This window comes from Symsagittifera roscoffensis, chromosome 2, assembly GCF_963678635.1.
Source record: "Symsagittifera roscoffensis chromosome 2, txSymRosc1.1, whole genome shotgun sequence".
Taxonomy (NCBI): domain Eukaryota; kingdom Metazoa; phylum Xenacoelomorpha; order Acoela; family Convolutidae; genus Symsagittifera; species Symsagittifera roscoffensis.
Window position 1 is genome coordinate 24,443,612 of NC_087063.1, and position 72,089 is coordinate 24,515,700.

Below are 72,089 nucleotides of genomic sequence, written 5' to 3' on the forward strand. Positions count from 1 at the left end.
AATTTCAGCACTTACAAATAAGTGGGTTGTTAGTTAGATGGATCATGATTGGTTAATATTAAATACTTTACAGTGGTAAAATATCTAATTTATCCAATCATAAAAAGTAGTTTGGATCAGGTTCCACCCATCCAGGTTTTACAGAGTTTTTTAGAATTATCTTTCTGCAATTCAAAGGATGGATGATGAACGTTGGTATTGGGCGAACATCGTATTCTTGTCCGGTTCCTCTTGTTAGAGAAGTTCCAGGACGCTGGAGTTTGGGGCATTAATCGTTGTTTCTTCTTGTGACAACGACTGTGTTTCCCAACGAAATCAATCTGATTTCAAAATGGTTTGCTATGACGGGTTTTTCTGTATTATGTAGAGAACTTGTTTTGTGTTCAACCTCGTCTGGGAATGGCGTGGAGATTGTGCGTGGAGGGGATGCCTTGTAACTCGGATCTGTACGTATACCTTAACATCGAGGTTTTCATTGGTCTAGTTCAATGAAGTCCTTTTCTGCGAAGTCAAGTCGTACTCTAAATCCTTTGAAATGTGATTGTGGACGGCATATCGGTTGTGGTTAGCCATTCTTGTTCGAGTGTAATGGGGTCATTTTGTCTTTGGATGTTCGTCTTTGTTGTTTTGTGTTGATCTATATACTGCAAGGTATGATTTACATTTTATAAAATTTTTATTAGTTCGGTTTTTTAATTATGAATTTAGTTAGTTGTTTTCACAAAAGCATTTTGTTTTAGTTCGGTTATTTTGAAGAGTTACTCACCCTTGAGTACCTCTTATTAAAAATAGAAGTGTGGTCACAAAGCGTGGATGTAGCACGGTGGGTTAGGCCGGCTATAGAGCATGCTCAGGACGTCCTCTCTGGTGGGTTAGGCCAGGAGTGGGAGTATGATTTCGTGCGGTTTCTTTGAGAGGTCCTGTTATGTGATAACGTTTTATGTTGGGTTTATGTTGGTCTTTCTTATGTTCCTTTGGTTGTGTCCTTTTTTCAAAAATCAAATTGTTTTTGTTATGGGTTTGTCTTTCGACTTTTTTGTGTTTTATTATTTCTTGCTTAGACTTTATAATAGTCTTCAAAAGAATAAATTATCCAGTTTTAAACTGGTTTAATCCGGTTTGGGTACCGTTGGTTTTCTTTTCTTAGTCATGCTGTTATTTTATGGTTTGTGGTGTTTAGTAAGCTGCGTTGGTTAGTTTGTTTTAGTATATAATTCCTTTCCAACCGGGTTAAAGGAAAGTTTGAAACTTGTTATCGTGTGTTAGAGTTGTTGAGTGTGAAAACTTGAAACTGAAATTCATTATTTGAACAATTCTTCGTGGGCGAGCTGTGCGAGTTTGGATAGAATTCTTGTGCGAGTGAATGAAAATATCAAAAGGTTAGTACTGCATTTTTATTTTATTAATTTTTTACATAGAGTTTCAATTTTACTGCTAGTTTTGGGGGAAATTTAAAGTTATAAACTTTCATTATATTTAGATTTACTGCTGTATGGGGGAATTATTTATAAATTAATTTACTACATTTTGTATAGATTTTATCAGATTATTTTGTGAAAATATTAATGAAGTTTAGAATAAATTTAACAAGTTTTTATTTTTTATTTTTCTTTTCTATTTTTTGCAGATGATCGTGGTATGAAGACTAAAGATCTAAAAGAAACGTGGGTAAAGAATGGTTAGTATTAATTTAATTTTATTAGAAAAGAATATTTGAAATTATACTTACCTGTTAATCGTCTGGGAAAGAACCGTGGGGAAGATGTCGTGTATCATGTCGGAATTTGTTAGTAACTTTGCTAGTATGCGAATGATGTTTTTAGTTTGAAGCAGAGGCCAAAGCAATTGAAGTGCTTTAATAGTTTTTAGTTCTTCGGTGCCAACTGCAAACTCATAAGGTGTGTTTTGAATGAGATTATATATTTTGTGATTGTATTTAGTATTATGAATAAATTCTAATATAGGGATTTCTATAGGTTGGATAAATTCATGTGGGATAAGGAAGGGTCTGGATTCTTCAGCATTAAAGGTCTTCGTGATAGGACAAAATATATACATCTGTGTTATTGGGTCATAATTGCGGAGGATGCCGTGGAGGTTAGTATCTTTGATGCAATAGGTGAAATTTAGAAAAAATGGTGAGGTGTACTTCGAGTTAAGAAACTGAAAACGATGGTGTGGTGGTCTTGATGGAGTATGTAGATCAAAATGATTTTGTATGAAGCGATAGTATGTATATGTGTGAGTTTGTTTAGTGCATAACATGATGTCATGTGAACAGTGCAAATCGCGTTCATGTGGTGCAAGGAAGTGAAAGGTTAGTGAAAATAATTGAAATTTTTCTTTAAAACTTTCGTGAGCTTGCATATCAGTTAGTGCTTCAGAAATGATGTCATCATATTTTCTATCAAAAATATTGAGTGTGAATACATATGATGTTTTGATGAAGAATTTTTCTGTTAGTTGTGGGTTAGCGAAGCGGTCGTCATCTAAAAATTGGTCTTGATTAGTTCGGATGATATTATGGTCGTAATATTCTAGTGTAAATTCGTTAGCTCGGGGTGCACTGAATGTTTTTAGTGATTTTTTATATCCTATATAAGTAAATTGTCTAGGTGTTAGTGTTGCGGTGAGTCTATATAGCATATCTTTATGTTTTTCTATATCGCTATGAGTATTAGATAGTGGGAGGCAAAGGGGATAAGTAAAATGATAATATGTTGTCCAATGAAGTGTAGGCATTAAAACATGTTCATCTACAAAACTACGTGTGTCGTTAGTGTCATAAGGTGTGTTTAAAGTGGAAATGAAGGTAAGGTGATTGCTAGAAAATTTTTCGTGTTGGTGTGGTGTGGATGATTAATATATTCACGGGCTGTTCCTGGTTTGGTCTGGAATGGATGGTTTGGGAATTTTCTTTTAAAAGTGCGATAAGCTCGGTTAGTGCTATTTGATGATTCGGTGGATGTTGATGATTGTGCTAATGATGCAGTATAGGCTGAGGAGGGTGTAGGGGTAGGTGGGTTTGAGGATTCTATTGTGGATGAAATTTGATTGATTGTGAGGGTGTTAGGGTGTATTAGCTGTTGTTGTAGGGTGATAAAATTATCAAGTTCTTGGGAAATTTGGGGAGTATCGGGAGAATTAGATGATCGGTCGGAATGAAATGGAGAATAGGTTGGGGTTACTTGTGAAGCATAAGAGGGAGTACAAATGGGCGGGAGTGGAATATTTGGTAGAATTGGTTGAAAAGGGGGCTTTGAAAAAACTAAGGAGTTGGTTTGAAAATTATTGGATGGAGATGGTTCGGAGTCTGCAAATTCGTCATGGGTTTCTATATTAGGGTTATTGAGTTGTGAAATGGAGTATAAAACTGAAATATCTGAATTAGTATCCGAATTCATACTTGATGTTATATTACTAGTTGGAAAATCGGGTGGCGGGAAAGCAAAAAGTGGGATTATTGTGATTGGAGTGTTGAGGTTTGTTGGATGGGAATTTGAGCGGTGTAGGGATCCAAGTTGTCGGCTCATCGTGGGCTAAAAAATTATTATTTTGAGACTGAAAAGCGGTGGTATGGGGTTGTTCTATAATTTGTTCATATGTATTTTCATCTTGTGAATGATGTGTCATTATGTGTTGTATGGGACTTTGCGATATGTTTGGTCTAAAATTTGGGTTATGTGTTATTGCTAGGTTTCGGAAATTTCGTGGGACTAAGGATAATGGATGGTTATGTGGTAGGGGTGGCAGCTGTGGTGCTGTAGGCGTTACTTTTATGTTATTATGTTCTTCGCTGTACGTGTTCTGTGTTATTGCTATTTTTGTATTATATTCTTTGATTTGTGCGTCTAGAAAAACTTTGTTAATTGATGATGAAAAAATTCCAAAAAATCCTGGAAATAGTATGCGTGCTACACTTGCTTGTCTATTTACTTGTGTGTGTATATCACATGTGTTGTAGATTCCTTTTAAAAGTGAAAAAAGAAATCCTATAAAGTTAAACATTGCGTATAGGATAGTTAATTTTTCTAAGATGTAATAGGGCCATCCTAGAAAATCGAGAATTTCAATTTTTAGTGTAACAAAGCTAAAAGTATTTATGGGTGAAATATCTTGTGGTCTGTATTTTTCACCGTTTAGATATATATAGTCTTTAATGTCTTTAAAATATCCGCTATAATCTTGTGTATAGATATCTGCAAATCCTGCTGTTTCGGCAAGTTTGCGTAAGTTTTGGTCAATTGATTGTCTTTGTATAGTGTCCATTTGTGATAATAATTCCTAGAAATGTTTTGTTCTAATGTGATGTTGGATATCAGATTTTGCATATATTCCAATTGATTGTAAATCAATATTTGGGTTACGAGCAATAGCTCTGATGCTTTCGGGTGAAAATTTTTTGAGTGATTGCTTTAATGTGGGGTATGGGGTAAGAAGATAATATTTATCTTCATCAGGGTTCAATTGTACTACATTGTGGCTATTCTCTGATCCACATGGGACTGCGGTATCCCAAAAATATGTTCGTCTTGAAAGTGTGTCAACAAAATTTACTTTATTTTTATAAAAGATAGGAATTCTTTTATAGCATCTTTTATCTTCAAAAACATATAGTGGAGATACTTTTTTGGTACAAGTATAAAACCATAAGATGTTTCCTTTGTAGTCTAGAAAATTTGATCTATTTCCTGATAGTAAATATCCTGCGTAGGGTATTTTTAATTACTGGTATATATGATGTTCCTTCGTGTAGAGGATGACTTGTGGCATAGGGGTCAACTTTTATTTTTCCTGTGGTCATGTCGAAACCTTTTTCGTATTCAACTAATATTTCAGAATATTGTGTTTTGTGAAGTGGGTTTCTGTATTTGCATGCGAGTTCTGTTTCCTGATATATTTGAAAACGTGTTAATTTATTTTCTATTTTATGGATATTTCGAAAATCAGTACTTTGTTTTCGTGATGGATTGACTTGTTCATATGGAATTGATTGTATGAAATATTTTTCGTGAAATTTTATCATTCGAGCGTGTATTTTTGCTACTTGAAATGTTGTACATGTATCTTCGGGAAACCAAACAAGTGTTGCTTGTGTCCGTGTTGTAGGATCACAATAACCTTGATAGTTTTTACAAGGTAGTCTAATTCCTTGATAGATCATTGTGTTGTCAGATAAATCTCGTGTGAGTTGTATTTTTTCGAGTTGTATTTTCCAATCGAAAAACATTATTTCTTGATATCCTTTATTTTTTGTGTCTGCTTTGCAGTTTGATGGATTATTTATACCAATGTGTGGTATCCAGTGCTTATCGTGTATGTCATAAGTTAATCTTCCATGTGCGCCGTTGTATGGGTATTTTTCATCTAGTTTTATATGTCCCTGATATCGTTCAAGTTCTGCTTGATGTACAGAATCGGCGAAGAAATGAAAATTTACTTGTTTTTCTGTCGGTGTTTTTATTTCTTGTGATGTTTAGTCTGGGTAGCTCGTTTTTACAATCATCAGGATTTAGATGTAGAAGTCGTTCTCTATTACTTTGGTAGAATGATTCATGGTCAAGTCGGTTTTTATTTCCGTTTGAAACTTGTGAACAATGTACTTTCTTTTCGGAGAATGTTGCTGTAAATTTATATCCTATGACTGTTGTTGCTCGGGCTTTTGAATATAGTGTCGCTATTACATTTGTAGTTTCTATAGCTTTTGGTTCCGTTTCGCATTGTGATACTTGATTTATTGCATATTTGTGTAGTGTTTTTTGTTCATTTTCTTCACAATCGTAATGTGTTACTAATAAGTCTTGGGGTCCTGTGCGGGAAGAAGGATTTATGTTCTGATCGGAGATGATTAGAAAAAAGAGTTGGAGGAATATCAATATTTTTAAAATATACATGTATATGATAATCCTGAGTACGGGTTATAAAATGTTATGTAACCAATTGTCTTTTTGGTATATCTGTCGTATTTATATATTACTTCAGTTGTTATGAATGGTGGTGGTAGTGATTGAGCTGTTATATTTGTTGGGTTTAATGGGTAAGGATGCTGAGCAATGTTGTTTAGTTTAACCGTGATTTCAAATTTTAATTGTAGACTATTTTGTTGGAGTATTTGGATGTTATGGTCACGAATGTCTTCGTGGATGTCTTGTCTATACTGTAATCTATGAAGTGCCCAGTTGTGGAGTCGGTTACTTTCTGGGTGCTGTCCAAATAATGGTGGGGGTGCTGTGAATGTGATCCAGTCTAATCTTAAAGGGATATTTTTTGATGATTGTTCTCGATATCTAGCGTCGAGATTATTTGGGAAATTTAAAGGGAAAGGCGTCGGTGAAATCTGGCTTATTGATGGTGTTGATGGTAGTGATAATGTTTCTGGTAGTGATGATGACGTTGTTGTATCCATAGAAATATCTATTGGATCATTTATTAAATTTGGTTCACCTTGTGTGAATGATTGTGTTGTCCAATATGGTAGTCGTGATGTTTGGTTTTGGGGGTTGAATGGATTTTCACGTATTTGTTCAGATGTTGGTGTTGAACCTAAGTAATCTGAGGGTAGACTTGAGGTGCTACGTTGTGAAAAAAGCGTAATGGTTTCTGGTAATATGCTAATTGGGTTTTCCGGAGTAGTTCGTGATGGGGATTGGGGTATATCAAAATGAACTCGAGGGGTTTGAAAATTCCTATTTCGTCGTGGATGTATAATTTGTCTAATTATTTCAACTGTATTTTGGTTTTGACTAATATTTCTTATTTTACCTAATTCTTGTGGTAGTGTTGGGTACAAGTTATATGTTGGTTCACTTAGAGGTGCCTGTCGCTGAACTGGTTCTAATGGTTCAGATAGGCGAGCGTGTCGTTCTTCAAAAGTGTATGGGTTATCTTGGAAAGAAATTCGTGTAGGTGTTTGGGGGTTTTGGGTAGTTGTAGGTATTGTCGGGTTTTCTTGGGATGATGTCGGTGAAGACTGACTGTGTGATTGTTGGTTAGCAACTTTTGAGGGTTTTTTGATTTATTTTTTTTAGTGAAAAAATTTATGTTTATTGTAGTATTCTTCAAGAAAAAGAATTAAAAGGATTGTTACTAAGGCGAATGTTATAATTGCCTTTTTTATGCATTTGCATTTTGTTAATATTAGGGATGATAAAAATGTTATAAAAATTACAAGTAGTAAAAAGATATCTGTTCTACTGAAAATGGTTCGAATCATTTAAATAAATTTTGGGTTTTCGTACCTGTGAATATGATCAATGACTTGGAAAAGTTGGAGATATATTTCAAATAGGGTGTAGAAAATTTAAAAAATATTGCAAAAAATGATTAAAATTATTATGAAAGCTTCAAAAGTATCAAAGGGAAATATGAATAAAAGTTTAAATATTGTTAAAAAGTTTATGAAAATGTTGAAAATTATGTTGACTGATTGAGAGAAGAGCATTTAAAAAATAGCTTCTTGGTCGAATATTTTTTGTTATTTGGGGCGATTTTCAAGTGTGGTCGAATTATTTATTGATTTTTTGACAAGTGGGTTGAGTTTTGTGAAAAATTGTTGGGGACGAATTTTATGTTGTTCGGGTGATCTGGGGTATTTTTGAGAATTTTGTACTTTAGGCTAAATTATTGTGGTCGTACTTTTACTTTAGGCTAATTTAACGTTTTTGTTTGGGGGGTTTTTGAGGTCTGAATTGGGAAAATATTGTTGATCTTTGCGTTATCAGATAAGGGAGGGTTATGATATTATGGTGGTATTTATTTTAGTTGTCAAGTTTTAGCAGGTTGCTTATTTTTGACCTGGAGGTTGTAAAGTTATAGTTATAGATATGCCTGGAGTTTAATATCTTTCGTCTAATTGGTTTGTGTTAGAGTTATTGAAGGTGACGGATTGAATGAATCCTATTGGCTAATTTTGAACTAGAATCGCTGTGTGTTTTCAGCATGTTATTTTGAAAAATGAAAATTCAAAATGTTTCGGAGGTGCAAATAGTATTTATTTTAAAATTAAAGCTGTTTTTGAAATTCAACTTTCTTTAATATTTTAGATTGTGGGATGAATGTTTTGTAGTTTTTACGTGGTTGATTTCTAAGTCGTGATGACTTTCTATATTCTGATTTTTCGACTTGTTCTTGGGGTATAATTTTTTCGATCATTTTCCTATTTTTCCTTTCTTTTTGAGGTGCTTTTTGATCGAGCTTTTTTGAATTGTTTTTGGTTGTAGTTGGTTTTTTATTTTGTTTTTCAAGGTGAATGTCGTTTTGTTCATTTATTTCATTTTTTAAATGTGGGTGATTTTGAATAACTTTTAAACCTGTGAAAGAATATAATTGAGTTAGTTCGCGTAGTGCGTATTCTTTTGGGTATTAAGGCAATAGATTGTTTCTATGTTGAACAACTTCTTTTTGGTCTGAATCGGTGATTTTATATGTTACGTCGGTGGGTTTGGCGATTATTTGGTATGGTCCTTTACGAAGGGGTTGTAATTTTTTAGAAATTCCTTTTTGGGTATTAAAGTTTGGTATTAAAACAAATGTTCCAATTTTTAAATCTGAGGCTGGTGTAAAGCGTGAATTTATTTGTTCATTAATGTTCTGCCTTTGTAACAATTTTTTTGTTACTTTTTGATAAATTTCATTGTGTTTTTTTATCTCTATTTAAAATCTTGTATCATTTCCATTTATGATACATCTAAGATATTCTTGTAGTGAACGGTTCATACCTTCGACTAAACCGTTTGTCCAAGGAACATGAGATGTACGCGGTTTGTGCTTAATGTTGTATAAATGACATAATGTGATGATTTCATTATTTATGAATTCTGTACCGTTGTCTGTGACTAAAATTTCGGGTAATCCGAATTTGGCTATCCAGTGTTCGTAAAGTGTTGTATAAGCATAGTAAGCATTACAATGTGGTACTGGGTTGAGTGCTACATAGTGTGTAAATGCGTCAAAAATTACCATAATGTAGGAGTTTCCTTCAGAGGATGGTGAAATTGGTCCTTTTGTATCAAATGATATACGGTGGTTAAAATATAAACTTTGTCCTTTAAAATCTTGTTTTTGTGCTATTTGTTTTTGATTTGGATAAGGTTTATTTAGCTGACATACTATACAATCATTGCAGAGAAATTTTATCCAAATTGGTGCATTTGAGAAGTAAAAATTTTGTGTAAAATTTGAATATGTTTTCTCTGATCCAGAGTGTCCTTTAATGTTTTGTGTATGTGAAATGTTAAAAGCTATTAGAATCATACTTAAAGGGAGACAGGCAACTGTAGAATCGTTTAAATGGTATTCTAGAAGGTCTGTGTTTTCGTTAATTGTTGTATTATTAAAATTTCGAAAATATCGGAGGAGTGTTTTATTTCCTTAAATTGTGGTATCTGCCTTTACGGGCTTAGTTTTGTATTTGTGCCATGATTTTAGTTGTCTAATTACTGGGTCAAGATTTTGATATTGTTTCAAGCTGTTAATTGTGATTTTATCTGTTGGAGGGAGAAAAATGTTTTCAATTTCTAATTTAGATAAGTGAATTGTGTCAAGTGGGTCATGGAGGTCAAAAACTTCATTTATTGTGTTTTTTGAATCATTTGTTTGTGGTCCTGATAAATTTATTTTATCAGTTAAGTTTTCTTTTTCAATTAACGGAAAAAGGTCCTTTTTATGCGAGTGGTGTTTTATTCGTTTTTGTTGAGTGTTATTTTGTATCCATTGTGAGTATGGAATTGGTTTGAAAGTTGATGTTCCAAGTAGATCAACTTCGTAGTGGTTATTTTGGCAATCTAAGTAAAGTGGGAAGTGTTGGAGATTATTTATTTGTGATTGTTCAATGTCAGTTTTTACTGCATATTTGCATTCTAGTTGGGGTGATGTTTTCTTTTTTTGCAAGGTAAAATTTTATATTTTTAGTTATTTTAACTGTAGTTTTTCGTGTAAGTAATTCAGGTGGTGTATTTCGACTTGATGTATCTGGTAATGCAAGATTCTTTCCTGCTGTCCAAACTACTGTAAGTTTGGAAATTTCATTAGTATTAATTGAAACCTATAAACTCGATGATTTGGATTTGACTTTTGTGTAAAGAGAAAAACGATTGGTTTATGATCTGTGAATAGAACTGTTGGATGTTTTGATCCAAGTATTAGAAATTCATATTCTGTAAGTGTATAAATTATAGCTGTACGTTCTCTCATTAGAGTTGAGAGTCGTAGCTCTGCTTGAGTGAATAATCGGGAATTTGCTGATATAAGGTTCGTTTTATTTGTACCACTGTGTGATTGTAGAAATGCTGCGCCGATGCCAAAATTTGAAGCATCGCACCTTGCGTAGAATGGTTGATTTGGATCTGGGATTGTGTTTGAAATTTGTTCAGTTAAAAGTTTTTTGATTTCTTCAAATCGTGTTTGATGTTCAGTGGTTCATTCAAAATTATTTTGCTGTCTGAGGATATTGTAGAATGGTCTTAAATATAATTGCATTTTGTAAACGTACTTGCTTAAGAAATTTAACATTCCAAGGAATTCTTGGATTTTCTTTTTGTTTGTTGGTGGTTGAAGTTTTTGAATATCATCAATGCGTGATTTTAATGGAGTGACTGTGTTTCTTTCTAAGTTATGTCCTAAAAATTTAACTCGTGTTAAAAAGAAGTGTGATTTATCGGGGGCGGCCTTCAGATTTTCGTTCTGAAGAATTTTATGATAAGGTTCTAAAACTGTAAACATTTCTTCTTTTGTCGGTGATTGCATAAAAACATCGTCTAAATAGGTGATTGCTTTTTTTTTTAAGTATTAGTGGTCTAAAAACTTTGCTCATAAAAGCTGAAAATGCTGCTGGTCCTATGGATTTTCCATAGAAGAGGCGATTGAATTCATATTGTTGATTTCCAATACCAAATTGTGTTAAACGTCGTGATTGTTCATCTAGTGGCATTTGATTGTATGCACTATTCATGTATGCGGTTGTAAAGTATTTTCCGTTTATTTTTGTTAAAATAACTTGTATTGGTTCAATAGGCCAATTGCATTTTGATTCGTCTATTAATGAATTGAGATATCTAGCGTCTAAAACTATTTTTAATGATTCTCCTTTGGCAAGGATGATAACAGGGTTAATAAATGTGCTACCTTTTGGTTGTTATTCTTTGTTTACTGGTGAGATAATTTTGTATTGTTCGAAAATATCCAGTAATATCTTTACCTTATCGTGTAAATGAATTGGTACTTTACTTGCTCTTTGTTTTTTGAAAACTGCGTCAGGTTTTAACGGGAGATGGAGTGATGAACTGATTTTCCCAACATCAAATTTTGATGTTGCATAGACTGTTGAATATTTTAACAGTTGTTTTGCTAGTTCGTCAAATTCGATTTGTGTAATTTGCGAGTGTTCAAAGTTAAACATCGTCAAAATTTGTTCTGCTTCTTTCGTGTAGTTTGTTATATTGAATGTTGGTTTAAAATATGGTGTTTTTGTGAAATAATCTGTGTTCCTCTTTTCATTGCTTATTATACTATTTATGGATAGTTTTTCGTTAAGAATTGTGGATTGACAAATATCTAATAATTGGAGTATATTATTTACGCGGTATGCTTTTTCATATACGGGTGATATTGTAGCGTTTGTTTTGCAATATCCTAAAAGTCCTAAGGGTAATGTTACTTGGTACGGTGTGTTGTTATACACATGTAACAAAATGATGTCTGAATTCGTATTTTTCAAATATTTTATAGATGAAATCGTGATTTTGAAAAACTTATGAATAGGTTTAAACTCAAAGTCTGACATAAAGAGTTGTTGTTTATTTTGACTTTTGTCATATTGGTGAACTTGTTTTATTGAAAAGTTATATATGTTTCCTGATAGTGGTTTCAGGTGTTTCCGTTGTTGGTTATAAGTTGGATAAAATTTTGAAAAGAATGGTGGTTGTTTATTTAATCTTTGAAAAAGTCTTAGAGCTGTATTTTTTGTTTTTGTGTACTTATCTTTGATTAGTAGTTTACTATTCAAGATGTTGATTGTTAGTATATTTTTAAATATAATTGGTATACCACTGATATTGTGTTTAATATCAGTGATATGAAATATTTGTTTAAATGGTTTATTTAGAATTTTATTTTGCTCCATTGTTCTTGTGGGGAGGAGGAATAATTGAACTTTTCCATAATTTTTTAATGTTGATCCTTGTGCTGTTGCTAGCTTACTAGAGGTTGCAAGAGGCGTTAATTTTGGGTGTAATGTTTTGATTTCAATCCATGTGGGAATGTTAATTATGTTTGATTCTGCTCCTGAATCAATTAAAAATCAATTTCAAGATCTGGTGGTTGAAATTCTTTGTTCTTGGACTTTCTAAGAGAAATGGTATTGTCCAAATTTTTTCTCTGGGTTTTTCTTTTTGTATATTTGATAGATATGATTTGTGTTTAAACATTTTGTTTTGTCATTTTCGTTGGGTTTACTTGCCGTGTTAATTTCGTTTATTTCTCGTGCAGTTTGTGTAGTATTGATGGGTTCAATGTAATAATTGTGAAGTAGTTCCCATTGATTTTCTTATATATGTGATGTAAAAGGTTGTTCATATATAATAGGTTCGTTTTCGTTTTCGACTTCTATCATATTTATGGAGATGGTATTTTCTGTATCACTTTCTGTGTCTGATGATTCACAGTTTATTTGATTTAGTTGTATTTCATTATTTCCTGTGTCATCAATACCTGGGGGGTCTGATGCTGTTTCTTCATTTGACTGTACTTGATTAATATGGTTTTGATATTTTGGTGTACTACTTCTGTATCGATGTTTAGAACTATTATAATGGTTATTATTCCTATGTGGTGATTGGGAATAATTTCTATATTGATTATTATAACTTGAATTTCGATTTTGTGAATTATTTCGTGATCTGTTTTGATAATTATTGTTTGATCTGTGATAGTTTGATCTGTTATATGAATTATTTCTTGACCGATTGTTCGGGTAATTCTGATTTCGATTGTTTGAATAACTTCTATTTCGATTATGAGAATAGTTTCTATTTCTGTTATATGATGAATTTCGTGATTGATTATTCGAATAATTTTTATTTCCTGGGTTTGATTGTGAATTGGATCAAGAAACAAATTTTGTTGCATTTGGATTTGATCTCGAATAGTTATTTTGACTATTTGATCGATTATAATGATTTTGTGAAGAATTCTGTGTATTTCTTCGTTCTGGGGATCTTCCTCTATAACTTGAGTTATATGGTGATTGAATTCTCGTGTAACTGGTGTTGTTCGGAAGTGGTTTTCCTGAACTGTTGTTACTGTATACATTTTTGTTTGGTAGATTTTGATCTTTCTTCATGTATTGATAGAATGATTTATTTGGTTCTTTATATTTTTGAGGTTTGTTTTGGTTATCCTGTTGCTTTTGTCTGCATTCGGATATACTATGTCCGTATCGTCGGCAATAATTACACCATTTTTTGAAAGATGGTTTGCCTTTAAAATCTGGGTGTTTTTCGTAAATATTTAGTATTTCAGTGATTTTTTCAACTAAGTCTGTATCTGATTCCTGTAGGTTATTGATATTTGTAGTGTTTGTTTCAATTCGATTAACATATTGTAGTTTTAGACTTTCTGTTTCTTCAAGTTTCATTGTGATTTCCGCTTGCTCTAGTTCGTCTACTAGTTTTCGAAAATCTAAATCTGGCTCTCGAATTGAAGAAGGATGAGATGCTCTCTTTTTTATTGCTATTTTTCTTAATTGAGGTGTTAAGGTCATCATTAAAATTTCTGTCATTTTTGTGTTTTTATAGTCATGTGCATTTAGTGAATATGCTTTTCGAACTAGTGTTTCGATACGTACTGCTAATTGTTTGATGGTTTCATTTGGTAATCTGCGAATTTCATTACATAAAACTCTTTGGTGTTGTTTATTTCTTTCGGAGTCAAACATTTTTGAAAATTCTTGTGTAAATCTTTTCCAGTCTGATTTTATTTCTATAGGTAATACTGAAAAATGTTTTTGAGCTGCGCCATCTAAGGTTGTTTGCATCAACGCTGTGCGTCGATGTATCCAATTTTGATGTAGCGGCGTATTAATTGGTTCAGGTCCTATATATAAAATTAAATTTGCTGTTACTGCATTTAAATAATCTTCTACAGTATATTCAGGGTCTGTTCCTGTGAATACCATTAGTGGTTTATTTGATGTTATTGATAATCCACCCATAAGGTATGGATTCATTGTCATCTGTAGTGACTCTGCGGCATTTGGCATTTGCGAAAAATTTGAAAGTTGATTTTTTGTTATTTCGTGTTGTTGAAGGTAATATGGGAGTGGTATTTCATTTTGCATTTGAGTTGGTTGATACGAGTGCATAGTCATTGGGTTTTGTGGTTGAATCGGTTGAAAAGATTGTGTATTTATTGGATTTGACATATGGATTGGTTGTTGATTTCGTGTATCTGTTGGATTTGGAGAAAAAATTCTATTATGTGTATGAGGTCGTCGCGATCCTTGTTTGCGATATTCTTGGGTATATGGTGCAAAAATGTCTGTTTGTAAATAATCATCGTCAGATGATAAGTAATCCGTTTGATGAGGTGCTTGCTTTTTATTTTTATTTTGTTGAAAGAATGGATAATTTTCACTATGGTCCTGTGGAGGATGTGAATTAGTCCGAAAATTTACTGAGTTGGTTGTTGTCATTGGGTTATCCCAATAGTGAGAACATACATGGTTATTATTAGTTTTTCGTGGGGGGTAGTTTGTTTTTGATGAATGTGCATAATTATAGTTGTGTTCTGCAAAAGTGTTTCTTGTGAACGTTCTTCGTGGTTTTGATGGTACTGTCATAGGTCTATATGTTTGATAATCCATTTGTGAATATTTTGGAGCAACCTAAGGTTTAACGGTTGACTGTAAGGTTACTTGTGCCAGTGAAGTGTTTGTATTTTTTGGTGTTGTTAAATTTGGATGTATTGGTGAAGTACTTTGTTGTGTAGTTGTTGTTGTTTGGACAATTTCTTCATTTATGAAGTGTGATGGTGTTTGGATATCTTGTTGTGTAAGATTTCTAGTTCCATTAAGGTTTTCATTATGTATGACGGTCGAATTTAAACTGTTATTTCGTGTATCGGGTAAAAATGTGTTGTAGTTTAATGGTGTTGCATCAATGGTTAGTGGTACTACTTTTACGTAATCTCTTTGGTAAGATATTGTACTTATTGCTTGACTTGAGATTGATTGTGGAATGTTTATAAATGCATGATGAGACCATTCAGGGTCCCAAACGTAGTCTGACTGTTCTGTAATGGCAGTATCATCATTTGGATTTTGAGGTCTGAAATTTTTTCTTGCTTGTGAAATTAAGTCTATATTGTGTGTGAAATAATCTATTATAAACCATGCCAAAATTTTTTGTAAGTCATGTTTTGTGTGTTGTGAAACATCGTTTTTAGTGAAATTTTTTTTGATTATATGTAGGAAGGTTGAAAATAATGTGATTTCCTGTCGTACTTTTGTATGTTTGGATGTTTCAGTTGGTGAGATACTTTGAAATTCTGTTTTTTCTAATATAGAAGTATAAGTATATATTATTGCAAAAACTTCGTTAGTGAATATGGAGTTTGCTCTTTGTGAATTATGATATTGTATGCTTTTAATATATTCTAAGAATACTTTTGAAAATTCTAATTCAAGATCGTCTGTTTGAATTACATATTTTTGATGATTCGGATTTGGTGTGCTGAATTCTATGGTGTAGATTCCGTATTGTTGTGTTAAATTACATATGTCTTTCAGATAATGTTCAATAATTTGTCTTTTGATTTTCACATTTGGGAATTCTGCTTTACATGGGCTGATTCCGGATTCAAACAAATTTAAGAGGAAATTCTTGCAAAAGTCATGTTGCCCTCTATTATCGGGTGCATCTATGAGGAAGGGATAAACCTCTTCGTCATCTGGACTATCGTCACTTTGAGTGTGGCTGTGGCTCATTTTTTCGTTTAATGACTGTTAACATATAACTATCGATGTGTCTAATTGGTTGATTCCAATTATACAAGTCTACTGGTTTGTGTTTATATTGCTTTTTTATTCTTCTTTTTCCTCTTTTTGATGAATTTGAAGTTGTTTCTGAATCGGAAAAATATAATTGATCGTGGATGGGACAATTTTTATCAATTGATTCCTTTAATTTGTAGAGTTCATCTAAATTGCTGGCTTCTGATTCTGAAAATGCGTTTCTGTTTTTTGAAAATCTTTTTCGTGTGATTTGTCTTTGTTTGTTTATTATTTTTCTTTTTATTGTTAGTCGTTTTGTTCTAATGTATCCAACTGTTTGCGTATGAGGTGTGATTACAAGGTCGTATTTTTAGTTATCTATCTCGCAGTTGTGTAAAACGATTGTTTGTTAATTTCCTAGATTTTTGAATGAGATAAGGTTTAGGATGAGGGATGCAAAAAGTTGTTAGGTGATTTCTATTTTCTTAGACTGTTAGTCCTTACGATTTTTTGGTTAGCTTAACCTGGGTCTTTTTGTTCGGGGTTGGAGAGAAAAGTATATCGATTCCGAAGAATGATTTTTTACTTTCTCGTGGCTAGTCTAAGCTAAGGTGTTAACTTACTTAATCTTACTTAGGGGTAGTGATTGTGTTCAAGGGTTGGAGAATAGTAAATCGATCCACAAGGTTCAGGTATAATTAGAACGCAAGTAGTTCGTTAGATACTGTTTTAAAAAAAATGGATGTTAGAACCTTTGAAAATGATCATTTTAGCTGTAATTTGAACAAATAAGTTGAATCGAATCGACAAATTTAAGAGCAGCGATATGAACCATCGATTATTTTAAGTTTAATCTCTTTGTGACATTATTATTGCTTAGTTACTTTGTTGGTCTTATTGTTCCGACTTTCGATACGAAAGTAACGGAATATTTTTGCTTGGGGTGGTTTTTTTTTCTTCAGACACATTTCGACTTGTTAACTAGCCATTTTTGACGGAATTTTTTAATATCATTCAAAAGATATTGTTGTCATGAGCTCAAACTTGAAAAGATGTTTCACTTGTGATCATTTTTTGTAAAGTTATGGGGGTTTAAACATTGGCATTTTGGCCATTTTGGGACAATTAATGCGCGATACAATTCGCGCTTTTAACTCGTACCTGAGAGTTAATCCGTCTTAGAAATTGTTCCAAATTGGTTGAAAGAAGCTTAATTGCCATAATTGATTTGTTACAAGGAGCGAAATTTATATTTTTGTACTTTACAATGCGTGTGGGTGGATGATTTTCATAAAAATTTCAAATTTAAGAAAAAAAAATTTAATTTTGTTTTATTACATTTAATTTTTTTATGTTATTACTGCTCCATAAACCTTAAAAGGCAGTCGGAACATTCAGGGCTTCGCTCTGATATGAGCAGTCTTGTTTGAATTTGCTAAGTGCCCTGCTCACATAAAGTAAGGGTGGGTTTTGAAAACATGTTTAAAATTGTTCTTTTGTGCACACTGACATTGGCACGTTCCATTATATCGGGGGGCTCATTTTCACACCCCCATCCCACATTTTAAATGTAGTAATGCAGTACAATTTTTTTTCAGCAAAATTCAATTTAAAAGCTCTTTTCCAGTTTCTCACCACAGCCTAGAACAAATAAATTGAATCGAATCGACAATTTTCAGAGCAAGGATATGAACCATTTTGCATTTATTTAAGTTTTATTTCTTAGTGACGTTAATATTGCTTATTAACTTTGTTCGTCTTATTTGACTTTGCTAAGTGTCCGAGCCTAGACCCAGTTTTACTCGATCCAAGATCGGTGTTGCCTCACATCAGTGTACACACCCCAATCAGTGCACAGATCGTCCGGGTAGTATTCAATGACACTCAGGATTCCAATGAGGCATTGTGGGTTGCCTCTTTTGTCCAGGATGTAGGCGGGTGCTCCTTCGTCTCCGAAGCAGAGACCACCCGTGTATGTAGACGCCAGACAGATTTGGTCGCGAGCGGTAGTTAGTCGCGCTGGACACTTTTTGGTGTTCGATTCCATTCTAAAAAGAATCGATGTTTTCGGCTCCTTCACATTATATCGCCTCAGCAAGTTATAGCCCCCCTTCCCCCAAGTAATAAAATTAACGGGTAGTAGAAGCTATATTTTATACAAGGATAAGGGACTATAACGGGAGGAGCATTTTCTCTCCCGGATCTTTTTTTTTCTGATTTTTGCCCCTCGCAAACTTAGATGGTCTAAAAACTGCTCACATAACGTAAAGGTGGGTTTTAGAAACATGTTTAAAATTGTTCTCTTGTGCACACTGACATTGACATGTTCCATTATAGCGGGCGGCTCTTTTTCACACCCCCACCCCACATTTTAAATTTTCAATGTAGTAATGTAGAATTTTTTCAGCCGAACTCAATTTAAAGGCTATTTTCAAAAAAAATTGTTCAAAAATTGTTAACACGGCATTTTGCATGTAAGAAATGTTGTGAAAATTTGTTCACCTGTTCACGCTGACACGTTTTAATGCAGTTTATAACTTGTAAAAACATTTTAAATAAGTTTTGGCTCTTTTCCAGTCCCCGCCTTTCAAATCAATTTTTAAAATTATATTTAACCTTGTCATCATGCAATAAAATTTGACGTGGTGAACAAATCGACATTTTTGAAAAGATTTGTTCTTCATACGTTACAGCGTAACATCACACATTTAGCCGTAATAACACGTAAAACAAACATAAAACTCGGTATTTTGAAAGGGGGGAAACTGGAAAAGAGCCCACGTTTTTATCTATTAATCTTCCGAAAAAATTAAAAGGGGGAAGTGGAAAAGAGCCAATTTAAAATAGCATTTGAGAACTCGTATCAACTGGCAGAGAGGAAAAAGAGCCAAGGTGATTGGGTGAGGTTGTAAGCTATGATCATCTCAAGATCCTTAGGACTGCATGACTTATTTCGGCTCTTTTCCATATCCCCCCTGTGATATCGCCTAGGACTGCTTAAACGAAGTGAAGACAAAATTGTACAATTCAGAATTTTAATTAATATGAAATCTGTTTCTCTTTTCTTTTGATATACTGATATACTGAGTCCGACTGAGTTAAGTAACTGCGTACCGAAGAACTGAATTCAGTCATGAGACCTTTACGGTCAGAATGAAGTGGCCTTAAACAATACTAACAATAGATATATAGATAAGCATATGCACTTCTCAAAGTTACTGTAGCATGACTGCAGCTGTAGCTACTGTACCACATTCCCCCGAGGACAAATAAATTTTATACTATCACAATAAAATTTTAATTAATACTATAGGATTTTAGAAGCTCAGTTTACTGTTTTACGCACAAATTGAGTCCTTTGGCCTTCTTTTTCCGTTTTTTGTTCTCTACTGCGTCTCAATTTGCCTCCCTTTCTTCCTCCGTCAACTCGAACCGCAATGGAACTCGCCACTACGCAATCCATGATCGCGTCTTATCCAACGAAGCATATCCGAATTTTATTCTGAACAGATGTCTTTCGAGAAGACCCAGCTTTGATTCTGTGGGTTTGCTCGTGTCAGTTTTAAACATCGCCATTTTGAGTCGGCACGCCTCCAAAGCTGCTTTATTTAAGTCAGTTATATCGTCCTCGGAACAGATTAGGCGTACAGAATAATTAATTGGATCACCGAACCTCTTGGGTCCCTGGTTCATCGTGTGTCGGTCAATTGGTTCATGTTCGTGTTTGTTTGACTCATCTCAGAATCCTGGTGGCGTATCTATCAGGCTTTCTGACGTTGCCTGATCATTATCCCGAGTTGTTAGAATATCTGCACGCCGCGTGTGAGTACCTGGTCTGCCATCTTCTCCCACTCGTCTTTTGTCATATCTTGATTCTGGAATGCCTCTAGTATTGTGTCTCAATCGCTCTGGCGTCTGATTGCTTTCATTTTTGTCTGCTGTTTGATCGGAGTGGACAATTTTGAAATTCCCGGTTGTGATGAACCTGGGCTCAAGGTTTGATTTTGTGACTTGTCTGTGCTGTGGGCTACTGCTGAAGCAGCTTTCCCCCGACGAGCTTCCTGCACTGTAGGCTTTTTGTCGTCTTTCATGGGGCTATATCGTTCTGACTTCTCGGTACGCTCAAAAAGGGTCCAACATTAATTGGCTTCGCCCTTTTCACTGCTAGATTTAGTCTTCTCCCCTGTCTCTGCGTCTCTTGAGGTGACTCTTGATGGGCTCTCTTGAAAGCATTAGTGTGCATTAGTCTCTCCGATTTCGTCTGCTGCGATTGCTCGTACTCTGAATCTGTACTCCCCCATTGTGATTTATTGTTTTTCTTTTGTTGTTTGTGCTTAGGTTCATCACTCTTCGTATTCTATGCGTTTCTCGGGTTCATTTGTTGTTCCGGTGGAATTAATTTTACTTTAGATTGGGCAATATCATTTTTAAGATAAATTGCCCCCGCTGCTGTTTTGACAGTAAATTGCGTTTCGAGCATCACTTTCCCCGTTAGTAGATTTGTTAGAGGCTTTCCATTTTCCGGTTTTTATATTCCCGGCGCAAAACCGGTAATACAATTCTGTGTTGCTCCTCTGGTTTATCTTCTATGAAAACCCTCTCCCACGAATAAAAGAGTTTTTTCAACGCCGTTGCACGATCTCTGGCTTTCACTGACTCAATCTGCTGTCCAAACCGTGGGCTGACATCTCGGCTGTTTGTTTCTTTAGGCATGATTTTCACGTTTTCTCGTGATTGGTCGATTCGCTTCTTCAACTCAGACGCCGTGAGTGCCAATCTCTCCAAGTGTTTTTATCTAAGCGGTCAGAGTTAAACAAAAATTTATCCGTTTGTAATTTAAATTCCGTTTTTTGAAGGCGTCCAAAATGCGTTTCGAACAAAGAACGTTGTATAGTTTTTTGTTTAGTCCATCTAAGGTCCCGTTTTATTGTGCTAAGAGAAAGCTTAATTGATACGGAGTTTTCATCCAGAAGCATTGTTCCCAATCTTCTCTTGATGGTTTGAATAGTTCGTTCGCCCAGCCCACGTCCTCGGTGATCTCCCAGCGGACAAAATTTTTGTTCATTGTTGTTTTCTCTACAGAATTTTTTCGTTGCTTTCCCCTTGAACCCGGAAAAAGGTCAGTTCTTATAGATTATGGTATTCCGTGCGTATCAATGTAAGTACGAAGAAACCTAATTGAAGATTTTCCCCAAGTTGATCTAGTAATTTGCACCGATGAAAATTTTGAATAGCGGTCTATCTCTATAAGCAAATAAATTTTCTTATCGAGGTCAGCCCGGGAAGCTCACACTTTTCTTATATATAGGCAGTCATTTTTTTACACGTCGTATAAAGGTGTTATCTAAAAATGCCAAACGCGTACTCAAGGATTTTAAACTTGTTAGAAATTGGATATATATCTTCATATCATTGTAGATATAACTCAATTTTAGGTGTTCTCTCCCATGTACAGAAAATACTAGTTTCCTATGTATCATCATAAATGAACAAATTCTGGATGGATTGAAAAAATTTGCAATTGCCTGATTTTGGAAGCTAACAAATTTAATTTGCATGACATTGCTTCCACTTCTGTGAATGGCCAATTGGTGTAGCTAATCGGTTAATGCGATGATCTACTGAGCATGATATTGGTGGTTATTATCACTGCAGGATATTGTTCTTGGCTACAAAGAGCGTAGTTTCAAAAAAGTTCTAAAAATTTTCTCTCACTACCTTTGACTTTGCTCACCTAAGTCTAACAGCTCTAAGATTTCACAGTATAAGCCAAAAAAAATGAAAGACTCTTTTTCGGCTGTTTTTCCTTGGTCAACTAAGAAATATAGCCTTTTGAGTTTGATGATTTTGGTTCGAATTGCTGGACATCAGTTAAGCGCCGGCTGGAAAAGGGCCTTTTTACGTTTGATGGACAAATTTGAAAAGAGCTCACCTGGAAACAGGTTCAGTTAGGTACAAAAGGGCGATGTCGTCGATCTTGCTTCGTTTTCTGTATTTCGGGTGAATCTTGACTGTAGCTTTCATCGTCTTCACTGTTCGTGCATGCCGGGGCTGTGAAAAATCCCCGACTTCAACACTGAGTTCGCTGATGTTCTCTGTGAAATAAAAACATTCGCCGATTTCGGTTATGACTATAAATAACCCTAGAGAAAAAAAGTGGGATTGCAAATTATTTTCATATGTGGGCAGGCTTCCATTTTTTTCTACCAGAAGCTATTACACTAATTTTTCAGTATATAATTTAATTTTTATTTTCTTATTAAGGAATTGAGGGCTAGTTTTATGAAAATACACATATGGCCTCAAAATCAGAAAAACATGGCCTTTTAGTCATAGAAGCAAGGGCGATGTGAACAAATGTGGGAAATCTTCTTTATTTTGCCCTCCTGTTCCAGCCTTTTTGTTAAGAAAAAGTACCAAAAGTATGAACATTGTACTCAGATGTACTGAGGGGTTTTAAGTTTTTCAAAGGAATCAACAATAAAAAATGAACAAGTTGGGCTGGCCCACCTCCCTCTCAGTCAAGAAAACGAAAAGCATCCAGCTTAAAACACAGATGTTTGATGCATATAGATGTTTGATGTTATATAAGAGTACTCACTACGTCTTTAGTCTTAACAAGTGAGACCGGCTCTATCAAAAACCGGCAACCAGTCCGAAGACCAAGCAGTTAAATGGAAAAATTATAATTCGGGAGAGAAACAGAAAGATTTCTCAACTAGAGTCCGCAATAAAAGATTCAAGGAAAGCAATACCCAGAAATCTTTTTAAAAGACTTGTAAGCTCTATGCCTGGCCTTATTCGAGCAGCGATTATGACCTGAGGTGGCCATACTGCTATAAGTTTGTCAACTTTTTCTTGCGTCTGGTATATTTTCGTCACGAAAGTTTAGACATGCCAAAAAATTGTCGCGAATGTCTGTACATGTCCAAAGTTTGTCGCGAAAGTTTGGACATAAGTAGCATGCCTCAACCCGGGTACACTTGCACAACGCGTGATCAAACGCTATGCTTGTGAAAAAATTAAGAAGGCAGATTATAACTCTGACTACATTACTTTTGGCGAAGCAGTGTGCTGCACTGAGAACGTGAGTGTTGCCGATGATGCTGCCCCCGCAGACGAATAGTCCTCGTGGATTGACTCGAATCAGAATCTGAACGTAGAAGCGCCTCGGAGGGGAGTTGTATCCATTCACTATCGATGACCTCTCATTCTCATTTACATGTTGCCCATTAAGCAATTGAAAAATAAGCAAAACGCAAAATGATGCCGCTGGTGAGAAAATCATGGATTTTGTGTTCTTTTTCCAAAATCCTGTTAACTTTTCCGACTTTTGTTTCTTATTGTCTTAGCAATATTCGTTTTATTAACTTTATCGCATTTTTGACGATTCGCAAGCAAAATCGTTTATTAGCGGACAGTGACTTTTGAGAAAGAAGAAATAAAAGTCAGAAGTTTCTGATTGCATTTTATCACTTGTGAGTTATGACCGATGTGGTTTACTCATAGAGTAATTTCGGATAGGGTACACAGTCTGCTCGTCACGCTATCTTATTTTCGGCCGGATAGATTCGTGCAACTTCTTATTCTAATACCGATCCTAATCTTACTCTTATACTTTCTAGTCTCAGGGTGTTTAACTAGTCTCTGCTAGGCTCAATAGATCTAGGGTATACTGGTTTGTTGCGGCGGCTGAAGTTCTCTTGGAGAGACAACTAATTTCTAAGTTAAGTTCAAATCTCTCTGGTGCTGAAATTACAAGTAATTTCAGCACTTACAAATAAGTGGGTTGTTAGTTAGATGGATCATGATTGGTTAATATTAAATACTTTACAGTGGTAAAATATCTAATTTATCCAATCATAAAATGTAGTTTGGATCAGGTTCCACCCATCCAGGTTTTACAGAGTTTTTTAGAATTATCTTTCTGCAATTCAAAGGATGGATGATGAACGTTGGTATTGGGCGAACATCGTATTTTTGTCCGGTTCCTCTTGTTAGAGAAGTTCCAGGACGCTGGAGTTTGGGGCATTAATCGTTGTGTCTTCTTGTGACAACGACTGTGTTTCCCAACGAAATCAATCTGATTTCAAAATGGTTTGCTATGACGGGTTTTTTTGTATTATGTAGAGAACTTGTTTTGTGTTCAACCTCGTCTGGGAATGGCGTGGAGATTGTGCGTGGAGGGGATGCCTTGTAACTCGGATCTGTACGTATACCTTAACATCGAGGTTTTCATTGGTCTAGTTCAATGAAGTCCTTTTCTGCGAAGTCAAGTCGTACTCTAAATCCTTTGAAATGTGATTGTGGACGGCATATCGGTTGTGGTTAGCCATTCTTGTTCGAGTGTAATGGGGTCATTTTGTCTTTGGATGTTCGTCTTTGTTGTTGTGTGTTGATCTATATACTGCAAGGTATGATTTACATTTTATAAAATTTTTATTAGTTCGGTTTTTTAATTATGAATTTAGTTAGTTGTTTTCACAAAAGCATTTTGTTTTAGTTCGGTTATTTTGAAGAGTTACTCACCCTTGAGTACCTCTTATTAAAAATAGAAGTGTGGTCACAAAGCGTGGATGTAGCACGGTGGGCTAGGCCGGCTATAGAGCATGCTCAGGACGTCCTCTCTGGTGGGTTAGGCCAGGAGTGGGAGTATGATTTCGTGCGGTTTCTTTGAGAGGTCCTGTTATGTGATAACGTTTTATGTTGGGTTTATGTTGGTCTTTCTTATGTTCCTTTGGTTGTGTCCTTTTTTCAAAAACCAAATTGTTTTTGTTATGGGTTTGTCTTTCGACTTTTTTGTGTTTTATTATTTCTTGCTTAGACTTTATAATAGTCTTCAAAAGAATAAATTATCCAGTTTTAAACTGGTTTAATCCGGTTTGGGTACCGTTGGTTTTCTTTTCTTAGTCATGCTGTTATTTTATGGTTTGTGGTGTTTAGTAAGCTGCGTTGGTTAGTTTGTTTTAGTATATAATTCCTTTCCAACCGGGTTAAAGGAAAGTTTGAAACTTGTTATCGTGTGTTAGAGTTGTTGAGTGTGAAAACTTGAAACTGAAATTCATTATTTGAACAATTCTTCGTGGGCGAGCTGTGCGAGTTTGGATAGAATTCTTGTGCGAGTGAATGAAAATATCAAAAGGTTAGTACTGCATTTTTATTTTATTAATTTTTTACATAGAGTTTCAATTTTACTGCTAGTTTTGGGGGAAATTTAAAGTTATAAACTTTCATTATATTTAGATTTACTGCTGTATGGGGGAATTATTTATAAATTAATTTACTACATTTTGTATAGATTTTATCAGATTATTTTGTGAAAATATTAATGAAGTTTAGAATAAATTTAACAAGTTTTTATTTTTTATTTTTCTTTTCTATTTTTTGCAGATGATCGTGGTATGAAGACTAAAGATCTAAAAGAAACGTGGGTAAAGAATGGTTAGTATTAATTTAATTTTATTAGAAAAGAATATTTGAAATTATACTTACCTGTTAATCGTCTGGGAAAGAACCGTGGGGAAGATGTCGTGTATCATGTCGGAATTTGTTAGTAACTTTGCTAGTATGCGAATGATGTTTTTAGTTTGAAGCAGTGGCCAAAGCAATTGAAGTGCTTTAATAGTTTTTAGTTCTTCGGTGCCAACTGCAAACTCATAAGGTGTGTTTTGAATGAGATTATATATTTTGTGATTGTATTTAGTATTATGAATAAATTCTAATATAGGGATTTCTACAGGTTGGATAAATTCATGTGGGATAAGGAAGGGTCTGGATTCTTCAGCATTAAAGGTCTTCGTGATAGGACAAAATATATACATCTGTGTTATTGGGTCATAATTGCGGAGGATGCCGTGGAGGTTAGTATCTTTGATGCAATAGGTGAAATTTAGAAAAAATGGTGAGGTGTACTTCGAGTTAAGAAACTGAAAACGATGGTGTGGTGGTCTTGATGGAGTATGTAGATCAAAATGATTTTGTATGAAGCGATAGTATGTATATGTGTGAGTTTGTTTAGTGCATAACATGATGTCATGTGAACAGTGCAAATCGCGTTCATGTGGTGCAAGGAAGTGAAAGGTTAGTGAAAATAATTGAAATTTTTCTTTAAAACTTTCGTGAGCTTGCATATCAGTTAGTGCTTCAGAAATGATGTCATCATATTTTCTATCAAAAATATTGATGAAGAATTTTTCTCCCTTACACATAAATCCCTTACACATAAATCCCTTACAAGTCTATCAAAAATATTGATGAAGAATTTTTCTGTTAGTTGTGGGTTAGCGAAGCGGTCGTCATCTAAAAATTGGTCTTGATTAGTTCGGATGATATTATGGTCGTAATATTCTAGTGTAAATTCGTTAGCTCGGGGTGCACTGAATGTTTTTAGTGATTTTTTATATCCTATATAAGTAAATTGTCTAGGTGTTAGTGTTGCGGTGAGTCTATATAGCATATCTTTATGTTTTTCTATATCGCTATGAGTATTAAATAGTGGGAGGCAAAGGGGATAAGTAAAATGATAATATGTTGTCCAATGAAGTGTAGGCATTAAAACATGTTCATCTACAAAACTACGTGTGTCGTTAGTGTCATAAGGTGTGTTTAAAGTATATTGTGGAAATGAAGGTAAGGTGATTGCTAGAAAATTTTTCGTGTTGGTGTGGTGTGGATGATTAATATATTCACGGGCTGTTCCTGGTTTGGTCGGGAATGGATGGTTTGGGAATTTACTTTTAAAAGTGCGATAAGCTCGGTTAGTGCTATTTGATGATTCGGTGGATGTTGATGATTGTGCTAATGATGCAGTATAGGCTGAGGAGGGTGTAGGGGTAGGTGGGTTTGAGGATTCTATTGTGGATGAAATTTGATTGATTGTGAGGGTGTTAGGGTGTATTAGCTGTTGTTGTAGGGAGATAAAATTATCAAGTTCTTGGGAAATTTGGGGAGTATCGGGAGAATTAGATGATCGGTCGGAATGAAATGGAGAATAGGTTGGGGTTACTTGTGAAGCATAAGAGGGAGTACAAATGGGCGGGAGTGGAATATTTGGTACTGCTAGTGCAAGTGTAAATATCCTGCGTAGGGTATTTCTAATACTGCTAGTGCAAGTGATTGTAGGATTTGTGTTCTTTCTAATTCGCATAGTTGGTGAAGTGTTTCTAATTCGGAGACTGACATCTCTTAAAAAATTCGACTAATCGTGTAGTCTAATTTCATATCTAAGTGGATATCACAGTGGATATTACCAAAATAAGAATTATTCATTAGTGATAGTTCTTGTAAACGTGTGCTTCTAGTGTCATGTGGCTTTAGATGTCCACCAGGTTGACCATTACTTTTTTGAAAGTTAACTGGTATATATGATGTTCCTTCGTGTAGAGGATGACTTGTGGCATAGGGGTCAACTTTTATTTTTCCTGTGGTCATGTCGAAACCTTTTTCGTATTCAACTAATATTTCAGAATATTGTGTTTTGTGAAGTGGGTTTCTGTATTTGCATGCGAGTTCTGTTTCTTGATATATTTGAAAACGTGTTAATTTATTTTCCATTTTATGGATATTTCGAAAATCAGTACTTTGTTTTCGTGATGGATTGACTTGTTCATATGGAATTGATTGTATAAAAGATTTTTCGTGAAATTTTATCATTCGAGCGTGTATTTTTGCTACTTGAAATGTTGTACATGTATCTTCGGGAAACCAAACAATTGTTGCTTGTGTCCGTGTTGTAGGATCACAATAACCTTGATCGTTTTTACAAGGTAGTCTAATTCCTTGATAGATCATTGTGTTGTCAGATAAATCTCGTGTGAGTTGTATTTTTTCGAGTTGTATTTTCCAATCGAAAAACATTATTTCTTGATATCCTTTATTTTTTGTGTCTGCTTTGCAGTTTGATGGATTATTTATACCAATGTGTGGTATCCAGTGCTTATCGTGTATGTCATAAGTTAATCTTCCATGTGCGTCGTTGTATGGGTATTTTTCATCTAGTTTTATATGTCCCTGATATCGTTCAAGTTCTGCTTGATGTACAGAATCGGCGAAGAAATGAAAATTTACTTGTTTTTCTGTCGGTGTTTTTATTCCCTGTGATGTTTAGTCTGGGTAGCTCGTTTTTACAATCATCAGGATTTAGATGTAGAAGTCGTTCTCTATTACTTTGGTAGAATGATTCATGGTCAAGTCGGTTTTTATTTCCGTTTGAAACTTGTGAACAATGTACTTTCTTTTCGGAGAATGTTGCTGTAAATTTATATCCTATGACTGTTGTTGCTCGGGCTTTTGAATATAGTGTCGCTATTACATTTGTAGTTTCTATAGCTTTTGGTTCCGTTTCGCATTGTGATACTTGATTTATTGCATATTTGTGTAGTGTTTTTTGTTCATTTTCTTCACAATCGTAATGTGTTATTTTCTATTTTATGGATATTTCGAAAATCAGTACTTTAATTTCGTGATAGATTGACTTGTTCATATGGAATTGATTGTATAAAATATTTTTCGTGAAATTTTATCATTCGAGCGTGTATTTTTGCTACTTGAAATGTTGTACATGTATCTTCGGGAAACCAAACAATTGTTGCTTGTGTCCGTGTTGTAGGATCACAATAACCTTGATCGTTTTTACAAGGTAGTCTAATTCCTTGATAGATCATTGTGTTGTCAGATAAATCTCGTGTGAGTTGTATTTTTTCGAGTTGTATTTTCCAATCGAAAAACATTATTTCTTGATATCCCTTATTTTTTGTGTCTGCTTTGTAGTTTGATGGATTATTTATACCAATGTGTGGTATCCAGTGCTTATCGTGTATGTCATAAGTTAATCTTCCATGTGCGCCGTTGTATGGGTATTTTTCATCTAGTTTTATATGTCCCTGATATCGTTCAAGTTCTGCTTGATGTACAGAATCGGCGAAGAAATGAAAATTTACTTGTTTTTCTGTCGGTGTTTTTATTTCTTGTGATGTTTAGTCTGGGTAGCTCGTTTTTACAATCATCAGGATTTAGATGTAGAAGTCGTTCTCTATTACTTTGGTAGAATGATTCATGGTCAAGTCGGTTTTTATTTCCGTTTGAAACTTGTGAACAATGTACTTTCTTTTCGGAGAATGTTGCTGTAAATTTATATCCTATGACTGTTGTTGCTCGGGCTTTTGAATATAGTGTCGCTATTACATTTGTAGTTTCTATAGCTTTTGGTTCCGTTTCGCATTGTGATACTTGATTTATTGCATATTTGTGTAGTGTTTTTTGTTCATTTTCTTCACAATCGTAATATGTTACTAATAAGTCTTGGGGTCCTGTGCGGGGAGAAGGATTTATGTTCTGATCGGAGATGATTAGAAAAAAAAGTTGGAGGAATATCAATATTTTTAAAATATACATGTATATGATAATCCTGAGTACGGGTTATAAAATGTTATGTAACCAATTGTCTTTTTGGTATATCTGTCGTATTTATATATTACTTCAGTTGTTATGAATGGTGGTGGTAGTGATTGAGCTGTTATATTTGGTGGGTTTAATAGGTAAGGATGCTGAGCAACGTTGTTTAGTTTAACCGTGATTTCAAATTTTAATTGTAGACTATTTTGTTGGAGTATTTGGATGTTATGGTCACGAATGTCTTCGTGGATGTCTTGTCTATACTGTAATCTATGAAGTGCCCAGTTGTGGAGTCGGTTACTTTCTGGGTGCTGTCCAAATAATGGTGGGGGTGCTGTGAATGTGATCCAGTCTAATCTTAAAGGGATATTTGTTGATGATTGTTCTCGATATCTAGCGTCGAGGTTATTTGGGATATTTAAAGGGAAAGGCGTCGGTGAAATCTGGCTTATTGATGGTGTTGATGGTAGTGATAATGTTTCTGGTAGTGATGATGACGTTGTTGTATCCATAGAAATATCTATTGGATCATTTATTAAATTTGGTTCACCTTGTGTGAATGATTGTGTTGTCCAATATGGTAGTCGTGATGTTTGGTTTTGGGGGTTGAATGGATTTTCACGTATTTGTTCAGATGTTGGTGTTGAACCTAAGTAATCTGAGGGTAGACTTGAGGTGCTACGTTGTAAAAAAAGTGTAATGGTTTCTGGTAATATGCTAATTGGGTTTTCCGGAGTAGTTGGTGATGGGGATTGGGGTATATCAAAATGAACTCGAGGGGTTTGAAAATTCCTATTTCGTCGTGGATGTATAATTTGTCTATTTATTTCAACTGTAATTTGGTTTTGACTAATATTTCTTATTTTACTTAATTCTTGTGGTAGTAATGGGTACAAGTTATATGTTGGTTCACTTAGAGCTGCCTGTCGCTGAACTGGTTCTAATGGTTCAGATAGGCGAGCGTGTCGTTCTTCAAAAGTGTATGGATTATCTTGGAAAGAAATTCGTGTAGGTGTTTGGGGGTTTTGGGTAGTTGTAGGTATTTTCGGGTTTTCTTGGGATGATGTCGGTGAAGACTGACTGTGTGATTGTTGGTTAGCAACTTTTGAGGGTTTTTTGATTTATTTTTTTTAGTGAAAAAATTTATGTTTATTGTAGTATTCTTCAAGAAAAAGAATTAAAAGGATTGTTACTAAGGCGAATGTTATAATTGCCTTCTTTATGCATTTGCATTTTGTTAATATTAGGGATGATAAAAATGTTATAAAAATTACAAATAGTAAAAAGATATCTGTTCTACTGAAAATGGTTCGAATCATTTAAATAAATTTTGGGTTTTCGTACCTGTGAATATGATCAATGACTTGGAAAAGTTGGAGATATATTTCAAATAGGGTGTAGAAAATTTAAAAAATATTGCAAAAATTGATTAAAATTAATATGAAAGCTTCAAAAGTATCAAAGAGAAATATGAATAAAAGTTTAAATATTGTTAAAAAGTTTATGAAAATGTTGAAAATTATGTTGACTGATTGAGAGAAGAGCATTTAAAAAATAGCTTCTTGGTCGAATATTTTTTGTTATTTGGGGCGATTTTCAAGTGTGGTCGAATTATTTATTGACTTTTTGACAAGTGGGTTGAGTTTTGTGAAAAATTGTTGGGGGCGAATTTTATGTTGTTCGGGTGATCTGGGGTATTTTTGAGAATTTTGTACTTTAGGCTAAATTAATATGGTCGTACTTTTACTTTAGGCTAATTTAACATTTTTGTTTGGGGGGTTTTTGAGGTCTGAATTGGGAAAATATTGTTGATCTTTGCGTTATCAGATAAGGGAGGGTTATGATATTATGGTGGTATTTATTTTAGTTGTCAAGTTTTAGCAGGTTGCTTATTTTTGACCTGGAGGTTGTAAAGTTATAGTTATAGATATGCCTGGAGTTTAATATCTTTCGTCTAATTGGTTTGTGTTAGAGTTATTGAAGGTGACGGATTGAATGAATCCTATTGGCTAATTTTGAACTAGAATCGCTGTGTGTTTTCAGCATGTTATTTTGAAAAATGAAAATTCAAAATGTTTCGGAGGTGCAAATAGTATTTATTTTAAAATTAAAGCTGTTTTTGAAATTCAACTTTCTTTAATATTTTAGATTGTGGGATGAATGTTTTGTAGTTTTTACGTGGTTGATTTCTAAGTCGTGATGACTTTCTATATTCTGATTTTTTGACTTGTTCTTGGGGTATAATTTTTTCGATCATTTTCCTATTTTTCCTTTCTTTTTGAGGTGTTTTTTGATCGAGCTTTTTTGAATTGTTTTTGGTTGTAGTTGGTTTTTTATTTTGTTTTTCAAGGTGAATGTCGTTTTGTTCATTTATTTCATTTTTTAAATGTGGGTGATTTTGAATAACTTTTAAACCTGTGAAAGAATATAATTGAGTTAGTTCGCGTAGTGCGTATTCTTTTGGGTATTAAGGCAATAGATTGTTTCTATGTTGAACAATTTCTTTTTGGTCTGAATCGGTGATTTTATATGTTACGTCGGTGGGTTTGGCGATTATTTGGTATGGTCCTTTACGAAGGGGTTGTAATTTTTTAGAAATTCCTTTTTGGGTATTAAAGTTTGGTATTAAAACAAATGTTCCAATTTTTAAATCTGAGGCTGGTGTAAAGCGTGAATTTATTTGTTCATTAATGTTCTGCCTTTGTAACAATTTTTTTGTTACTTTTTGATAAATTTCATTGTGTTTTTTTATCTCTATTTAAAATCTTGTATCATTTCCATTTATGATACATCTAAGATATTCTTGTAGTGAACGGTTCATACCTTCGACTAAACCGTTTGTCCAAGGTGCATGAGATGTACGCGGTTTGTGCTTAATGTTGTATAAATGACATAATGTGATGATTTCATTATTTTTGAATTCTGTACCGTTGTCTGTGACTAAAATTTCGGGTAATCCGAATTTGGCTATCCAGTGTTCGTAAAGTGTTGTATAAGCATAGTAAGCATTACAATGTGGTACTGGGTTGAGTGCTACATGGTGTGTAAATGCGTCAAAAATTACCATAATGTAGGAGTTTCCTTCAGAGGATGGTGAAATTGGTCCTTTTGTATCAAATGATATACGGTGGTTAAAATATAAACTTTGTCCTTTAAAATCTTGTTTTTGTGCTATTTGTTTTTGATTTGGATAAGGTTTATTTAGCTGACATACTATACAATCACTGCAGAGTACTTTTATCCAAATTGGTGCATTTGAGAAGTAAAAATTTTGTGTAAAATTTGAATATGTTTTCTCTGATCCAGAGTGTCCTTTAATGTTTTGTGTATGTGAAATGTTAAAAGCTATTAGAATCATACTTAAAGGGAGACAGGGAACTGTAGAATCGTTTAAATGGTATTCTAGAAGGTCTGTGTTTTCGTTAATTGTTGTATTATTAAAATTTCGAAAATATCGGAGGAGTGTTTTATTTCCTAAAATTGTGGTATCTGCCTTTACGGGCTTAGTTTTGTATTTGTGCCATGATTTTAGTTGTCTAATTACTGGGTCAAGACTTTGATATTGTTTCAAGCTGTTAATTGTAATTTTATCTGTTGGAGGGAGAAAAATGTTTTCAATTTCTAATTTAGATAAGTGAATTGTGTCAAGTGGGTCATGGAGGTCAAAAACTTCATTTATTGTGTTTTTTGAATCATTTGTTTGTGGTCCTGATAAATTTATTTTATCAGTTAAGTTTTCTTTTTCAATTAACGGAAAAAGGTCCTTTTTATGCGACTGGTGTTTTATTCGTTTTTGTTGAGTGTTATTTTGTATCCATTGTGAGTATGGAATTGGTTTGAAAGTTGATGTTCCAAGTAGATCAACTAAAGTTTGGTATTAAAACAAATGTTCCAATTTTTAAATCTGAGGCTGGTGTAAAGCGTGAATTTATTTGTTCATTAATGTTCTGCCTTTGTAACAATTTTTTTGTTACTTTTTGATAAATTTCATTGTGTTTTTTTATCTCTATTTAAAATCTTGTATCATTTCCATTTATGATACATCTAAGATATTCTTGTAGTGAACGGTTCATACCTTCGACTAAACCGTTTGTCCAAGGTGCATGAGATGTACGCGGTTTGTGCTTAATGTTGTATAAATGACATAATGTGATGATTTCATTATTTTTGAATTCTGTACCGTTGTCTGTGACTAAAATTTCGGGTAATCCGAATTTGGCTATCCAGTGTTCGTAAAGTGTTGTATAAGCATAGTAAGCATTACAATGTGGTACTGGGTTGAGTGCTACATAGTGTGTAAATGCGTCAAAAATTACCATAATGTAGGAGTTTCCTTCAGAGGATGGTGAAATTGGTCCTTTTGTATCAAATGATATACGGTGGTTAAAATATAAACTTTGTCCTTTAAAATCTTGTTTTTGTGCTATTTTTTTTTGATTTGGATAAGGTTTATTTAGCTGACATACTATACAATCACTGCAGAGTACTTTTATCCAAATTGGTGCATTTGAGAAGTAAAAATTTTGTGTAAAATTTGAATATGTTTTCTCTGATCCAGAGTGTCCTTTAATGTTTTGTGTATGTGAAATGTTAAAAGCTATTAGAATCATACTTAAAGGGAGACAGGGAACTGTAGAATCGTTTAAATGGTATTCTAGAAGGTCTGTGTTTTCGTTAATTGTTGTATTATTAAAATTTCGAAAATATCGGAGGAGTGTTTTATTTCCTAAAATTGTGGTATCTGCCTTTACGGGCTTAGTTTTGTATTTGTGCCATGATTTTAGTTGTCTAATTACTGGGTCAAGATTTTGATATTGTTTCAAGATGTTAATTGTAATTTTATCTGTTGGAGGGAGAAAAATGTTTTCAATTTCTAATTTAGATAAGTGAATTGTGTCAAGTGGGTCATGGAGGTCAAAAACTTCATTTATTGTGTTTTTTGAATCATTTGTTTGTGGTCCTGATAAATTTATTTTATCAGTTAAGTTTTCTTTTTCAATTAACGGAAAAAGGTCCTTTTTATGCGAGTGGTGTTTTATTCGTTTTTGTTGAGTGTTATTTTGTATCCATTGTGAGTATGGAATTGGTTTGAAAGTTGATGTTCCAAGTAGATCAACTTCGTAGTGGTTATTTTGGCAATCTAAGTAAAGTGGGAAGTGTTGGAGATTATTTATTTGTGATTGTTCAATGTCAGTTTTTACTGCATATTTGCATTCTAGTTGGGGTGATGTTTTCTTTTTTTGCAAGGTAAAATTTTATATTTTTATTTATTTTAACTGTAGTTTTTCGTGTAAGTAATTCAGGTGGTGTATTTCGACTTGATGTATCTGGTAATGCAAGATTCTTTCCTGCTGCCCAAACTACTGTAAGTTTGGAAATTTCATTAGTATTAATTGAAACCTATAAACTCGATGATTTGGATTTGACTTTTGTGTAAAGAGAAAAACGATTGGTTTATGATCTGTGAATAGAACTGTTGGATGTTTTGATCCAAGTATTAGAAATTCATATTCTGTAAGTGTATAAATTATAGCTGTACGTTCTCTCATTAGAGTTGAGAGTCGTAGCTCTGCTTGAGTGAATAATCGGGAATTTGCTGATATAAGGTTCATTTTATTTGTACCACTGTGTGATTGTAGAAATGCTGCGCCGATGCCAAAATTTGAAGCATCGCACCTTGCGTAGAATGGTTGATTTGGATCTGGGATTGTGTTTGAAATTTGTTCAGTTAAAAGTTTTTTGACTTCTTCAAATCGTGTTTGATGTTCAGTGGTTCATTCAAAATTATTTTGTTGTCTGAGGATATTGTAGAATGGTCTTAAATATAATTGCATTTTGTAAACGTACTTGCTTAAGAAATTTAACATTCCAAGGAATTCTTGGATTTTCTTTTTGTTTGTTGGTGGTTGAAGTTTTTGAATATCATCAATGCGTGATTTTAATGGAGTGATTGTGTTTCTTTCTAAGTTATGTCCTAAAAATTTAACTCGTGTTAAAAAGAAGTGTGATTTATTGGGGGCGGCCTTCAGATTTTCGTTCTGAAGAATTTTATGATAGTGTTCTAAAACTGTAAACATTTCTTCTTTTGTCGGTGATTGCATAAAAACATCGTCTAAATAGGTGATTGCTTTTTTTTTAAGTATTAGTGGTCTAAAAACTTTGCTCATAAAAGCTGAAAATGCTGCTGGTCCTATGGATATTCCATAGAAGAGGCGATTGAATTCATATTGTTGATTTCCAATACCAAATTGTGTTAAACGTCGTGAATGTTCATCTAGTGGCATTTGATTGTATGCACTATTCATGTATGCGGTTGTAAAGTATTTTCCGTTTATTTTTGTTAAAATAACTTGTATTGGTTCAATAGGCCAATTGCATTTTGATTCGTCTATCAATGAATTGAGATATCTAGCGTCTAAAACTATTTTTAATGATTCTCCTTTGGCAAGGATGATAACAGGGTTAATAAATGTGCTACCTTTTGGTTGTTATTCTTTGTTTACTGGTGAGATAATTTTGTATTGTTCGAAAATATCCAGTAATCTCTTTACCTTATCGTGTAAATGAATTGGTACTTTACTTGCTCTTTGTTTTTTGAAAACTGCGTCAGGTTTTAACGGGAGATGGAGTGATGAACTGATTTTCCCATCATCAAATTTTGATGTTGCATAGACTGTTGAATATTTTAACAGTTGTTTTGCTAGTTCGTCAAATTCGATTTGTGTAATTTGCGAGTGTTCAAAGTTAAACATCGTCAAAATTTGTTGTTGTTCTTTTGTGTAGTTTGTTATATTGAATGTTGGTTTAAAATATGGTGTTTTTGTGAAATAATCTGTGTTCCTCTTTTCATTGCTTATTATACTATTTATGGATAGTTCTTCGTTAAGAATTGTGGATTGACAAATATCTAATAATTGGAGTATGTTATTTACGCGGTATGCTTTTTCATATACGGGTGATATTGTAGCGTTTGTTTCGCAATATCCTAAAAGTCCTAAGGGTAATGTTACTTGGTACGGTGTGTTGTTATACACATGTAACAAAATGATGTCTGAATTCGTATTTTTCAAATATTTTATAGATGAAATCGTGATTTTGAAAAACTTATGAATAGGTTTAAACTCAAAGTCTGACATAAAGAGTTGTTGTTTATTTTGACTTTTGTCATATTGGTGAACTTGTTTTATTGAAAAGTTATATATGTTTCCTGATAGTGTTTTCAGGTGTTTCCGTTGTTGGTTATAAGTTGGATAAAATTTTGAAAAGAATGGTGGTTGTTTATTTAATCTTTGAAAAAGTCTTAGAGCTGTATTTTTTGTTTTTGTGTACTTATCTTTGATTAGTAGTTTACTATTCAAGATGTTGATTGTTAGTATATTTTTAAAGAAAATTGGTATACCAATGATATTGTGTTTAATATCAGTGATATGAAATATTTGTTTAAATGGTTTATTTAGAATTTTATTTTGCTCCATTGTTCTTGTGGGGAGGAGGAATAATTGAACTTTTCCATAATTTTTTAATGTTGATCCTTGTGCTGTTGCTAGTTTACTAGAGGTTGCAAGAGGCGTTAATTTTGGGTGTAATGTTTTGATTTCATTCCATGTGGGAATGTTAATTATGTTTGATTCTGCTCCTGAATCAATTAAAAATCAATTTCAAGATCTGGTGGTTGAAATTCTTTGTTCTTGGACTTTCTAAGAGAAATGGTATTGTCCAAATTTTTTCTCTGGGTTTTTCTTTTTGTATATTTTGATAGATATAATTTGTGTTTAAACATTTTGTTTTGTCATTTTCGTTGGGTTTACTTGCCGTGTTAATTTCGTTTATTTCTCGTGCAGTTTGTGTAGTATTGATGGGTTCAATGTAATAATTGTGAAGTAGTTCCAATTGATTTTCATATATATGTGATGTAAAAGGTTGTTCATATATAATAGGTTCGTAGTCGTTTTCGACTTCTATCATATTTATCGATATGGTATTTTCTGTATCACTTTCTGTGTCTGATGATTCACAGTTTATTTGATTTAGTTGTATTTCATTATTTCCTGTGTCATCAATACCTGGGGGGTCTGATGATGTTTCTTCATTTGACTGTACTTGATTAATATGGTTTTGATATTTTGGTGTACTACTTCTGTATCGATGTTTAGAACTATTATAATGGTTATTATTCCTATGTGGTGATTGGGAATAATTTCTATATTGATTATTATAACTTGAATTTCGATTTTGTGAATTATTTCGTGATCTGTTTTGATAATTATTGTTTGATCTGTGATAGTTTGATCTGTTATATGAATTATTTCTTGATCGATTGTTCGGGTAATTCTGATTTCGATTGTTTGAATAACTTCTATTTCGATTATGAGAATAGTTTCTATTTCTGTTATATGATGAATTTCGTGATTGATTATTCGAATAATTTTTATTTCCTGGGTTTGATTGTGAATTGGATCAAGAAACAAATTTTGTTGCATTTGAATTTGATCTCGAATAGTTATTTTGACTATTTGATCGATTATAATGATTTTGTGAAGAATTCTGTGTATTTCTTCGTTCTGGTGATCTTCCTCTATAACTTGAGTTATATGGTGATTGAATTCTCGTGTAACTGGTGTTGTTCGGAAGTGGTTTTCCTGAACTGTTGTTACTGAATACATTTTTGTTTGGTAGATTTTGATCTTTCTTCATGTATTGATAGAATGATTTATTTGGTTCTTTATATTTTTGAGGTTTGTTTTGGTTATCCTGTTGCTTTTGTCTGCATTCGGATATACTATGTCCGTATCGTCGGCAATAATTACACCATTTTTTGAAAGATGGTTTGCCTTTAAAATCTGGGTGTTTTTCGTAAATATTTAGTATTTCAGTGATTTTTTCAACTAAGTCTGTATCTGATTCCTGTAGGTTATTGATATTTGTAGTGTTTGTTTCAATTCGATTAACATATTGTAGTTTTAGACTTTCTGTTTCTTCAAGTTTCATTGTGATTTCCGCTTGCTCTAGTTTGTCTACTAGTTTTTGAAAATCTAAATCTGGCTCTCGAATTGAAGAAGGATGAGATGCTCTCTTTTTTATTGCTATTTTTCTTAATTGAGGTGTTAAGGTCATCATTAAAATTTTTGTCATTTTTGTGTTTTTATAGTCATGTGCATTTAGTGAATATGCTTTTCGAACTAGTGTTTCGATACGTACTGCTAATTGTTTGATGGTTTCATTTGGTAATCTGCGAATTTCATTACATAAAACTCTTTGGTGTTGTTTATTTCTTTCGGAGTCAAACATTTTTGAAAATTCTTGTGTAAATCTTTTCCAGTCTGATTTTATTTCTATAGGTAATACTGAAAAATGTTTTTGAGCTGCGCCATCTAAGGTTGTTTGCATCAACGCTGTGCGTCGATGTATCCAATTTTGATGTAGCGGCGTATTAATTGGTTCAGGTCCTATATTTAAAATTAAATTTGCTGTTACTGCATTTAAATAATCTTCTACAGTATATTCAGGGTCTGTTCCTGTGAATACCATTAGTGGTTTATTTGATGTTATTGATAATCCACCCATAAGGTATGGATTCATTGTCATCTGTAGTGACTCTGCGGCATTTGGCATTTGCGAAAAATTTGAAAGTTGATTTTTTGTTATTTCGTGTTGTTGAAGGTAATATGGGAGTGGTATTTCATTTTGCAATTGAGTTGGTTGATACGAGTGCATATTCATTGGGTTTTGTGGTTGAATCGGTTGAAAAGATTGTGTATTTATTGGATTTGACATATGGATTGGTTGTTGATTTCGTGTATCTGTTGGATTTGGAGAAAAAATTCTATTATGTGTATGAGGTCGTCGCGATCCTTGTTTGCGATATTCTTGGGTATATGGTGCAAAAATGTCTGGTTGTAAATAATCATCGTCAGATAATAAGTAATCCGTTTGATGAGGTGCTTGCTTTTTATTTTTATTTTGTTGAAAGAATGGATAACTTTCACTATGGTCCTGTGGAGGATGTGAATTAGTCCGAAAATTTACTGAGTTGGTTGTTGTCATTGGGTTATCCCAATAGTGAGAACATACATGGTTATTATTAGTTTTTCGTGGGGGTAGTTTGTTTTTGATGAATGTGCATAATTATAGTTGTGTTCTGCAAAAGTGTTTCTTGTGAACGTTCTTCGTGGTTTTGATGGTACTGTCATAGGTCTATATGTTTGATAATCCATTTGTGAATATTTTGAAGCAACCTAAGGTTTAACGGTTGACTGTAAGGTTACTTGTGCCAGTGAAGTGTTTGTATTTTTTGGTGTTGTTAAATTTGGATGTATTGGTGAAGTACTTTGTTGTGTAGTTGTTGTTGTTTGGACAATTTCTTCATTTATGAAGTGTGATGGTGTTTGGATATCTTGTTGTGTAAGATTTCTAGTTCCATTAAGGTTTTCATTATGTATGACGGTCGAATTTAAACTGTTATTTCGTGTATCGGGTAAAAATGTGTTGTAGTTTAATGGTGTTGCATCAATGGTTAGTGGTACTACTTTTACGTAATCTCTTTGGTAAGATATTGTACTTATTGCTTGACTTGAGATTGATTGTGGAATGTTTATAAATGCATGATGAGACCATTCAGGGTCCCAAACGTAGTCTGACTGTTCTGTAATGGCAGTATCATCATTTGGATTTTGAGGTCTGAAATTTTTTCTTGCTTGTGAAATTAAGTCTATATTGTGTGTGAAATAATCTATTATAAACCATGCCAAAATTTTTTGTAAGTCATGTTTTGTGTGTTGTGAAACATCGTTTTTAGTGAAATTTTTTTTGATTATATGTAGGAAGGTTGAAAATAATGTGATTTCCTGTCGTACTTTTGTATGTTTGGATGTTTCAGTTGGTGAGATACTTTGAAATTCTGTTTTTTCTAATATAGAAGTATAAGTATATATTATTGCAAAAACTTCGTTAGTGAATATGGAGTTTGCTCTTTGTGAATTATGATATTGTATGCTTTTAATATATTCTAAGAATACTTTTGAAAATTCTAATTCAAGATCGTCTGTTTGAATTACATATTTTTGATGATTCGGATTTGGTGTGCTGAATTCTATGGTGTAGATTCCGTATTGTTGTGTTAAATTACATATGTCTTTCAGATAATGTTCAATAATTTGTCTTTTGATTTTCACATCTGGGAATTCTGCTTTACATGGGCTGATTCCGGATTCAAACAAATTTAAGAGGAAATTCAAAACAAATTTAAGAGCTCGGGTGCATCTATGAGGAAGGGATAAACCTCTTCGTCATCTGGACTATCGTCACTTTGAGTGTGGCTGTGGCTCATTTTTTCGTTTAATGACTGTTAACATATAACTATCGATGTGTCTAATTGGTTGATTCCAATTATACAAGTCTACTGGTTTGTGTTTATATTGCTTTTTTATTCTTCTTTTTCCTCTTTTTGATGAATTTGAAGTTGTTTCTGAATCGGAAAAATATAATTGATCGTGAATGGGACAATTTTTATCAATTGATTCCTTTAATTTGTAGAGTTCATCTAAATTGCTGGCTTCTGATTCTGAAAATGCGTTTCTGTTTTTTGAAAATCTTTTTCGTGTGATTTGTCTTTGTTTGTTTATTATTTTTATTTTTATTGTTAGTCGTTTTGTTCTAATGTATCCAACTGTTTGCGTATGAGGTGTGATTACAAGGTCGTATTTTTAGTTATCTATCTCGCAGTTGTGTAAAACGATTGTTTGTTTATTTCCTAGATTTTTGAATGAGATAAGGTTTAGGATGAGGGATGCAAAAAGTTGTTAGGTGATTTCTATTTTCTTAGACTGTTAGTCCTTACGATTTTTTGGTTAGCTTAACCTGGGTCTTTTTGTTCGGGTTGGAGAGAAAAGTATATCGATTCCGAAGAATGATTTTTTACTTTCTCGTGGCTAGTCTAAGCTAAGGTGTTAACTTACTTAATCTTACTTAGGGGTAGTGATTGTGTTCAAGGGTTGGAGAATAGTAAATCGATCCACAAGGTTCAGGTATAATTAGAACGCAAGTAGTTCGTTAGATACTGTTTTAAACTTACTAAGTCTAAGATTTATCCTGGGTCTGGTAAGAGGAGGGTTCAAGTGAAGGATGAATAACCGAAGTTCTTCACTGTTTATCCTAACTTGAATGGTTAGTTTTATTTAAAAACTTCTATTAATCTTGGGTCGGTTGGAAGGGTTGGATAGTGAATCGACGTTTGAGGTCGTTAGACACTTGCTAAGTGGGTGGGGAGAACAAAATTGTTCTTTTTGATCCAAGGATAGGCCTTGATGATCAGGTTTTAAATTTAGTGAAATAGAAAATTAATTTAGATCCAAGGATAAGCCTTGATATTTAAGTGCATTTAAGTTTAAAATTGTTTAAGTTTATCTAAGAAAAAGATTTAGTTTTTTAATGATAATAGTGAACTTATGATTGCTGTTATGTTTAGGTGATAAAGCTGGGACAACAGAGGATTTTATGATTACTAACAATTTATTGTCATGCTACTAATTTTTATTTTCATTTTCAATAAATATTTTTCAAATATGTTTTATATAAGACTGCAGAAATTAAGAAAACGATCTGAGATCTTTTTATCAATCGTTATTGCATTTTAATAATTTTGTTTAGCGCCTGAAATGATCATGAAGATTTACTTCAAAACTTTATGTTTGCAAATGAAAATCTAAATTCATTGCTAATAAGATTCTAAATATAAAAGTTTGTGTTGGCTTTTGCCGTACGATCATAAAACTACTTGGTAAGTTTCTACTTTGAGGTATGTCGTCTCTTGTTCGAGGTCTTCTTCCAATTCCGGGTAGTTCTGTTATCGTTCGGAATATCGGCTCTGATCTATTGAGTCGTAGACACATTTCGATTAAATTATTGTCGTATAACATTTTTAAAATGTTTTGTCTAAATTCTAATCTATTTTTTGGTTAATTCTAACCTATTAAGGTCTTATTCGAGACTTATGGTCGCACCAGATGAGTTATGACCGATGTGGTTAACTCATAGAGTAATTTCGGATAGGGTACACAGTCTGCTCGTCACGCTATCTTATTTTCGGCCGGATAGTTTCGTGCAACTTCTTAGTCTAATACCGATCCTAATCTTACTCTTATACTTTCTAGTCTCAGGGTGTTTAACTAGTCTCTGCTAGGCTCAATAGATCTAGGGTATACTGGTTTGTTGCGGCGGCTGAAGTTCTCTTGGGGAGACAACTAATTTCTAAGTTAAATTCAAATCTCTCTGGTGCTGAAATTACAAGTAATTTCAGCACTTACAAATAAATGGGTTGTTAGTTAGATGGATCATGATTGGTTAATATTAAATACTTTACAGTGGTAAAATATCTATTTTATCGAATCATAAAATGTAGTTTGGATCAGGTTCCACTTGAGATGCACTTGCAAATTTCTCGCAGTAATTCATGATTTAAAAAAAACTATTTTCAAAATCGTTGGGTATGTTTTTGCGCAAATTCCGATTTTGCCTGGAGCACCATTTTCTGAGACATTATGAGATTGCTGGACGTCACATTTGAAAAACCTGCAAACCTCTTTTTGCTTTGAAAAATATTGCGAACTCTTTCCAACAAAAGCGCAGACTATAGATAAAAAGCAAAAAAAATTGAATTATTCATAATTTTAGCCAACCAATGTTAACCAGGTCACCTATACTTTGAATCTAGTTGTCTCCGAACGTATGCCAAAACAAACGTGATGTGTTATTCGACTATTGAAATCGTTTGCTGAATGAAAAAAATTATTAGATTTTTGAAGAAAAAAAAACTTCTTAAATAAAAGGCCCTTCTGTAAATTCAAATGGCCTGATTTTTTATAGACCTAAATATGTGAAATCAGTTTGGTTCTTTTTCCTCCCCCCCCCCCCCCCCCCACCTGCAAAATTTTACTAGTGAAGTTTTGTTCACTTTATCCGAATGTTACAAAAATTGGCATGCGAACTAATTAGGCTATGACAAACATTTTTGGTCTTCATAAATAACCTTGTAAAACCCCTCGTTACACCATAAAATTGACGCTTATGTGAGGTGGGGGGAAAAGGAAAAAGAGCCATCAGTTTTTGTTCTTTTCAGGAGATAAGGTTCTCAAAGCCCATGTATCAAGCCTCTCAGTCCGTTTTACTTGCTTTATGTGAAACAATTTGGGAATTGAGACATGCAGTAGCAGAAACATGTAGTATGGGGTCTTTGAAGTTCTTTGATTTCTCAGATAACTCATTTTTTGCACCTACTGGGCTTTCAACCATATATGCTTGCAAAAGTCGTTGTTTTCAGCTAGAAAGTTTTCTGTTTCATGGCTGGGAGGAGAATAGGCGAGCCAAACTTGTTCATTTCTCATTGTAAAGAACCTCTATAAAATCTGTGTGAAATATCTTTCAGATCTGTATATAATTTGTATTGCTTTTTTCAGTTTGTACTATCTTTTCAAATTTTTTAGTTTTCGAAACTTTTTCCCTCTGTCAAACTCATAAAAGTATGAGAAAATTTTACCAAATTGCACTAATTTTTTTAAATTCATTAGAATTTTTTTAAAAAATACAAGACTGCTCGTATCAGGGCGAAGCTCTGAAAGTTCCGACTGCCTTTTAACTTTTATGGAGCAGTAATAACATAAACGACATAAGAAAATTAAATGAAATAAAATAAAATGAAAAAAAAATTTTTCTAAAATTTGAAAATTTTTCTATAAAAAATAATCCCCCCACACGCCATATAAAGTACAAAACAATAGATTTCGCTCCTTTTAACAAATCAATTATGGCAAATAAGATTCTTACAGCCAATTTGGAACGATTTCTAAGACGGATTAAATCTCCGCTTACGCGTTAATAGCGCGAATTATATCGCGCGTTTATTGTCCCAAATTGGTCAAAATGGCAATCTTTAAACCCTCATAACTTTACGAAAAAAGATCACAGGTGAAATATCTTTTCAAATTTAAGCTCAGGAACAGGAAGAAAAAAAAACCCACCCCGAGCTCAAATATTCCGTTACTTTCGTATCGAAAGTCGGAACAATAACCAATTAAGCAGATTTGTCACCAATACGGCACTGCTCTATTGGAATAATTAAATCCCTTTATTTCAAACTGTAAGTTTAAAAAAAATCCGATTAAGTAGGAGTAATTTTTTTTTGATAAAAGTTTGCTTTAATAAACTGGAATATACAGGCTACTGCATGAATGCAATTTAATTTGGCTCTTCCAACCCCCCCCCCCCCCCCCCACCATTAAACTTCAATTTTGGAAAATCGCTCTAAATTTTTCGGACTTCAAAACTTGGCATAGTGAACAAACTAACAATTGCAAACAGTTTTTTTCTTCCTACTTTACATCCTAAAGTCACGCATCTAGGTAAAAAAACACGTATAACTATAAAACTAGATAATTGAAAAGTGGGGAGATAGTAAGAAAAAAGTGTATCAATTTTTTCGGCGAGATGAGAAGAAATTTTTTCATGGTTATGTTTTTTCAACCAGAGAAATTGCGCAGAGCGAGGGCCTCAATTACAGTACCATCGAGCAACTGCCTTGTAAGGTAGGAGTGAGAGATTTTTTCAAAAAAAGTTCATAAAACCTGCATTTATAAGCTGATTGTTCTCAAATGTGTCCCTGCCACGTAAAATTTCACGAAAAGGTATTTTATATCGCTTGGGCACAGCTCATATGTGGCGGAAGAAATCAAAAACTTGTCATGTTTCGGAAAGTGAGAAAACGTTTTTTTATAAATTTTGTTTTTTAAGGAAATTTAAGGCTGTTGTAGCTGTTATGGTTTTTCTTCTATGATACTCTCCTTTGCATTAAAATTTTTCGGCTATCAAGAAACATTTTTCTCCAGGTTATCCGGGTATAAGGCTGCACGAAATTTCAAACTCTAAATATTTCAAAAAAAATGGATGTTAGAACCTTTGAAAATGATCATTTTAGCTGTAATTTGAACAAATAAGTTGAATCGAATCGACAAATTTAAGAGCAGCGATATGAACCATCGATTATTTTAAGTTTAATCTCTTTGTGACATTATTATTGCTTAGTTACTTTGTTGGTCTTATTGTTCCGACTTTCGATACGAAAGTAACGGAATATTTTTGCTTGGGGTGGGTTTTTTTTCTTCAGACACATTTCGACTTGTTAACTAGCCATTTTTGACGGAATTTTTTAATATCATTCAAAAGATATTGTTGTCATGAGCTCAAACTTGAAAAGATGTTTCACTTGTGATCATTTTTCGTAAAGTTATGGGGGTTTAAACATTGGCATTTTGGCCATTTTGGGACAAATAATGCGCGATACAATTCGCGCTTTTAACTCGTACCTGAGAGTTAATCCGTCTTAGAAATTGTTCCAAATTGGTTGAAAGAAGCTTAATTGCCATAATTGATTTGTTACAAGGAGCGAAATTTATATTTTTGTACTTTACAATGCGTGTGGGTGGATGATTTTCATAAAAATTTCAAATTTAAGAAAAAAAAATTTTAATTTTGTTTTATTACATTTAATTTTTTTATGTTATTACTGCTCCATAAACCTTAAAAGGCAGTCGGAACATTCAGGGCTTCGCTCTGATATGAGCAGTCTTGTTTGAATTTGCTAAGTGCCCTGCTCACATAAAGTAAGGGTGGGTTTTGAAAACATGTTTAAAATTGTTCTTTTGTGCACACTGACATTGGCACGTTCCATTATATCGGGGGGCTCATTTTCACACCCCCATCCCACATTTTAAATGTAGTAATGCAGTACAATTTTTTTTCAGCAAAACTCAATTTAAAAGCTCTTTTCCAGTTTCTCACCACAGCCTAGAACAAATAAATTGAATCGAATCGACAATTTTCAGAGCAAGGATATGAACCATTTTGCATTTATTTAAGTTTTATTTCTTAGTGACGTTAATATTGCTTATTAACTTTGTTCGTCTTATTTGACTTTGCTAAGTGTCCGAGCCTAGACCCAGTTTTGCTCGATCCAAGATCGGTGTTGCCTCACATCAGTGTACACACCCCAATCAGTGCACAGATCGTCCGGGTAGTATTCAATGACACTCAGGATTCCAATGAGGCATTGTGGGTTGCCTCTTTTGTCCAGGATGTAGGCGGGTGCTCCTTCGTCTCCGAAGCAGAGACCACCCGTGTATGTAGACGCCAGACAGATTTGGTCGCGAGCGGTAGTTAGTCGCGCTGGACACTTTTTGGTGTTCGATTCCATTCTAAAAAGAATCGATGTTTTCGGCTCCTTCACATTATATCGCCTCAGCAAGTTATAGCCCCCCTTCCCCCAAGTAATAAAATTAACGGGTAGTAGAAGCTATATTTTATACAAGGATAAGGGACTATAGCGGGAGGAGCATTTTCTCTCCCGGATCTTTTTTTTTCAGATTTTTGCCCCTCGCAAACTTAGATGGTCTAAAAACTGCTCACATAACGTAAAGGTGGGTTTTAGAAACATGTTTAAAATTGTTCTCTTGTGCACACTGACATTGACATGTTCCATTATAGCGGGCGGCTCTTTTTCACACCCCCACCCCACATTTTAAATTTTCAATGTAGTAATGTAGAATTTTTTCAGCCGAACTCAATTTAAAGGCTATTTTCAAAAAAAATTGTTCAAAAATTGTTAACACGGCATTTTGCATGTAAGAAATGTTGTGAAAATTTGTTCACCTGTTCACGCTGACACGTTTCAATGCAGTTTATAACTTGTAAAAACATTTTAAATAAGTTTTGGCTCTTTTCCAGTCCCCGCCTTTCAAATCAATTTTTAAAATTATATTTAACCTTGTCATCATGCAATAAAATTTGACGTGGTGAACAAATCGACATTTTTGAAAAGATTTGTTCTTCATACGTTACAGCGTAACATCACACATTTAGCCGTAATAACACGTAAAACAAACATAAAACTCGGTATTTTGAAAGGGGGGAAACTGGAAAAGAGCCCACGTTTTTATCTATTAATCTTCCGAAAAAATTAAAAGGGGGAAGTGGAAAAGAGCCAATTTAAAATAGCATTTGAGAACTCGTATCAACTGGCAGAGAGGAAAAAGAGCCAAGGTGATTGGGTGAGGTTGTAAGCTATGATCATCTCAAGATCCTTAGGACTGCATGACTTATTTCGGCTCTTTTCCATATCCCCCCTGTGATATCGCCTAGGACTGCTTAAACGAAGTGAAGACAAAATTGTACAATTCAGAATTTTAATTAATATGAAATCTGTTTCTCTTTTCTTTTGATATACTGATATACTGAGTCCGACTGAGTTAAGTAACTGCGTACCGAAGAACTGAATTCAGTCATGAGACCTTTACGGTCAGAATGAAGTGGCCTTAAACAATACTAACAATAGATATATAGATAAGCATATGCACTTCTCAAAGTTACTGTAGCATGACTGCAGCTGTAGCTACTGTACCACATTCCCCCGAGGACAAATAAATTTTATACTATCACAATAAAATTTTAATTAATACTATAGGATTTTAGAAGCTCAGTTTACTGTTTTACGCACAAATTGAGTCCTTTGGCCTTCTTTTTCCGTTTTTTGTTCTCTACTGCGTCTCAATTTGCCTCCCTTTCTTCCTCCGTCAACTCGAACCGCAATGGAACTCGCCACTACGCAATCCATGATCGCGTCTTATCCAACGAAGCATATCCGAATTTTATTCTGAACAGATGTCTTTCGAGAAGACCCAGCTTTGATTCTGTGGGTTTGCTCGTGTCAGTTTTAAACATCGCCATTTTGAGTCGGCACGCCTCCAAAGCTGCTTTATTTAAGTCAGTTATATCGTCCTCGGAACAGATTAGGCGTACAGAATAATTAATTGGATCACCGAACCTCTTGGGTCCCTGGTTCATCGTGTGTCGGTCAATTGGTTCATGTTCGTGTTTGTTTGACTCATCTCAGAATCCTGGTGGCGTATCTATCAGGCTTTCTGACGTTGCCTGATCATTATCCCGAGTTGTTAGAATATCTGCACGCCGCGTGTGAGTACCTGGTCTGCCATCTTCTCCCACTCGTCTTTTGTCATATCTTGATTCTGGAATGCCTCTAGTATTGTGTCTCAATCGCTCTGGCGTCTGATTGCTTTCATTTTTGTCTGCTGTTTGATCGGAGTGGACAATTTTGAAATTCCCGGTTGTGATGAACCTGGGCTCAAGGTTTGATTTTGTGACTTGTCTGTGCTGTGGGCTACTGCTGAAGCAGCTTTCCCCCGACGAGCTTCCTGCACTGTAGGCTTTTTGTCGTCTTTCATGGGGCTATATCGTTCTGACTTCTCGGTACGCTCAAAAAGGGTCCAACATTAATTGGCTTCGCCCTTTTCACTGCTAGATTTAGTCCTCCCCCCTGTCTCTGCGTCTCTTGAGGTGACTCTTGATGGGCTCTCTTGAAAGCATTAGTGTGCATTAGTCTCTCCGATTTCGTCTGCTGCGATTGCTCGTACTCTGAATCTGTACTCCCCCATTGTGATTTATTGTTTTTCTTTTGTTGTTTGTGCTTAGGTTCATCACTCTTCGTATTCTATGCGTTTCTCGGGTTCATTTGTTGTTCCGGTGGAATTAATTTTACTTTAGATTGGGCAATATCATTTTTAAGATAAATTGCCCCCGCTGCTGTTTTGACAGTAAATTGCGTTTCGAGCATCACTTTCCCCGTTAGTAGATTTGTTAGAGGCTTTCCATTTTTCCGGTTTTTATATTCCCGGCGCAAAACCGGTAATACAATTCTGTGTTGCTCCTCTGGTTTATCTTCTATGAAAACCCTCTCCCACGAATAAAAGAGTTTTTTCAACGCCGTTGCACGATCTCTGGCTTTCACTGACTCGATCTGCTGTCCAAACCGTGGGCTGACCGTGTTTTTATCTACGCGGTCAGAGTTAAACAAAAATTTATCCGTTTGTAATTTAAATTCCGTTTTTTGAAGGCGTCCAAACTGCGTTTCGAACAAAGAACGTTGTATAGTTTTTTGTTTAGTCCATCTAAGGTCCCGTTTTATTGTGCTAAGAGAAAGCTTAATTGATACGGAGTTTTCATCCAGAAGCATTGTTCCCAATCTTCTCTTGATGGTTTGAATAGTTCGTTCGCCCAGCCCACGTCCTCGGTGATCTCCCAGCGGACAAAATTTTTGTTCATTGTTGTTTTCTCTACAGAATTTTTTCGTTGCTTTCCCCTTGGACCCGGAAAAAGGTCAGTTCTTATAGATTACGGTATTCCGTGCGTATCAATGTAAGTACGAAGAAACCTAATTGAAGATTTTCTCCAAGTTGATCTAGTAATTTGCACCGATGAAAATTTTGAATAGCGGTCCATCTCTATAAGCAAATAAATTTTCTTCCCTTTAAGATCTTCCAACGGTCGCTTATAGTCTAATTCAAATTCCTGACCTGGCTGCGTTAGCAGTGGTAGAAGTTTGATAGCATTTTTTGGAATGATATACTTAGCATTCTTACCATAGCCAGTGCAGCTGCGGCCAAGTTGACATTATCTTTGTGCATATGCGGCCACCATAAATAATGGGACACATTTAACATCGACTCCTGACCAGGATGACCGCGGTGAATTCTCTTTAAGACCGCTGGGCGCAGCTGGCATGGTAACGCCAGCCAATTGTCCACTAGGATATAATCATCCACCACAGTTAACTGGTGCCCTGGTGGGTTGGTATATGGGCCCATCAGTTTAAAGCTGTGGCGGTCGTTCTTTTCGATAACTCTGGTGTCCTCCGTAATAAGTTCCGCTAATTGACAGATTGTCTAGTCCCCCTGGTATATCGCTTTGATCCTCTTCGTGATAGATGTCTGACGCTTCGCGAATCCACACTAACTTCATGACTGTCCTCTTCTGGGCGATCGGCCGTGAGGTCTACCTCAACGATTGGTACTCCACTTGTGTTACAGTCACCGCCTTCTTCCGTGCTTGGGCTGACCATCTCCGACTGGGCCTCCAAGTCCGGCATAGATCCTGGTCTATCCTATCTTTCTAAGCCGATAAGGTCCCAAAACGAGACTAACTTTGAAGACTCTTTCTTCGCCACCACTGAAGCGTACGTTCCGAACTCCTTAAAAAATGCTGATGCAGCAGTTCCAGTATTGCTAACCGCCATCGTTGATGTAGAGGGTCCCGTCTCCTTAGGTTTCTTCTGCGTTTTCCCATTGTTTTCCACTCAGCATATGGGATTATCGAGTCCGAGCTATCCGAATTTGTCTCATTTTTTTTCTCCGCTGCACGTTTGATTGAACGCGGTTGTTGAAAAGTTGTTTCCATGATTACTTCTGTCACCTGATTCTGTCCACCACACTGTCTGCTCTCACTGATTCTCACCATTTTCTTTGCCTTGTCTTTCTCGGTCTTATTATTTTCTTTGCCCGGCGAATTTCCTTTGCCCATTTCGTTATTTCTTTTTGCTAAATTTCCCGATGAAGTCCAATTTTTTGAAATTGTCTTTACCAACTGATTTGAATGAGAGAAATTGCATAAACTGTTTGATTTTTAATTTGATAGTCGTCAGGTTTGAATGTTTTCCTTCCGGTCGAGCCCTGTTCGTTTTGAACCAATTTGGTTGCTATGGCATCCATAAGATGACCTGTTCATAAAAATTTTACAACCAGTGTTTGTACTAGACTATTCTAGAATATCTTCTTTCTGATTATGCTCGTTAGTACTATTTAGCCGACTGTTCAAGCAGTAGAGAGCCTAATCAACCTTTCCAATAGATGTTACTACGAACTTTTCATCTAGTTCATACTCTGGCCACGGCTCCCCATATGGCTCCCTTGATAGATAGTCGAATATTCCCATATCCTTTCTAGGTATATGTACTATCTTGAACTGATATGGTAACAATCTGTGAACCCACCTAGTGAGTCTAGATTGATACGTTTTACTCAAACGAGTCTCACCCAACGCGGATGCAAGGGCTTTGTGATCTGTAGCTATTGTAAACTCCCTGCCCAAAAGATAATGTTTAAATCATTCAACTGCCCATACAACTGCTAGCAGTTCGAGTTCATTTGTCGAATATGTTTTCTTCTGGGCATCTAAATACCGTGAAGCAAATGCGATCGGAATCCAGTCCCCTTCCCCGGTTTTTTTTCAAGGGTTGCCTCAAGGCCAATGAGGCTCGCATCATATTTAACACGCGTATCTTTCAAGGGATTGTAGTAATTGATTTGAGCAATGTTCGCCACCGCTTTTTTGATTTCGTCAAAAACTGATGAATTTTGTTCCCGCATTTAAGTTTTTTCGCCGGCAATATGATTTTTTTAACTTCTTCTTTTCGTTTTTGTCAGGTAATACTGGTCGAAGTTTATCTATTAAACTTGCTGCGCGCGCGATAAACTTCGCAAGGTGATTAATACTTCCCATAAACGATCGTAGTTGTTTCAGTGATTTAGGTGGATTAAGATTAAGTATCGCTTCAATTTCTGTTACTTTAGGAACAATACCGCTTGGTGATAATTTATGTCCAAGCCAATTGACTTCGGTTTGAAAAAATTCGCATTTGGATAGTTTTAATGCTAAATTTTTATTATCTAACTTCTCCAAAACTTCCAATACTAGTTTTTTGTGTACTTTTGCGTCCCCCTTTGAGACAATCAAAATGTCATCTACGAAACAAATTGCATTTTTAGCGTGGTTCGATCCATGGTTTTCTGGAATTCTGCTGGTATATAAGCCAGGTCATAGAACCCAGTAAGAAATCTCTACGTTCCTGTTGCTTGTCCTCCACGATGTTGAAATTTCATTGTTTAGCTGTTTTCACAGTCAATTTAAGTTGACTATATGCATATTTGAGGTCTAGAACTGTAAAATAAAATGTACTAGCAGTGTTTGCAGTAATAATTTGGCTTACTTCGTCTAGAAGTCCTTCAACGATTGGCACTTGACCCTTGTTTTCGTACAAATGTCCGTTTATAGGTTAAGCCTCCAAAGCCAGATTGAAAAAATCTTTTTTCTTCACAGTAATGACTATGGGAGCATTAAATAACCACTGGTACGTTCATCCAGTTTTTTAAACTGCCAACAATTTCTTTAATTCCGATTGGACTTTGTTCTGAATATGAATAGGGATTTTTCTACTTTTCTCATGAATCCGGGAGAGTGGGTATATGAATTTTGTGCTCACCATATGATTTTTTGGTTTACCTTGACGATTAAACAGGTCCATAGTATTAGTATTACAGTAGCACGTCAAACCTCTTCTTTAGACTTTTCTGTGGGTGGCGTCTTTTGAGTTGTGTGTATTCCTACTTTGCCCTGTAGACCTAATCCTAAAATGCATCTTGTGCGGCGTTCAGTGACCAAGAATGATACTTCTTTCACCTCACCTCCAGCTGACCTGATATCCGCTTTCAGTGCTCCCAAAATTAAGATTGGCTGATTGTTGTAGTGCTGATTGGTTTAAATTTTCCACCGGAATAAATTGTGCTGACTGGTTTAAACTTGCCACAAGAATAAATTTTTTTTAGAGATCCTTCAGAGATTTGCTTCGTTGTTGACAAGTTGCGGAACGATACTGGGCTCCCCGTATCTATAGTCATATTGATAATCTGGTTATCAATTCTGACTAGTGCTTTCAGTGCTTTTATTTGTTCCAACGGAGGGTTTCTCCTTAATTCGATTTCCTTTTTGAGCTTCTTTCTGCCCTTTGTTTTGATCTGCTTTCTTTTCCATTCAATCTGCAATATATACTTCTATTTGCTCTATTCACATATCGTCTATTTCGATTGCCATGATCTCAAACTCATCACAGGAGTCGAAACATCGAATGAGATTGCAATTTTCCTCTGAACTGGATACTTCTTCAGTTACTTAGTTTATTTTTTGTGAAATAGTTTGGTTTTTTACAGTTTTTGCAAGTTTTACTCATCGCTGCACAAATCTTTAAGTGTCCCTCCCCGAATGTTTTTCCACATCTTGTACACGGTTTCTGATCTGATCGTGGTTTCGTATTACTTCTGACATTGTTTGTTTTCCGTTTATAAGGTTCTCGTTTTTTTCGCCTGTTGCTTTTTCTCTATTACCAACTTCCAAAATAGCTTCCTGTTATATTTTCACTTGCGAACCCATGAAATTTCCTCTTGTATTGTATCTGGATTGCTCTGGCGGCTGATTGCTTTCAGCTTTGTCTGCTGGTTCATCGGATAGGACGATTTTGGAAATCCCGGTTTCGATGAACCTGGACTCGAGGCTAGATTTTGCAAGATTTTGCGAGCTCCCTGCACTGTAGGCTTTCTGTCTTCTTTCATGGGGCTACCATCTTTCTGTTTTTTTTGTTACGCTCAAAACGGGTCCGACATTATTTGGCTTCGGTCTTTTCACGGCTAGATTTAGTTCTCCCCTGTCTCTGGGTATCTTTAGGTGACTCTTGATGGTTTGTCTTGAAAGCCTTACTGGGCCAATTCTCTCCCCGATTTTGTCTGCTGCGAATGCTTGTCCTCTGAATCTGTACTCCACCATTGTGATTTATTGTTTTTCTTTGTTGTTTGTGCTTAGTTTTACTTTAGATTGGGCAATATCATTTTTAAGATAAATTGCCCCCGCTGCTGTTTTGACAGTTAACTGCGTTTCGAACATCCCTTTCCCCTTCAGTGGATTTGTGAGAAGCTTTCCACTTTTCTGGTTTTCATATTTTCGGCGCGAAACCGATCGTAATCTCTGTGTTGCTCCTCTGGTTTATCTTCTATGAAACACCTCTCCCACGAATACAAGAGTTCTTTTCATAATTCCGAATTAATGGTACTTGTTTCGTCCATTATCCTTCGGATATCGCTGGCCGATGCGTCTCTGCGGGTGGCATTCTACCATGAGTTAGCTTCAAGTAGTTTTTTCAACGCCGTTGCACGATCTCTGGCTTTCGCTGACTCGTTCTGCTACCCAAATCGTGGGCTGACATCTCGGCTGTTCGTTCCTTTAGTCATAATCTTCACGTTTTCTCGTGAATGGTCGATTCGCTTCTTCAACTGAGACGCTGTGAGTGCCGATCTCTCCAAGTATTTTTTAACTAAGCGGTCAGAGCTAAACAAAAATTTATTCCTTAGTACTCTAACTTCTGTTTTTGGTAGGCGTCCAAAATGCGCTTCAATTGATAATGTTGTATAATTTTTGCTTAGTCCAACTAGGAACCCGCGTTATTGTACTAAGAGAAAGCTTTGTTGATGCGGCGCTTTCATCCAGAAGCATTGTTCCCAGTCTTCTCTTGATAGTTTGAATGAATATTTCGCCCAGCCCACATCCTCGGTGATCTCCTGCCGGACAAAATTTTGTTCATTGTTGTTTTCTCTACAGAATTTTTTCATTGCTTTCCCCTTGAACCCGGAAAAATGGTCATTTCTTATAGATACCGGTATTCCGTGCGTAACAATGTAAGTACGAAGAAGCCTATTTGAAGATTTGCCCTAAGTTGATCTAGTAATTTGCACCGATGAAAATTTTGAATAGCGGTCTATCTCTACAAGCAGAAAAAATTTCTTCCCTTTATGATCTTCCAACGGTCAACATAGTCTAATTATAATTCCTGGCCAAGCTGCGTTAGCAGTGGTAGCAGTTTGGTAGCTTTTTTCGGAATCATATACCTAGAATTCTTACCATAGCGAGTGCAGCTGCGGCCAAGTTGACATTATCTTTGTGCATATGCGGCCACCATAAATAATGGGACACATTTAACATCGCCTCCTGACCAGGATGACCGCGGTCAATTCTCTGGGCGCAGCTGGGCGCAGCTGGGCGCAGCTGGCATGGTACCGCCAGCCGATTGTCCACTAGGATATAATCATCCACCACAGTTAACTGGTGCCCTATTGGGTTGGTATATGGGCCCATCAGTTCAAAGCTGTGGCGGTCGTTCTTTTCGATAACTCTGCAGAGATGATTCATCCATGTGTCCTCCGTAATAAGTTCCGCTAATAGATTTCGGTCGAGTAATCTTTACAGACTGTCTAGTACTCCTGGTATATCGCTTTGATCCTCTTCGTGATAGATGGCTGACGCGTCGCGCATCCACACTAACTTCATGACTGTCCTCTTCTGTGCTTTCGGCCGTGAGGACCACCTCAACGATTGGTAATCCACTTGTGTTAGTCGCCGCCTTCTTCCGTGCTTGGGCTGACCACCTCCGACTGGGCCTTCAAGTCCAGCTTAGATCCTGGTCTATACGATCTTTTTAAGCGGATAAGGTTCCAAAACGAGACTAACTTTGAAGACTCTTTCTTCGCCACCACTGATGCGTACGTTCCGAACTCCTTAAAGAACTTGCTGATGCAGCAGTTCCAGTATTGCTAACCGCCATTGTTGATGTAGAGGGTCCCGTCTCATTTGGTTTCTTCTGCGTTTTCCCATTGTTTTCCACTCAGCATATGGAATCATCGAGTCCGAGCTATCCGAATTTGTCTCATTTTTTTTTCTCCGCTGCACGTTTGATTGAGCGCGCTCGTTGAAAAGTTGTTTCCATGATTACTTCTGTCAGCTGATTATGTCCACCACACTGTCTGCTCTCACTGATTCTCACCATTTTCTTTGCCTTGTCTGTCTCGGTCTTATTATTTTCTTTGCCTGGCGAATTTCCTTTGCTTGCCCATTTCGTTATTTCTTTTTGCTAAATTTCCCGATCAAGTCCAATTTTTTGAATGTTTTTTTTACCAACTGATTTTAATGAGAGAAATTGCATAAACTGTTTGGTTTTTAATTTTATAGTCGTCAGGTTTGAACGTTTTCATTCCGGTGGAGCCCTGTTCGTTTTGAACCAATTTGGTTGCTATGGCAACCATAACATGACCTGTTCATTATATTTTTACAGCCAGTGTTTGCACAAGAATGTTCTAGAATATCTTCTTTCTGATTATCCTCGTTAGTACTATTTAGCCGTCTGTTCAAGCAGTAGAGAGCTTTATGAACATTTTCAATAGATGTTACCACGAATTTTTCATCTAGTTCATACTCTGGCCACGGCTCCCCATTTGGCTCCCTCGATACGTAGTCGAATTTTCCCATATCTTTTCTAGGTATTTGTACTATCTTGAACTGATATGGTAAAAATCTGTGAACCCACCTAGTGAGTCTAGATTGATACGTTTTGCTCAAACGAGTCTCACCCAACGCGGTTGTAAGGGCTTTGTGATCTGTAGCTATTGTAAACTCCCTGCCCAAAAGATAATGTTTAAATCATTCAACCGCCCATACAACTGATTTGCTCCATTGACATATTGTCTATTTCGATTGCCATGATATCAAACTCATCACAGGAGTCAAAACATCGAATGGGATTGTATTTTTCCTCTGAACTGGATAATTCTTCAGTTACTTAGTTTATTTCTTGTGAAATGGTTTGGCTTTTTACATTTTTGCAAGTTTTAAGTGTCCCTCCCCGAATGTTTTTCCACATCTTCTACGCGGTTTCCGATCTGATTGTGGTTTCGTATTACTTCTGACATTGTTTGTTTTCCGTTTATATGGTTCTCGATATTGTCGCCTGTTGCTTTTTCCCTTATTACCAACTTCCAAAATAGCTTCTTGTTTTATTTTCACTTGCGAACTTATGAAATTTCCTGCACTTGCAGTATAAGATTTTTGTAATGCTTGTGTCATCTGTTTTCTTTTGTACAAACTTTAGAGCTCGTTCCAGAACCTCGTCCGGTGTAAGCGTCTCGAATGTCAATGTATCTTGTAATATTGTTTTTCAATTCGAGATAAATAAATCTCTAACCAATTCGTCTTCTAATGTGCCTAGCTCCGCTTTCGCTAATTGTGCAGTCAGGGCAGCGTGGAAAATTTTAATGACTCCGCTGCCTCCTGTGTTCTCGTGGTTACTTTATATCTTTTATATGTTGTAATTTTAGTTTTTTCGATTGACGTTTTAGCTAGAAAAACCATTTCCCAGATTTCAAGCTTGGAAACTTGTGTGAGGATTTTTCCGAACAAACCATTTCTTATCTTCTGTCCCTTATGCTAGGAATACTCTCGAGGCAAGTCGCTTTTGGACTTCATTGTAGAACACATTGTTCCCCACTTTTGGTCCTCGCTCCTTTCTCTCCTCATTTTTTAACTCGACTCTGTCTCTCAAAAACCTATCCCTTGCTTCTCTAACCGCTATTGCTTGTGCGACCTCATTCGCTCTTGGTGTTTCTGGCCGAGGTATTGGTTCTTCTAAGACAACTTTCGGGTCCTCTTATAATACTACTGCTTTCACATTCTCCTACACTGTCACGGCTAATAGAAATTGGTCAAGCAAAATTCTAAAATTTTAGGTTGGATCCGAGTTTGCTGATGTCCAAAAAACAGGAATACTCATGTTGGTTCTATTGTCTTGTGACAAGAATCCTGTTGGCTGCGCCATGTGATATCGCTTAGCGCTGCGGTAACGAAGTGATGACAAAGTTGTAGATTTAAGAAGTTTAATATGTGTTGTGATTTAGTAATTTAGTATTTTAGTATGTTATAACCTTGACCTATTTTATCCATTTAAGTACCAGTCAATGTTCACTCTACAAAGTCCAGTAGACTTCGGATCACTAGTTGCTCTTTTTAGACTACAGTCAGTTTTAACTCAACCAATACTTTTTTCTCTCTTTTAACTTTAGTTAGATACAATAGTTACCAGTGGTAAACATACACTTTTATTATGGCACAGTCAACAACTGATTCGAACCTGCGGGGAATACCCGCCTTTTGGCCGAACCACAGGGTAGAACCTCCCACCCAATGGAACAACTGGATAGACCAATTCCATTTGGCTATCATTGCGAAGGAAAATTTAGACATAGACAACCTCAAAGAACCAGTGGAAGGGGAGACGACGTTACCGATCCTAGAAGGCGCCCAGGAGTCAGAAACTGGCCAACAGAGGAAAGCCATGGAGTTTAGGAACAAAGAAGTAATGCGAGTCTACGAACACGCTGAAGAGAAAAGACTAGCAGAAGACAAACGGAAATTCATAGGAATGAGGAGATACGAGGCTGACAAAAAAGTAAGGTCAATCCTATACTTGGCCTTAGGAGCGGAAGGCAAAAGAGTTTTCGCCCAGAAACATCCAAGGGTAAAAGTCCTAGGAATCTCATTCAAGGAATTTTACGAACTGCTAGAATCGGCTTTTATCAAACCAACCAACATAACATTTGAACGATATAAATTATTGAGCAGGAAACAAAAGGATAGAGAATCCTATGAACAATTTTGGGGCGCGTTATCAGATTTAGCAAGATCAAGTGAAATTGGAATTAATGCAGAAGAGGAGTGGATCAGAGACGTATTTATTTTTAACATGAAAAAATGCGACTTACAACGTAGACTACTTTCGGAAACTCTCAATCCATTGGATGCACTGAACCAAGCAATCATCGACGAAAAAGGCTACTATAACCGCCTCAAATTAACCAATATGATTAGATCTTTCAACATGACAGGAAGTAGCGGGAGAGCGTATAAAAACTTCAACAATGTAAAAAAGGAACCAAGGTTGAACATAGAAAGATCAAATACTTGTATGAAATGCGGGAATGCGTTTTTCCAAGGGTCATCTGAATGTGTGTCCGGCGAAAAAAATTGTGTGTAATACTTGTAAATATAAAGGACACTTCGGAAGACTTTGTAAATCGAAAGGAAAAAAACCCGCTTTAAATATTGTAGATGAAGCTGTAAATAGTCAGTATTGTTCATATTCCCCAGAAGACCTTCAGGCAAGAAGCAAAGAGAATTTTTGCGGAGTGATTAACGCGTGGACCGAAGAGGGGACAAGCGATAACGACGACTATTCCGTTCTTAACATCAGAACAATCTACGATACCAATGGCTTGGAAACCAAGAAAGTAGTCAACATCGGATTGGGAGACGATGCAATAGTCAATTTGAACATTCCAGTGGATTCGGCAAGCCCAGTGAGCTTCCTGAAGCAAAATGTCCTTCACGAATTGAAGTTGAGAAATCCACAATTGAAGATTCACCCAGTAGAGAAGAAAATTAGGGAACTATACTGCGGATTCATCAAAGACACAATCAACATCATCGGGAAAGTGGTAGTGAGATTACAATCCAATGGATGGATCGAGGAGGAAACTCCATTTTTTATCACTTCTGAACATGAGAAGATCATCCTGGGAAATGACAATCTTCCGAGAATTGGAATCGAGATAGCTCAACGACAGCCTCTACTTTTTTAACAGAGTGGGAAAATTTAACAGGATTATTTAACAGAGTGGGAAAAACATCATTGGACAGAAAAGTTACTCATTTCCACTTCCCATTCAAACCTATCCAAACCAAAGGTAGAAGAGTTCCCCTACATTTACTCGATAACGTAAAAACGGAACTAAATAGAATGGAAAAAGAGGGGCATATCGTGAAGTTAAATAAATGCGACGAAGATTGTTTTATAAGTCCAATGGTGATTTCAAGAAAAAAAAGACGATAGCATCAAGTTGGCATTAGATTCGAAACTATTAAATAACCAGATATTCAAGAACAAGTATCAAATGCCAAATATACATGAACTGATCGATAATATTGCGCTCCAACTGTCAAGCAAAGAGTCAGGGGAAGTTTGGTTTAGTAGTCTAGACCTAAAGAATGCGTACAGCCTACTACAATTATGCACAGACACCAGCAAACAGTGTAATTTTAGTATTGTGGGGGGCGAAACCACTGGGACCTATAGGTTTTTAACTGGATTTTACGGATTGGGCGATATGCCAAACGACTTCCAGAGGGTGATGGATTCTTTATTGAAAGACATTCTTTTTACCAATTGTTATATCGACGACATTTTAATAGCTTCGAAAGGCTCATTAAATGAACACAAAGCGATATTAACAAACATTTTAAACATTTGGACAACAAAAATATGGCGGTTAAATGGGAGAAATGTGCACTTTTCCAAAAAAAAATAGAGTGGCTAGGTTTCAAGATATCAAATTCGAGCGTAAAACCATTGGTGGGAAAGTCAGCTTCGATTAAAAACCTACCAAACCCCAAAAACATATCTGAACTTAGGTCTTTCTTTGGGTCGATCCTCTACGACCACTTCTCCTCTACGACCACTTCTCGTAAAGAAATCAGTTTACCAATGGAATGACGAACATACTAAAGCGTTTGAAGAATTAAAACAACAGATAGTGAACATAACAGAGAATAATCATTTCGACATAAAAAGGATGTTAAGACTAAAGACAGACGCTTCTCATAGCGGTTTGGGAGCTACCCTAGAACAATGGGATGGGGAGAATTGGGTAACAATAGCATTTGCCTCCCGATTTTTAAACAACCACGAAAGTAAATATTCGACAAACGAACTTGAATTGTTGGGAGTAGTCTGGGCAACAGAACATTTTAAAAATTACTTGTATGGTGCTGAATTCGAAATTGTGACGGATCACAAGGCATTGTTATCAGCATTAAATGCAAATCAGAGTAATAAAACTATGCACAGCAGATTAACCCGTTGGATAAACCGACTTTTACCATTTAATTTCAAGATCAAGCACATACCGGGAAAAGAAATGGGATTTACAGATTTATTGTCGAGACTATCTTCAGGAAAAGCACTCCCAACCTCACACTATGATAGCGAATTTGTAGTGGCTACAGTACAAAAGATTGTAGAAAACCTCTCTGTAAATAGCGATTGTAAAAAGAATAATTGTAAAAAGAACGAAGTGTATAATCCAGTGGATGCAAATACGATCAGTAACTTGGATTGTAATAACCCAATGGGCGGAAAGAAAAAATTGTTGCTAAGCATCCAACGGTCGTTCTTCTCGAATATTCTGAATTACGTAAACGACACTATCAGCATATGTAATTCCAATCACTCGCGTTCAGAGTCTTGCACAAGCGGTTGCGTTCCATTAAATTTATCAAAACTTGATTTCAATTATTTTCATTTATCAGATAAAACCTTTTATTTTTTCTTTCACAGTCATTACTTTCAATCAATCAGTCATTAAATTCAGATTTAAAAAAAAACAGTAACAAGATATCATTACATCGGTTAACTCGTTAAAATTTCCCTCAGGGCAGAAAAGAAAGGAACTTTTTTGAACATTAATAACGATACAATGTCAGACTTACACAAGAAATGACTAGCCAAGTACAAGGAAAATCTCAGATTGCCAGACAACCCGTTATCGCTCACAGATCATTGCTTAAACAAGCTTATCAAACTCATGACGGACGAAGATAAAATCCTCAAGGAGTTAAAGAAGGCGGTACAGGAAGGCAGACCATTGGACAACTTCAGCGCCTACCTAAAGAACTTCCAGAGGGACATTCACGTGAAAGAAGGACTGTTATTTAACGATTGATAGTACCGGCTGTATTAAGATCACCATTCCTGTCACTTCTTCACGAAACTCACCCAGAACAGTTCGGGATGAAAGCCTTGGCAGAAAACATCTGGTGGCCACACCTTTACAGAGAGATCTACCATCACGGAAAGAATTGCATTCAGTGTATCATGGCCGGTAAAAACCTAAAAGTGTTACTAGGGACGAACAATACTGAGAAATTACCGATTCTGACCGAACCAAACGAAGAAGTAGATTTAGACTTTGCGGGCCCATTGGACAAGAGTTGGGGTAACTCAAAATACCTTTTGTTATGCATCGATCGCTTTTCAAAGTTTCCATCTGCAAAAGTACTGAACAATACCTCGGCTTCTTCGATTTTAACTTTCATGACAGTTTACTGCCATCTTCACGGATTTCCAAAGTCCATTAGAGCCGAACATGGGTCATGTTTTACTTCGTTTGATTTTAGAAACTTCTGTGAGAAGAACAACATTAATTTAATCCTATGTACGGTCGGGGATCATAGATCCAACGGAGTAGTGGAAAGACTCATTTACACTGTCAAAGCTAAGCTACTGGCAATGTCGTTCAACGATCCAAAATCATCTTTAAATACGGCAATTGATAAAATTATTTGGAATATCCGTTCGACGAAACAATCATCCATTGGATGCTCTCCTTTCTCAAAACATTTTAATAGATCTCCCAATACTTTCTGGAAATCTTTGGTCTCTCACGCGATTAGTTTAGATAAGGGGAAGTCAATCCTATCAAAGGACAGAGCACAAGACTGGGGGGCTGACGACGCGTTTGAAGATGGCTATCTGGAAAACAGAGCAATGGAGGAAAGAGGGTACGAGAGCGACCCTGCGGACAAAGTAGATAGTAATCTCCAGCGAGCCCCACTGTCAAACCCTTTCAGCCAAGGAGGTAACTGGTTTAGGAGAACAGTTAACAGGAGGGAAGGCGAACCGTATTTTAAACCACTTGGGGGTAAACCTCTGTCAGAAGCATACGGTCACATTAGACAACGGACACGTGATCAGAAAATCTGACTTAGCTTTTAACAAAATCCAACCGGCAGCTCCTAGGACATTTTCGGCAAGACCGAATTCGCTAATTAATAATAATGATTTAGCAGGCAAGCGAAAAGAAACTCCTCTTCCAAGAGACGAGATTCAAATGTAGGAGGCCCTTCAACGAGTTACACACCAACGGGAGGAAATACAGACAAAAGGAGGAGAACTAACACCACGAGCACGAAAGCTTCAAAAATCGACTTTAATAGCTTAGATTCTTCGTTAGAGTTAGACCTTTGGGATAAAGTCATTGATGACTACTTGGGTACGGAAGCGAAAGCTGTATGTAATACACCGACTGTTAACTTACATAGTGATTTATATCAGCCAAGAAGAACCGTACAAAGCCAAACAAACACTCAGACAACAATCACCATACCAACGGGCACAAGCGACGACCCAATTCGAGTGAACAGCTCTCCGGAGAAGACAGTGGAGACACCAAAAAGTCCGATTTCCACCAAACATCGCGCAAAAAGGAATCCAGGTCCCCCTAAATTTTACGGAGAGAGGCGTTTTATCGACCAAGTGACGCTTGGAACGGAGACCAACAGTGCAGTAGACTCCGATGACGAACTGCTAATTACGTTCTCCAGCGCAAAGAGTCCACGATCTAATTTAACTTACTGTACGACGTCCCCTTCGGATTATCTGACACCTATTGAAGAGATCCCACGCCATACGACACTGGTTGCGGAAACCATACAAGGTCCCTTTTCAACACCCTCCTCTCAAGCAACAAAGGCCGCATGTGTATCTCCACCATTGGTAGAAGTTAGTAGTAATACCCAGGATGATGACGGCAGTGACAAATCCTCAGGAATTGACGCTGATGTAAGAAGAGAGGCCGATAACTTCCATGATAGATATAACGCCACGGCCTTAAACTCTGAAAACTGTTAAACTCTGGTAACATGATATCTTTCGTATTTGCTCGAGCTTTTATCCATTGGATAACCCAAACTCTTTTTAAAAACCAGTATCTAGTTAGTGATCTAGTTAGTTGGTCTTAATTGTATAAATGCTACATAACCCCAGTTGTACATATCATCTTGTACATTCAGTGTTGATATCTGTGTAAACCTGTAAGTAGCCTGTATATATTACCATATAATCACCTCCATTGTAATTTGTACTCTCTGTAAATGTCCATTGGTGCTAAACGTGGTTTTTTTTGTTTCAACTTTGGCCCTGGTGGAGCGAGGGGAGATGGAGTATATGTGTGATATTGGCTACATCGACGAGCGGGCAGATATTTATTTTTTGTGCAGTGGGGAATGTTGTGATTCAGTATTTTAGTATTTTAGTTTGTTATAACCTTGACCTCTATTATCTAATTAAGTACCAGTCAATGTTCACTCTACGAAGTCCAGTGGACTTCGGATCACTAGTTGCTCTTTTTAGACTACAGTCAGTTTTAATTCAAACATTACTTTTTACTCTCTTTTAACTTTAGTTAGATACATTAGTTACCAGTGGTAAACATACACTTTTATTAATATGAAATCTTTTTCTCTTTTCTTTTGATATACTCTAAGTCCGACTGCATACGGAAGAACTAAGTCAGTCATGTGAAATTTAAGGTCAGAATGAAGTGGCCTTGAACAATACTAACAATAGATATATAGATAAGCATATGCACTCCTCAAGATTACTGTAGCATGACTGCAGCTGCAGCTACTGTAATAAAATTTTGCATGGTGAAAAAATTAACTATCGTGAACACATTTGTTCTCCATAACTTGCATCGTAACATCACGCATTCAGCCGTAATCATCATCATCAGGGGTGGATCTAGGTTTTTCTCGATGGGGCGGATTTTCGAAAGTTTTGACGAACTTTTTTTAGGTCGACCAAATCGATTTTCGGAGCTCTCCTAAAGCACTAACAAAAAGACGCTATTTCGTCCAAAATTTCTGCACCGCAGGCAAATCTTTGAAAAATCAGGTAAGAAAAGCCGTTCTTGGGCACTTTTTGGAAAAATTTCCCAAAAAATTGCGTTTTTTTTGGCGCGCGCTCTCCCTCAAAATTATATGTTGGCGCCAAAGGCGCCCTTAGAAAACTACTAGGGTCCGTCACCAAACATAGATTTACTAAAAAGTACCCAAGGGGGGACCCTTTGGGTCGGTAGGGGGTCAAATCCCTGAGGGTGGAAACGTCCCCCCCCCCCAAATCCGCCCCTGATCATCATCCATCATCATCATGCTGTTTTTAATTGCCTCTCTTGTTCTAAGAGGTGTTTTTTGATATATCTTCGAGTTTTTTTTGTGAGTAGTTAGTTACTCGAAAGACAACTAAAAATGGAAAATTTGAAAGGTTTCCTTACCTGGTTTCTCGAAGATCATCTACCATCTTTTCATTATGGTCTTCATCGCCCAGTCCACACGTTGCCACTGCCGGGTTCACAAAAGGAATCTCATTGTTTTTGTTTTTCCGGTTCTTCAATTCATAGTCCACTAGAAAGTTATCATCGTTACACATCGATATGACTCTTTCGGCAACTAAATGCTTGTCTTTCTCTGGTAGATAGACCAGTGCGAGGTTATTCGTTTGCGATTCCATGCACATGTTGGTGGGACAGAAGTCTTGTGCTCTTTCGTGTACATATACTGAAGCTCTGACAGTCTTGGGGTACATGGGGAAGCGGGATCCAAAATCGGTCACCTCAACTTTGACGTAGCCTCCTGAATATAAATATAGGTACTCGTTAGAAGTATGTTCCCGTTAAAAACCTCGTTTAGAAGTATGGTCCCGTAAAACTATCAATGGTCCTACATGGGGGGGGGGGGGGTTGACTTTTTTTTTCAGGAATTCGACCACCTGCCGACCCAAAGGGTCCTATTTTGGGAAAGGAAAAAGAGCCAAAACAGGTTATTAGAAAATAGAAAATTTGACCAAAACAGGTTCTTTTTAGTGTTTTGGGAGATCTTAGAAAACCAATTGGGTCGACCTAAAAAATTTTGCCCGTGAACTGATATTTTTGATAATTTGACAGGAAACGTTACTGGATTATCTTACAAAGAATTGCTTACAAAACTACTTTATGTTTTCATCTACTTGAAGTACTTCAATATATTTCAATTGGTCTGGCCCGGCCACACTTCCAAACGAGGTTTTGAATGCGACTCGTCAAAAACCGTGGGACCATAATTCTAAACGAGTACCCGAATATGAATTGGCTCATATCTGTCAACCCAGGCGTCGTTTGTGTCAGGCCAGGGAAATCTAGATCCCCAAATGCTTAAACTAGAAACGCGGAAAGGTTAATAATTTAGTCTGTGAGCGAGCGGGGGACCAAAATGGGGGGGGGGGGGGAGGACGAAGCGATGTGTCTTAATTTGGCGCCCCAGTAAGTTATTCAACTAAAAGAATGAGAAACTAATTGGCTTTTTTCCAGTTTTTGCACAATTTTAAGCTGCGCAAGATAACATATATCTAAATTTGCATCTCTCACAAAATAAAAGGGCTCTTTTTCACTCCCCTCCCTAACTTTTTCTGAAATTCCTTTCTGAATTTCAGTTTTTGAAAAAACTATTTTATTAACGGCATTATGTAATGAAATTTTGCATGGTGAACAAACATACTATTGTGTAGAGATTTGTTCTTCATATATTACATCGTAACATCACGCGTTTTGCCGTAATCACAAGTAAAGAAACTAAGAAAAAAGAAAGTTTGAAATATGTGGGGGAGTGGAAAAGAGCCAATAAAAGTTTAAGTACTTGCTGGCATAATCGGATTGAAAAATGTACAAAATTCACTCCTCCTGATACAAGGGGCTCAATGTCTTTATTTGTCCTGTACAACATAAAGTTTTCTACAGTCACGTGACGTAGGAGTTGCAACTTTTTGATTAAAAAAAACAAATGAACGAAAATTCTTTTCACGTTTTTGCCTTTTCACGTATTTAAGGTGTAAGATTGAAAATTTGACATAAGCTAGATAAACGTTTTTTGAAGACTAAGCCGGGTCAAAGTTTGAGATTTTTTTCAAAGACGTAAGCTAGCCAGTAAAACATATCTAGAAGTGTTCTAGCTGCGGAAACATAATCGCAAACAAGAAATTTCAACTTATGGGCTCAAATTAGTTCTTTGGGAAGCTAATGAACTTGACTTAATTTTTATGTCGCGAAAAATTACAGATAATAAAATTGAAAAAGCTACTCCGTTAGGCGTAAGAAAACGGCTAAATTCCATGAACATTTTTGCGCTTGCGCTGATGGTCAAAATAAGTGAACTAAAGAACTGTTCCGGCATTTATTTCGAAAATTTTATCGTTCGAATCTATGCACAGGATTCTTAGATTTTAGCAGTTGAGTTTTTAATTTGGGTTACAATCACACCAAAAGTGAACAGAAAAAAAATTGCAAGAAAACTCACCAGAATAATTATGGTTCAGTTTTTGTTCGAAATTCTCAGTCAAATTTTTACGGCAAAAATGGGTTGTTTCGGTTTTTCTAGTTAATCAAAAATTACGTCGAAACTCTCAAGCTAATTGATGAGCGAGTTACATCAACAAAAAGTCTTTACAAGGGTAAAACATTCTAAAATCTCTATACGAGAAAATGTTTTTAGTTGATAGCAAAAAAGGTCAATTATCACTATATAAAAACCCAAATTTTTCCTTGAAAACAAATTTCAATTATTTTTGGAATTGGAATTGTTACTTCTCTCGTTCTTTGTTGCGCTGTGTAAGAGGCTTCTTCTCAAATAACTTTCTCATCAATTAACTTGGTAGTTTCAGCGTAATTTGATTAATTTTTCATGTAAAGTTTGGTTGAGAATTTCGAAAAACAAACAATTGCCTTATATTGATTCTGTTGAAATTTTAAGCCACTCTTCTCTTCTCTCTACTCTTAAGCCAAATTGAGTAAAACGAGTTTGTGTTTGACAGTTTCGGTTTTTGGGTCCTTTTAATGTAAATCAGCACTGTATAAGCTCCTGTAAATTTTTAATCTAAGTGTTGTAGTCAAAACAGTTATCACCGTTTGTCGACGCCAGACCAAGTAGCTCTTTCAATTTTCTTATCTGTCATTTTTTGGCGGCATAAAAATTAAGTCAAGTTCATTAGCTTCCCAAAGAACTAATGTGAGTTGCATTTTTCCATGTCCCGTGACTGTATAAAAAAAATCTTTTACACATTACAAAAAATTTTCAGTTTGTTTAAGCCAAAATGTTCAGTTTTAATGTTTTAGAAAATTTCCGCAGGGAAATTTTGATTCATAAACCCAAAAATTTGGCCGTTCAAACTTTCGAAAAAATGTATGTCTTTAGACTCTAATTCACTCCCCCTCCAACGCTTGGCTTTTCTATTTTTATAATGGTTTTAGGTCTAATCATAGCCAAAAGCGTAATATTAATTTGGGCTCTTTTCCAGTTTCCACCCTTTTAAATTCAATTTTGAAAAGCTTAGGTAATAATGCAAGGAAATTCGGCGTGGTGAACAAATTGACAACTGTGAACAGATTTGTTCTTCATACTTTACAGCGTAAAATCACGCTATTAGAGGTAATAACACGTATAACAAACATAAAACTCGGTATTTTTTTGAAGTTGGGAACTAGAAAAAACCTTAATTTGTAAGGTATGAAAAGCAAATCTGATCGCAATTGTTATTTTGTTCAACATGTGAGCTTCTTTTGCCTTATGTAAATGGTAACGTAGTTTTTTAAAATGGAAACTCAAAGAGGGAAGTGGAAAAGAGCCCTTTAATGGAGGTCATTTGCCTGATCAAAAGATCCGAGCGTCCGACCCAAGTCCGCATCTGTGAAATTGATGTTTTTCGAATGGATGTGGAACTTTTTATAGATAAAAGTAGGCCAGGTGCGACCCTTGTTGCGACTTTGCGCGTCCCATGTTGCGACTTTTCGCGACCCATGTTGCGACTTTGCGCGACCCATGTTGCGACTTTGCGCGACCCATGTTGCGACTTTGCGCGACCCATATTGCGACTTTTTACGGTTCCTGTTGCGACTTTGCGCGAAGCGTGTTGCGACTTTCTGCGACCCTTGTTGCGACTTTCTGCGACCTTTGTTGAGATTTTGCGCGACCAATGTTGCGACTTTGCGCGACCCATGTTGCGACTTTGCGCGACCCATGTTGCGACTTTTTACGGTTCCTGTTGCGACTTTGCGCGAAGCGTGTTGCGACTTTCTGTGACCCTTGTTGCGACTTTCTGCGACTTTTGTTGAGACTTTAGGCGACCAATGTTGCGACTTTGCGCGACCCATGTTGCGACTTTTTGCTATTCCTGTTTCTACTTTGCACGACCCATGTTGCGACTTTCTGCAACCCTTGTTGCGACTTTGCGCGTCCCATGTTGCAACTTTGCGCGACCCATGTGTGCCAGTCGGTCATATCTGGAAGTTTGACCTTGAGGAACACGAAAATACGTGGATTTGGAATGAAATTGTATTCACCGAATCAGAACAACCGAACTACAATTGCGGGAAAGTTGTCAAATAAAAACAGTGCGAAAATGCTATTCGCAATTTCCGTCGTAGAAAACGAGAGTAGAGCTGTCCTATCTGATATAGGAGACAGAACAAACACAAGAGCAGATCAAGACTCAGCTGAACCAGAGTGAACCATCGATGGAAAGGTGGACAACTGAAGTCTCCCAATGGTTCAGATCCAAAACTACATTCTTGAATTAAAACTTATTTCCCTTGATTGGAACTCATTGTCAGAAAACTTTTTGAGTTATATTCGATTATATTTATGCTAGAGTCATTAATTAGTTTCATTACTCTGTTTCTCAAGCGTGCTGCTATGTAAGTACCAAATTTAGTTTCCTCGAGTGCATTTTATAATAAGTATGTTGAGGTGAGGCGAGTTTTAGGTTGATCCATCTGAAATGGATCAAAGTTCCACTGTCCAATAAAAAGTAACTTAACGGATTGTTCCAACCCTGTTTTTAACGGCGTTCGCGTATTTTGGGTATTTTGAGACCTAAGTATGGGGACGTTCTTATTTTTTAGAGTGGGGGGTATTTTGGTAGTGGCCTTTAAGCTGTAACGGGTTCTAGTCTCATGTCGCAAGCGAACCGAATTGGCTCCGACCGTTCTTGAGGTAGAAAAACACAAGAGATAGTGTCCCTGACTCTTGAGCCAATGGTTATAGGGCCTATTTTTCTTAAGCCTCATATGTGACCGAAGTAGGCGACTGTTACATTGTTGCGACTTTGCGCAACCCATATTGCGACTTTTTGCTATTCCTGATGCGACTTTGCGCGACCCATTTTAGCTATGTTGCGACTTTGCGCGATCCTTGTAACGAATTTGTGCGACCTATGTTGCTCAAGCCTCCTGCGGGAGTATAGAATTTCGGTCGCAGAAAGTCCATTTCGGCGACCCAATTCGGTCGCAACAAGAGTCGCAGACCTCGGCCCGTGTGAAAATATTGGCTTACAGTTTTATCAACTTACTTTCTTCAAACCCATAAACACAGGATGCTGAAGTTAAGATGACGCCAACGCCTATCACAGCGCCACCACATTCTCTCTGAGGGTTCTTCCACGAATTTGTTTCCGTTATGATTTTTACAAAGAAGTTTCTTTTGAACGGAACTTCGTAGCCATGCGATACGCGCAGACTAGAACTTGGCTCACGAGCTTGAGCGGCATGTAAAATGATAGACAGAATTGCAACAGCTGAGAAGAATTGCATTTTGTAGCTTCGAATTAGTTAATGATTTTTGAAACAAAAGTCCTTTTTTTGTGACTTCTCTACTGGCGGGGTTTTCTGCCCCGCGAAAATGTGAATTTTCAGTGAATAATATTCTGATTATTCAGAAGAAAGATACGCTTTAATTTTTTGTAACTCCTCCCCAATAGGCAACTGAGCTTCTGACTTTTTTCCTTTACCCTCACGAGCAAATTTGTATAATTAAAACAAATGGCTCTATTTCCTTCCCCCCCCCCCCCCACCTCACACGAGCTTCAATATATTAGTGTAACGAGTGGTTTTACGAGGTTGAGTATGAAGACCAAATATGTATGTCGTGGCCTTATTAGTCTGTATGTAAATTTTCATAACAATTAGACAATGTGGTCAACAAATTTACATGTAAAAATTTGCAGGTGGGGGGGAAAAGGAAAAAGAGCCAAACAAATTTCTGTTCACATTATCACAAGTTAATCTTCAGTGTGAGGTGGGGGAAAAGGAAAAAGAGCCCCCCCCCCCAGCTGCGAATTTTCACAGTTATTTTTTTGTTCACATCGTCCGATTGCAACGAAAATATTTAGGTTATTACAAACATGTTTGGTCTCTATATCTAACCTTGCAAAACCCCTCGTAACACCTTAAAATGTATGCTGGATTTTTTTATATTTTAAGTTACTGTTCATTTTGTCCGATTGTCATGAAAGTTGGGCTCTTTTCCAGTTCCCCCTTTCAAAATAACGAGTTTTATATTTGCCTTACGTGTTATTACGGCTAAATGCGTGAAGTTACGCTGTAAAGTATGAAGAACAAATCTGTTCAGAATTGTCGATTTGTTCACCACGCCAAATTTCATTGCATTGTGACAACGTTAAATAGACTTCTCAAAATTGAATTTGAGAGGGGGAACTGGAAAAGAGCCGAAAATTTACACGCAGACTACTTAGGCTATGACAAACATATTTGGTCTTCATAATTAACCTTGTAAAACCACTCGTTAGACCATAAAACTCATGTTTGAGTGAGGTGGGGGATGGAAAAAGAGCCATAAAAATTTGCAGGTGGGGGAAAAAGAAAAAGAGCCATTTTTTTAAAAATTTTTTTGTTTTGCACTGTCCGATTGTCACGAGCATTGGCATGCCGACTGATAATGCCAAAAAAATCATTTAGTCTTCATACTGGACCTTGTGAAAACCTTCGTTAAACCATAAAGTTTCCGGCTTATGTGACTTGGGGCAAGGAAAAAGAGCCTGTATGCTTATTTTTAGGCGTAAAAAACAAGAAGAGCCAGAAAACATTTTCCTTTTCCCCCAACTCGCCTAAGCATCAATTTTATGGTGGTGTATTTACCAGGGGTTTTACAAGGATCATTATTAAGGCTAAATTAAAGGGCCAGTTTTTGTAATAATCGAACAATTAGAACAGAAAAGTTTTAAAAAAAAAATGCATGTAGGGTAAAAACGGAAAAAATCGTCGGCTCTTTTTCCTCTCCCCCACTTGCAAAGTTTCACAAACAAAAAGGGTGTTCACATTGTTCGATTGTTATGAAAGTTGACATACGGACTAACTTGGTTATGACAAACATAATTGGTCCCGATAATTAACCTTGTAAATCCACTCATTACACCATAAAATTCATGTTCGTGTGGGGTGGGGGGAAAAGGAAAAAGAAC

The 72,089-nt window shown here is 35.8% G+C and overlaps 1 protein-coding gene across 1 annotated transcript; it reads right to left on the reverse strand.

Annotated features, from left to right (window-relative positions):
* Positions 1-17,783: 17,783 nt before the first annotated feature.
* LOC134839756 (coagulation factor XI-like) lies at positions 17,784-46,616 on the reverse strand. The gene is made up of 4 exons (XM_063855379.1): positions 46,398-46,616; positions 23,042-23,198; positions 21,918-22,080; positions 17,784-18,033 (listed from the first exon to the last, which is right to left on the reverse strand). Exons 1-4 carry the CDS (start codon positions 46,614-46,616, stop codon positions 17,784-17,786), a joined length of 789 nt encoding a protein of 262 aa, XP_063711449.1.
* Positions 46,617-72,089: the final 25,473 nt, after the last annotated feature.

Coding starts and splice junctions, on each gene's coding strand:
- LOC134839756 (XM_063855379.1), bottom strand. CDS start 46,616: ATGGAATCGAACACCAAAAAGTGTCCAGCGCGACTAACTACCGCTCGC. Junction 23,199..46,397: donor ATTGGGGTGTGTACACTGAT/GTGAGGCAACAC, acceptor CATGTAAATGAG/AATGAGAGGTCATCGATAGT. Junction 18,034..21,917: donor CTAACTGAACCTGTTTCCAG/GTGAGCTCTTTT, acceptor GATTCTTTTTAG/AATGGAATCGAACACCAAAA.